We start from the raw sequence: 72,089 nt of genomic DNA, 5'->3' as shown, positions 1-72,089 counted from the left end.
AGTTTAGCTTCTTTTCAAAACACAGATAAACTGCATTTTGGAAGACATCTAATTTGAACTCAGAATTCGGAATGAGAAACATTTTGGCTGTATACCCATACTGTTTAGTTTGAAGGTAGTCTTTAAAAAAAATTAACAAGTTTTCTTTAGGACAATAAAAAGCCAGTTTAAAATTATCAGGAAATTTTGACAGTTTTAAGCATCATAACAAGACATGATATCACCTGGTAACGTGGCCTACTTCCCCCAGCTTCTCAGAACAGCAGTTAACTCTTTCTACTGACAGATTTTAAAACATTATTTCACACCTTCTGTGAGATTTTAATCAGAACTAAATTCTAATTTAGCAGGTATGTTTGGATATTGTTAATCATCTGGGCTTCTTCCAAATCAACGGTGGATTTTGTTTGTGTCTTCAGACAGATTTCATGAACACAGCAATAGCCCTGGAAGTTTTGTCAAGATAAAGACTTTGAGAACAACAGAACCCTGAACTGATTATGATCACTTGAATCTCCGATCTGTAAACACTGTTTAAAACCAGAAAGTGTAGCTATGACTGAGTGGTACGGTGGCTCAGTGACTAGCACTGCTGCTTCACAGTACGAGGGACCTGGCTTCTATTCCCACCTTGGGTTTCCTCCCACAATCCAAAGATATGCAGGCCAGGTGAATTGGCTGTACTAAATTGCTGATGGTGTTAGCTGCATTAGTCAGGGGGAAATGGGTTGGTGTTGGGTTGAAGGAGCTGTTTCCATACTGTAGGGAATCTAAGCTGTAAACTATGTCTGAAACTAAGATTGATACAAATAACTTTATCTAGTTTTAAGCACACGCAATGCTGAAATTTAATTAAAGTACAAGGGGACAAAGAAATTAAAATTTATAAATTTTCATTTAAAAGTAGAGCCAGTTGAAATGGCTTGAGCTGGTTTTGACTTGTATCAAAAAATAAGGGAAAGATTGTTTGGGAAGAAATTAATTGCTCATTAATGAACATGAACAACACTGATCAGGCCATACCAAAAGAAACTCTCAAGTCTATTGTTGCCATTCTTGATTGGAGGATAATTTCAACAGAAAGGAAAGTGGAGTATAATGTCGCAAGTTAATTTTGAGAAAAGTATTATGTATTTCTTGTAAGACAGGTCAAACAAGCAGAATTTGGTAATGCCTGAAACCACACAATAATATTTGTTTGTCTGTTCTAAAGATATTATGAAAACATGTATTATTTTTAAACTAAAAAGTAAAGTTTCTCCAGAGCTCCTGAGTGTTAGACTAAATTGTAATTAATGGGATAGTCCTATTTAGAATAAAAGAACAGTGACAGGGAAAAAGTGGCACAACATCAAATGGAAATCAGAATGACTTACCTTAGGCATTGTTAAATGGAATAAATCAAGTGAAAGGAAACTGTAGGTGAAATTAAATAATTAACATCTTTCTCTTGGAGATATATGCCTCTTTTCCTTTGAGCTTTCTTTTAACAGAATGAAATTAGATAATTTGGCCATCACCCAGAACATAGCAACCAGGCGGGGAGGATACACATGAACATCCACACCCACAGCCACCGCCCCTGTAAAATATTGGATAAAAGATCACCCAAAAGTCAAAAATGCGTGACATGATCCTGTGATACTGATGTATGTGTGTAGAAGTGACTGTTACATTTAAATTAACATGACAGAACAAATGGGGAAAAAGCATTGAAGAATGGGTCTCAGACATGTACAGTTATTATTGTGGATGAAATCAGAAGTGACATGATATCAGGATATAGTCCAACAGGTTTATTTGAAATCACAAGCTTTCGGAACACTGATGAAGGAACAACGCTCCGAAAGCTTGAGATTTTCAAATAAACCTGATGGACTATTACCTGGTGTCGTGTGAGACTTCTGAGTTTGTCCAGGTCCAGCAATGGCACCTCCATATCAGACCTATTATTGAGGCCTGGAAAATGGAAAAATAGTTTAAATATTAAGACATTGACATATAATCCATACAGAAACTGACTTTAAAACAATCAACAAGCAATTGGTGTGCTGGGTGGGTGGGAAGGTAAAACTTAAAGTAAAATGAATTTTGCATTAGAACAATTAGAGACTCAATACTTAAGAAAAGTTCCACAAGATAGGAACAGGTGAAAGGAAAGCCGGCGAATCTTTTAAGTTTGTGCATAAACTATTGCTGTAATTGAATGCACTCTAACCATCGAAGAACACGACTGGTATACATCATTCAGGTGCAACGGTTGAGGATGTTGACTTTATGTTTACGTTTATTTGCTACTCAAAGCTCATACTGACACTCTTATTGCTTATGGTGCAGTAAAGGATGTCAGGATGAGCAGCTAAGCAGCAGATGCTGATCAATGTGGGACACACGAAGTAATATGTTGTGGTACAACAACAGCAGCAAACGATACTTAACAAATCTCAGTACTTGAAATGCCAGCAGGGGTGTAGAGACATCTTGGGGTTGAGAAATTTAGTTTATCTAAAAAGTTGACAATACAGGGAGATTGCATTACAAAGGCAAAGGAATCTTCAGCTTTGAAGAGGGATAGATTATAAAACAAAGGAGACAATGTTGAAACTGCAGTATCATAGTTCTGTGCATCATATTAAAGGATGGATATCTACAATGCTGCTGAGGGTAAGGAAGTTCAAAGTATGTGTTTAGATTATGAAATCTATTCCCACAAACCAATCTTGAAGCAGTATACGCAAATGATTTTTAAAAGAGAATAATTAATAAATTTATTTGACAAAAGGAATATTAACGCTAAGTAAGTAGGAGAGTGACGATTGTCAAAGTGACTCATCTTGGTAAAATGTTGCAGATGGGATGTATGGTCTGATCCTGTACTGTGTCATTCTGTGACTCCTAGAATGGATTGAATGCAGGCAAACATTTTTTTATGGAATAAATATAGGAGAATTGAATACTTCATCACAAGGAGTTCCTGAGCCAAATAATAAAACAGAACTTAAAAAGGAGTTGAATAAGCATCTTAGAGATAGAATACAAGATGAAGAAAAAAGACGGCAACTAGGACTCAGGTAGACAGCTATTTTTCAAGATGTAACAGGCATAATGGGCTAAATGGCCTCTTTTTGTGTTGCCAGTTCCATGGATCTACACAATACATTCTTCTTTTTTATTGATTTGTTGAGGACTTCTACTTCTTGGACCAACTCAGTTACTTACCTGAGAGCAACTTCTAGTGTTGCAGAGACCATATCTTTAATTATAACATTAGCAGGCTGCCTGGAGATGCCCATTAGGTGTCTACTGTTTGCCAGTGTAGTTTAAATGAGGCATGATGCTCACCCGGTATTGATCTACCCCTATCTATTTGGAAGCATATTTAAAAGAAAATGGGTGGTAGCCAAAGATGTCACCTATGGGAGGATCGAGCAGGTTGTATAGTCCCTGTTCAAGGTGACTAACCACCCCCAATGTGCCTGTGAGCTCTGTCTCTCAGCTCTGCCTCAGTAGTATCGACACCTGCTGTTCTTTATTCAGGCATTCTAATAGTTTATCTCCAAGGTGACTATTAGAATTCAAAATGGTGAATGAGTTGTTTTGTTCACTTTCTCTCGGCTGGTGAGAAGCAGTAAATGTTAATCCAATGTGAATGGTTTCAGGAATGAGAAATTTCAGTGTGGAGGATAGATTGAAGAACGTTCTCCTTGGAGACAAGAAACCTGAGAAGAGTTTTGATGCAAGTTAGCAAAATCATGAGTGGGCTGGACAGAGTACATAGGAAGAAGCCGTTCCTACTCAGAAAAGGATAACAAACAAGAGGGCAGGGATTTAACGTAGTGTGCAGACAAAGCAAGTGTAATATGATAAAGAAAGCTTTTCACTCAGCGAATAATTAGGGTAGGAAGGACTCTCCTTCTCAATCTCTCCCCTTGCCTGACATGAGGTAACCCTCAGGTTAAACTGCCACCAATCACCTCTTTCTAATGAGAGAGTAGCCCTATAATCTGATAAAGACTATGGCAACTTTGTCTTACTTGTTAGGTTTTGGAATACACTGCCTGGAAATGTGGTGAGGGGCAGGTTCAATTGAGACATTCAATAAAGCATTGGATGGCTATTTGGATAGAAATGGTGTGTGCAGAGCCATGGGAAAAGGCAGGACTTTGGCACTAAGTAACTGAATCAACGCAGGGATGACAGACTGATTGGCCTCTTTCTGTGCTATAACGATTCTGTGATTCAGTTGAGATCAACTAATTCAGCATAGATCAGGATTTGAATGTACACAGGCAGCATGGCCACGTTCTACACTGTGTTAATTCAGTGATCTAAAGCTCGGTCTGCACAGCACCACACAGTAGGTATACCTATAACATAACATTTGATACTTACCTCACGTAAGATTTCCAATATATCTGGAATTCCATCAAGGCAAATGAAAAAGAGATAAATATATTTTGTTTTGAACAAGCATAAGCCAGTAGGAAGTATTAAACCATATTTCACACCTGACCTAAGTAAACCACTTTAGTGCTACAAGACAAAGGGGTTAGCAGGGGCAGTCTGACTTATTTAAATGAGATTGTTGTTTCCGTGAGAACACTGTTTATTTCTATGTGGATCTACAGTGTTCAGAATTGTGGTTTACAGCCTACACTAAAGAGCTTGACAGAGTTTTATTAAACAGTGATATTTTATTAAACAATAAGGGTTGAAGATCGAAAGAGTGGAGACAAGGACAAGACATAGATTAACCACGATCTGACTGAAAGGCAGAAAAGACAAAGGGGCTAATCAGCCTATTCCTTCTGAAAAATGCCACTCCTCCACTGTGGGGTAACCTAACAGTGCATCCCCGCAGTCGAGAATATTTTATAATTCATTATTAAAAACAAACAATCGTAGCAGCACATAAAAAGTACCCTACCTGTTTGACCTGAAGGGAAGTATAAAGTTGGGGGATGAAGATAAGTAGTTGCAGTGTACGTAATATACCTACACATTTATGGCTCTCAAAATACCTGTTATACCCTCTACCTGTCTTCACCTATCCCCACTTCACCACCCTGCCCACCTCCAACCCCTTTAGCTGCAGCTCCCCTTACACCCAACCCCAGACCTGAAGAAGGGTTACACCGAAACATTGACTTCTCCATCTCCTAATGCTGCCTGGCCTGCTGTGTTCTCTGTGATAAAGAACTTCACAAAATCACTACTCTCTGAGAGAAAAAATTCCTCCTCATCTCTGTCGTAACTGGGCAACTGTTGCTGTAAGATTATCCCTTCTGGTCATAGATTCTCCCAGCCTCCTACTTGTCTACCTTGGATTCCAGCACCTGCAGTTTTTTTGTCTCAAAATACCTGGTCAAGTTTCAGATCCACTTGCTTGAATAATGTCAAAAGGTGAACTCGGAGACATTATGAATTAGCACTACTGGATTGTTTCCCCTTATGGGAGAATCTATGACCAGAAGGGATAATCTTACAGCAACAGTTGCCCAGTTACGACAGAGATGAGGAGGAATTTTTTCTCTCAGAGAGTAGTGATTTTGTGAAGTTCTTTATCACAGAGGACCAAAAAGCAGGTCAGATTCTAGGGATCCTGCAGTGAGTAACTCAGCTTCTGACTCGCCAAAGCCTATCGTAGAAAGACAGAAAGTAAGAGCAGGATCAGGCCATTCGGTCCATCAATACTTCAAGCCTGCTCTGTATTCAATATGATCACTCAACTCAGTATCCTATTCCCACTTTCCCATATCCTTTGATCCCTTTGGACCTAACTATAATTATATTGTACTCGATGTAGATGTCCACCACCTACAAGGAACATGCCAGGACTGTGATGGACTACTCTCTATTTGCCTGATTGAGTGCAGCTCCAACAATATTCAAGAAACTTGACACCATCCAGGACACAGTAGCTTACTTAACTAACAACATGACCACAAAACAACTTATCCATTCCACTATTGATGCTCAGTAGCAGCAGTGTGTGCCTTCCCTGTGATGCAGGATTTCACCGAAGCTTGTTAGACATCTCCTCCCAAACCCATGAACACTGGGAAAAAAGGGCAGCAGATACATGGGAACACCACCCCCCACAAATCCCCCTCCCAGCTACTCACTATCCTAACTAGAAACTATAATCGCAGTTCCTTCATTGTTGCTGGGTCAAAATCCTAGAACTCTCTCCCTAACAGTGATGTTTACCCAAAACAAATGAACTGCAGCAGTTTAAGAAGGTGATTCATTACCACCTTCTCAAGGACAACTAGGGATGGGCAATAAATGCTAGAGCCCAGGCAGAAATGCCCACGCCCACTGAATGAATGAAAATAAATCACTATTGCTTCTTCACAGTTCATAATACTAGTAAGCTCTGTTTCATCTACAATTTGGAGATTGTGCCAACCTACCAAGTTATTAGTTTGCATTAGGAAGATGAATGGGCTCAGCAGCAATCTCAAGGGCAGACATTCTTCCAGATGGAGGCTGTGGTAGTGTCACTGAACTAGCAATTCAGATTTGCAATTGTAACTGGTGGAATTTAAATTCAATCAATAAATCTAGAATTGAAAGCTAACCTCAGTAGTTGTGACCGTGCAACACCAGCTGGTAGTACTATCTTTTAGAATTCATAACCTATCTGTCCACAGCAGAGTGGTTGACTCTTAAATAACCTTTGCAATGGCAGAGCAAGCCAGTCAGCAAGGGCAGCTAGGAAATGGGAATCAAATATTAGCTTAATTGGTATCACATCCACAAACCCCACACTGTCACCGAAGGCTGGAAACAAACCCGAGTACCTTGCCACATGTAGCAACAGAGCAGGTCACTGTCAAACGGAGTACCGTGGATTTGGAGTCACATGTAGGGCCAGAGCAGGTCAGTGGTAACCACAGTGCTGTGGGTCTGGAGTCACACATAAGGTCAAAGTATGTCAGTGTTAACTACAATGAAGTGGGTCTAGGATCATATGCAGGGTCAGAGCAGATCACTGTCAGGAAAAATGCTGCAGCTCTGGAGTCACATGTAGGGACGAAGTAAGTAAGCTCCAACCACAATGCTGTGGGTCAAGAGTCACATGTAGAGCCCGAGTAGGTTACCGTGAACCACAATGTTGTGGGTCAAGAGTCACATGTAGAGCCCGAGTAGGTTACCGTGAAGCACAATGTTGTGACTCTGGAATCCCACATTTATGTGTAAATATGAATCTCTAACCTCAACCTCCATCAGTAAACTCCTTTTGTCTCCATGCGGCCACTGTTCTTTTTATTCCATGAGCTTCATCTTTGCTGGGAAGGCTATTATGTGGCACATTTCCTAACTTGACTGAGTCTTTTAATGAGGTCCCAGGGGGTTGATGTGGTATTTAATAAATAAGGTCACCATAGTCCCAAAGGCTGGTCACTCATTAGACAGGTACAACTGGCGAGGGGAGAGGTTGAGGATGTGGGACCTTCATGGTAACCTCTGCCATTACGGGAATTGAATCCAGGCTGTTGACATCACTCTACATTGCAAACTTGCCATTCAGCTAACCGATATGGGCTTGCAAACTACATCTGACAAATATGATTTGCCATGCTGGCTTTCCTTAATTAATCCATGCTCCCATGTTATTTGCCAATAACTTATTTAAGGGAGGCACTGGCCGAGTGGTGTTATCACTAGACTATTAATCCAGAGACCCCAATAATGTCCTGGGGACATGAGTTCAAATACTGCCATGGCAGATGGTGAAGTCTGCACCTAATTAAAAAAGAAATCTGGTATTAAGAGTCTAACGATGACTATGAAACCACTGTTGATTGTCAGAAAACTCTATCTGGTTCATGAATATTCTTTAGGGACGGCAACTGCTATCCTTATCTGGTCTGGCCTATGTGTGACTCCAGACCAACAGCAATGTGATTGACTCTTAATCATGCTCCGGGCAATTAGGGATGGGTAATAAGTGCTGGCTTGGCCAGTGATGCCCTCATCCCATCAACAAATAAGAAAAGTCGGGGTTAAACTAATTAGCCAGAACTTGCCAAATTTATTGTCACATCCTTTTTGTACCACTGTTTTATCTGAGGAGAATTACATGAGAACATAAGAATAAGGAGCAGGTGTGGGAAATTCAGCCCCTCAGTTCTGCTCCGTCATTTGATACTATCATGGCTGACCTCATCTCAGTCTCAACTCCACTTCCCTGTCTGCTCTGCATAACCCTTCAACCCATTACCAATTTTAAAAATCTATCTATCTCCTTAAATATACACAATGTCCCAGCATCCACCATACTTTGGGGCAGTGAATTCCACAGACTCATGATCCTTCAAGTGAAGTAATTTCTCTTCATCGCTGTTTAAAATCTGCTACCCCTCATCTTAAAACTATGACTTTTCATTCTAGATTGGCCCACGTAACTAAACATCCTTTCTATATCTACTTTGTCAATCCTGTTTAGTATCTTACAGAGCTCGTATAGATATCCTTTCATTCTTCTAAGCTCCAGACAGTATCGGCCTAAACTGCTCAATCTCTCTTCATAAGACAAACCACCCCCCCTCATCAATCTAGTGAACCTCCCCTGAGCTGCCTTCAAAATAACTACATTCCTTCTCAAGTAAGGGGACCAAAGCTGTATACAATACTCCAAGTGGTCTCACTAATGCCTTGTTACATTTGCATCAACAAGTCTCCATTTCTTTAGCGATAACTCCCAAAATTCCATTTACCTTCCTTATTACCTACTATACCTGCTGCGAGTTTTCTGTGATTCATGAATGAGGACACACAGATCCCTCTGCACCAAAGAATAATGAAGTTTTTCTCCATTTATATAAAAAGATGCCTTTCTATTTTTCCAACCAAAATGGATAACCTCACGTGAATCCATGTTAAATCTCATCTCTCAAAATTTGGACCACTCACCTAATCTATCCAAATCCGTTTGTGAATTTCTTATTCCTTCATGCAACTTATTTTCCCACCTATTTTAGTATCATCTGCAAATCTGCCTAAAATACTTTGTATCCCCGCATCCAAGTCATTAATTTGGATTGTAACTAATTGGGCCTTAGCACCGAACCCTGTGGTACCCCACTAGTTATGCCTCGCCAATCAGAAAAAGACCTACTTACCTGAATTTTCTGTTGGTTAGCTATCCAAGCTAATAAATTCCCCATAACCCGATGTGACCTTACCTTGCATATTTGCCTCTCAGGCAACACCTTATCAGTTTATTTTCTGGAAGTCCAGATATACTATATCTACTTGATCGCCATTATCCATATTGCTTTTTCATTTTCAAAGAACTCTACTAAATTGGCCAAACATAATTTATACTTCATAAAACTATGCTGACTCTGATGGATTGTTTTTGATTATTTAAATGACTATTATTTCTTCCTTATTAATGGATTTGAACAACTGGAATATTGTGAACGGTGCCTCCATCATTTCCTCCCTTACTTACTTCAGTGTCTTCAGGTGCCCTCAGTTTAGTTCAGGTTGTTTATTAAATTTAAGTACAGGCAAACTTCATACCTCATCGTTATCAACTTTTACTCCACAGTATCTCAATCACCTCCTTCTCTTCTGTACCTTTAAGAGTATCTTCTTCCTAAAGAATTCAGGTACCAATTACCCATTTAGTACCTCAGCCACAAATGCCTTTATGTGTGGCTCACCTTTTTTTTTAAATGAGCTCACATCTTCTCTATTGCCCTCTAAATTCCTGGTGTTCATATTTGAATTCCCTTTATATTACTTGACAGTCTCTTCCCACACTCTCTCTTTGCCTCACTTATTTCCTTTTTCACTTGCCCTCTAAACTTTCTATGTTCAGCCTGAAAACCAGCATCTGCCATATACACCCTGCTTAAGCTTCACCTTACTCTCTAGCTTTCATCACCTGGGATTTCTAACTTGGCTTGTTCTCCTTGCCATCCCCCTTTTCCTCTCATGGAAACCAAATCCAAACAATCTCCTCCATAATATTATTGTCTCAGTTTATATGATACAAAAACAGAAGTAGGCCATTCAGTCCAGAGTCCACTCTACAATTTGACCAGATCATGGCTGATCTGATAATCTTCAGCTTCACATATCCCCACAACCCTTCAGATCAAACATCTGTCTGTCTCAGCCTTGAATATAACTTACTGACTTAACCTCCTCAGACCTCTGAGGTAAGGAAATGTGAATAACTGAACTCTTCCGCTGTGACTACTCATTGGTTTTGCACCTCTCTGTAATCTTCCTGCACATTTTCCTGACTATATCTTTCCCAATAATTAGTGACCTATAGCACACATCCTGTGATGTAGTGGTACCCTTTCAGTTTCATAACCCTTGACTTCCTGGCATCCTTTCCCACCAGCACCACAGTATTCTCCTTAATCAATACTGTCACACCCCTTCCCTTCTTTCCTGAAAATCATGTGTCCAGGACCAGCGTATGGTTCATTCCGCTCTTCTGGATGGTCAACCAGATCGAATGGTGATGTTAAAAGACCAGATGGTGCCATACTTGGACATTCAATGTCCCACACTCTCTAACTAGAAATATGCCATTGCCATGATAAAAAGAAATGCTTAATAGAATGCAACAACCCACATTCAGACAAGTAACAAGGTTTCAATCTGGGCAATTACTTCAAGACCATTGAGGCACCCAGCTTCTTTACAGTTGATGGTTCACTCTACCTGGTCCTGAGATAAACGGTTTAATGTATTGGGAATTTTGAAACATTAAAAAAAGTCAGAATTAGACTATTCAGTCTTTCAAGCCTGCTCTGCCATTCATGGCTGATCTTCCAACTCAATAGCCTGTCCCTGCTTCCCCTGTGTATCCTATGATCCCTTGAGCCCACAAATGCTATATCCAACTCCTTCTTGAAATCATACAATAGTTTGGGTTCACCTGCTTTCTGTGGTCATGAATTCCACAGGCTCAACACTCTCTGGATGAAAAGATTGCTCCTTACTTCAATTCTAAATGGTTTACCCCATATCCCTTCCAAAAATATACCATTTCATCAACTCTGCTTCTGCTTTCGAAAGGGTTCCCCAAAGTTCTTGTACTTGATGGGGTCTGAACTTTCTTAGCCCAATTAATTTTCTATTTTTCTCCTATGTGATGTTTTAAGACATTTTTTTGTGTATTTTTGCCATGTTAGAACACAAACCTGTCTTTTCTTCTTATAAGCACAGACAGACTGCAGCAGATTGCCTTTATTTCAGGTTTCCAGCATTTTCAACCTTTTATTTTTCATTTTTAGTCGTTGTATGATGGTATGACTGAATCAATTAGCAAATCACTAGTAGGTTGTTTTACTGATAGATTTGAGCTGAAAAGGTTAAACATAATGCAAATGCACATTATATACCATTTAGATCTGCTTAATGTACTATATATTGTATCAAACGCTAGCTTTCTTTTTGAAATGGACTATTTCTTTCTGAATAACTCAAAGCAACTAAAAGGTTTATGACATTACGGTAATGCCACTTAAGGCAACCAAACAAATAATTCATTGCGCATCCTCTTAACCCAATCTTGGTTTATTTCACATCTAACATACAGAAAAAAGACTTCAAAGGAGTCATAGAGTTAAGTATTAACGCAGTTTGAATGGGCTGAAGCTTCAAAGAATGAGAGGTGAACTTATTGGAATAAATCAGACCTTAAGGTGACTGGATAGAGTATATATTGGGAGGGTGTTTCCTTGATTGTGGAGGAGACCAAAATGAACGGATATCGTTTGAGAATAAGAGGTCTCCCTTTTAATTCGACGATGGCGAGATGAGTATCAGGAGGTTGATAGAACGTTGCACTGTCTTCCCCAGAAGGTACTAGGGGATGGGTCTTTACATTTGTTCAAGGTTGGGCTAGATAGATCTTTGATTCACAAGGGGTGTCAAGGGTTATGGGAGCAGGGGCAGGCAGACCGAAAAGTGGATATGAGACCACTACCACAGCTATCATCATGTTGCTGAATGTAAGGTGTGCTCAAAGGAGCTAATGGCCTGTCCCAGCTCTGAACTCCTGTGCCCTCATCACATCTTGTTCTCTGCCACCTTGAATTGTAGGATCACTGTAGCATGGAAGCAGGTCATTCAGCCCATCAAGTTCACACCAACCCTCCAAAGAGCATCTCACCATTACCCCCCCCACCAATCCTATCCCTGTAACCCTACATTTCCCATGGTTAATCCAACTGTGGGAAGAAACCCATGCATACACGGGGAGAATGTGAAAACTCCACACAGACAGTTGCTAAGGCTGGAATTGAACCCTGGTCCCTGGTGCTGTGAGGCAGCAGTGCTAACCACTGAGCCACTATCTCAATAGGTACAGGTCAGCCTGTTCGCCTCCTAATAATATGAAAAGGAAGTGCTTCATTCCAACAAGGATTCATAGACTAACAAGAAACACAGCACAGTCAGGATAGCCAGCAGAAAGATAAGGTTAAAATAGCTTTCAGGTGAATTTTACCCCTCTGTTGTTGAAGACACCCCAACCCCACACCCACAATTTGTTTCTTGCAAAAGTGCCAGTTGACTTAGCTGGTGCTGTTTAAGTATGGTAATTGCAGATGAGTGCACTGTGATTACTGTCCCTCCAGATTCCTGCCTTGGAGGCAAGATTCTCGCTGTAGACGGTTCAGAGGTCGCCTGTTTTGCAGCTAAATCATGCATGCCACAATATCCCCTGCGAATTCCGCAGTTGACAAACTGCCTGCAATGGTTAGTACAACGGACATTAAAACTCTGGTGCTTAAACCGATATTACATGAGTGATGGATTGCATTGTTCATGTGCAGATTATTACCAGTAAAGGACACTAGTGCCCGAGACAGTGGCTAAATATGGCCATAGACAGCTCCCCCACACACCCTCTCAATTGTCAGATCAGTGCGCTCGGGAGGTGATTAATTTTTTTACCATTTACCGAGCAATTTTTTTTTACACAAAATTAGGTTTTCATTCGAGGCCTGAAAAATGACTCGCGCTGATAAAAAAAAGTAACTAAAAGCACTAAGGCCTTTCACGGCGGCTGAGAAAAGACTTTTCTTATTGGATCTGATAAGCTTCACTGGGGGCTTGAGGCTCTTGTTACATCCTTTTGAAAGACTCGCACAATCTCTGTATTATGAATGTTTAACTAGTGCATTTGACTGCGGAAAAATGTATCCCCGTTACACCAATATTGCCACTCAAGTCAACATCACCTACAAATTGGCCGAACACTTCCTGACACGTTTTCAATATTATTACATTAGGACAAGTGGGTTTTGATTGATAACCTAATATTCAAGCCATGCAAATCATCAATCACAGTGAGTGTATTAATTATTCAATAAAGCAGCCTAATGCAAAAATCAATGTAGGGAGTGAAGAAAAGCAACTCAGTGCTCCCAGAAGGGCGCAACGGTAGATAATAGAAAAGAAATAAATTTTAAAAAAAATCTCTAAGTCTGTCTCCTAGAGTTCAATAAAAACATTTATTCACCTGTCAAAGTGCTCCATGGTTTCCTACCTTTGAAACATTGATAAAATCAGCTAAACAAGAGTTTTATACTTATTTCAAAAGAACATGAATGCTAATTGGAACCTGTGTGGAAATCGGAATATGAGGAGGCCTGAGGAATTGTTTATAAAAAACATTGCGAGCTGCAAGACAGATTCGAAAAAAAACACAAAAGAAATGGCAAGGTTCCCCGTTTTTGGAGAGGGCGGTGTCACTGAAAAGTGTGAGCTCTTTTCTCTCCTTGCTACGGTTCAGTTCTGGGAATACAACTACAAGCACCAAGCCTGTTTAGCCGTGGAGTACAGGGGTATTTTGTTTTGAGGTGGATTGTGGTGAATTTAGATAGAGAGAGACAAAGAACCATGCCTTGTGCACTCGATAGTTTGGCTACAAGTCAACATAGAACAGCTCCCGGTCTCCAACCTGTCACACGGGTTTAAGATTAAAACAGTAAAAAAAAGGCATACTTTGCAAATAAATAAATAAATAATAGCAATTACTGGACCTCTTGTACTCAAGGACATAAATTAAAGATGCAAAAAAAAAGGGAAATGACAATTACACAGCTTTTTTTCCAGTTGATGTGCTAGCAAGTGGGAATGGCCATTCATCATTCACAACTCCAAATTGGTTTCCTGTTCCTGCCTGCATATGTGGATTCTCAGAACAAACTGCCCTCGCTTAGTACAACTGTCACAGGCACAATAAATCACACGTGCATTTCAACTAGAAGAAATAAAAATTGAATTAAAGGCAGTGGATGCAGAATCGGGTGGCCATTAAACACTCTTAGTCTGAGGAACTGTCAAGGTGCTTTTTTTTTAATATGCGGTAGCTTGGTATATAATCAACGTTGGTACACCTGTGACCATATGAGGCAGTAGAGAAGTGATAGTTCAGGGTGTACAGGGGCTGAGAGTACACTTACTCACGAACATGCTGCTGTTTCAAGGATACAGAGGAAACAAACCAGACCTCTTACCCAGTTATCCTCTCAGTGTACACCTCAGATCTCAAGCCATGATCAAAATTAAGATTTCTTCAGGACCATGAGTTTTCTTTTAATTTTTATTTAAGAATAAGAAACTGTCAATTAATAAAAAGCCAATGCCTCTGTAAATGTCACATCAATCTTTTTTTGTAATTTGGAGTAGGAATAGGTCATTTGGCTCCTCAATGAGATTGCAGAGGGTTGACGTAGTCTATATAGACTTCCAAAGTACGTGTAATGAAAACAATTCACCACGCTGGCTTTCCTTAATTAGTCTCCTACTGTTTAATTGCCTTGTTGATCAAGAATCTATCTCTTCCTTTAAAAGGTTTACACGGACAGGAATGCTTAGGCAGCAATTGCATAGATCAATCTATGGCCAGATTGGGCTATTTCATTCAAGATTAGAATGGTGCTGGAAAAGCACAGCAGGTCAGGCAGCATTCGAGGAGCAGGAAAATCAACATTTCGGGCAAAAGCTCTTCATCAGGAAATGTACTCATTTGCCCAAAGTGTCGATTTTCCTGCTCCTCAGATGCTGCCTGACCTACTGTGCTTTTCCAGCATCACTCTAATCTTGACTCTAATCTCCAGCATCTGCTGTACCCACGTTCGCCTGGACTATTTCATCGCTAACTCTATGAAGAACCAAAGAAAATAAGAAGAGTAGGCCATTCAGCCCATCGAGCCTGTTTTTCTATTCAACTTGATGTAGCTGTTCCTCGAGGTGAAAGTGAGGACTGCAGATGCTGGAGATCAGAGTCGAGATTGTGGTGCTGGAAAAGCACAGCAGGTCAGGCAGCATCCGAGAAGCAGGAAAATCAATGTTTCGGGCAAAAGCCCTTCATCAGGAATGAGGCTGGGAGCCTTGGGGGGTTGGAGATATAAATGGGAGTGTGGCTGGGGGGAATGTAGCTGAGAGTACAATAGGGGGATGGAGGTAGAGGTAATGGTGATAGGTCAGAGAGAAGGGTGGAGCTGATAGATGGGAAGGAAGATGGACAGGCCATGAGGCCGGTGCTCAGTTGGAAGGTTGGGACTGGGATAAGGTGGAGGAGGCGAAATGAGGAAATTAGTGAAAGTAGCTGTTCCTCTATCTCAATGCCATAGTCCTGTTTCTCCCCATATTATTTTAGTGACTTTACAAACATAGAAAATAAGACCAAGAGAAGGCCTTTTGGCCCTTCGAGCTCACTCAGCCATTCAACTTGATTGCAGCTGTTTCTCTATCTCAACGCCATGCTCCTGTTCTCTACCCATATTGCTTTAGTATCTTTGGAAACATTGAAAATAGGAGCAAGTGTAAACAAAAATAAAAGATGTTGATAAAAAAGTAACGAAAAGCAAATGTTACTTCTAGTAAGAACTAGAAATAAAGAATTTTTAAAACTGAGGACTCATGGTTATATTACCTTTCACAACCTCAAGTGTCCCAAAGCACTTTCTCAGCAACTGAATACCTTTAACATACCGTCACTGTCCGCATGGAGGGAAGAGAGCAGCCAGTTTGCAAATGGCAAAGTGTCACAAATAACAAGGTGAGCATGACCATCTAATCTGTTTTCATGGTGTTGGTGAGGGTCAAATATTTTCAATAACTTAGAATTATTTCCCTGTTCTTTTCAGAAATACCACCATGGAATCTTTTAAATCCACCCTGCAGGATCAGACTTCATCAAAGAAATGCAACTCACTTGAGATTGGGAAAGGAGTATCGAGGAAAACAAGACTCCTGGGATTGACTGAGTCAACTGAATTCAGGCGAAGGGGTGGCAGGTTCCAAACAGAGATGAGAAGGAATCACTTTTCTCAAAGGGTCATGCATCTGTCCACTTCATTAGCCCAGGATGCAGTGGATGCCAGGACACAGAATACATCTAAGGAGGTCATCGACATATATTTAATTAGTAATGAGTTGAGAGATATGGCAGAGTGGGGGGAAGGTGTTTTGCAGGAAAGTCGAGTTAAAGCAGGGATGAGATCAGCTGTGATACAATAAATGGGGGAACAGGCTAAAATGGCTACTTTGCATATGCCTGATCCTAGTTCTTGTGTTTTTACATTCTAAATGAAGATGTTTACCTACAGCTATTGAGGTTATCCAGCATTTTCTGTTTTTATGACAATATACCTGACAATAGCAATGAAACATACCACAAGGAAGTTTTATTTTTATGCTATTTGTCATGACCTCAAGAAACAAAATATGTACTCAACGTAAGGACTTCTTAAAATAAGTTTCAGCTTTAATCATTAATTGTTTATTTTCCGAGTCACTCTGGAGATATTTCCAAACTTCCCATTGGAAAATCACAAACATAGGGAACAGGAGGTGTGTGTGCATAACCAGAATTTTGACACACATCCAGATGTGCCCTTTTGCACAATCTCGAATATTCATCACTGTCCCATTTGATTTTTCTACCTTCAACTGTCTCAGCCCTCAGGTGGACAATTCTTTCCTTGCAACTTCTTTCCTCTTCACTTCTTGGTCCTCTTTTAAGATGGTCCTTCAAAACAACCTCACCATGAAGCTTTTGACATTGACCTGTCTCAAAATCCTATAGCATGCAATAACCTATGCCATTGATATGTACATTAGTAGTGCTATGTGAATGCCAGTTGATGTTGTCTCATCATTCAACGTCATAACTACTTAGCACCCCTAACATGTTACTATGCTCAGAATAACAGTGGAATTTTATTTGAGCAGAACAGTTGAAACTGAATGAAGGATTCCCACTAATTTGAAAGCAATGATAACGGTTCTTTTCGCTCGATCAGTATGTTGGCATTTCCCACACCAGAGCCTCATTTGCATTGGTCAATTTTTTGCAATAGTTTTCTGAGGTCTGCTCCATTCATGACATAGATAGCATCTCTCAACTGTTGAATACAGATATACACTGGCAGCTCCCTGACTGAAGTCACAGAGGCTCACTAGTGCCTGACTGGAAGGAATTGGTACCATACATGCCATGTGAACTGTGAGGAAGAGTCTGGTCGACTTCAACAGGACAGAGATGTAGTGGTGGGAAGGGTTGATGTGACAGATGAAATATAATGCAGTAAGTGTGAATTGATATACTTTGGTGAGGAGAGATAATTCTAAAAGAGGGTGCAAAGGTAGATTTATATGTGCATTGATGAGGAGAAAGTGAGGTCTGCAGATGCTGGAGATCAGAGATGGAAATGTGTTGCTGGAAAAGCGCAGCAGGTCAGGCAGCATATAGGGAACAGGAGAATCGACGTTTCGGGCATGAGCCCTTCTTCAGGAATGAGGAAAGTTGGTCCAGCAGGCTAAGATAAAAGATAGGGAGGAGGGACTTGGGGGAGGGGCGTCGGAAATGTGATAGGTGGAAAGAGGTCAAGGTGAGGGTGATAGGTCAGACTGGGGTGGGGGCGGAGAGGTCGGGAAGAAGATTGCAGGTTAGGAAGGCGGTGCTGAATTTGATGGATTTGACTGAGACAGGCTGGGGGGAGGGGAAATGAGGAAACTGGTGAAATCCGAGTTCATCCCTTGTGGTTGGAGGGTTCCTAGCCGGAAGATGAGGCGTGCATTGATGAGGCAGGGCAAGCTGACAATAATAAACCAGATGGTGTGCTGGACTCCCATAACAGAAGCATCAAGCTAATAACAAGATTGTTATGTTGATTCATCATATCACACAGGTTCAAGCGTCAACTAGAATATTGTGTTTAAATCTGGGTGGCACACTTTTAATAAGTCACAAAGGCTTCGGGATGGGTGCAGTCAAGATTTCAGGGAATGATTCTAGGGTTCAGTCATGTAAATAGATTGATGGAGCTGGAGCAGTTCTCCTTTGAGAAGAAAATGTTGGAAAGAGATTTGATGAAAGAGTCCAAAACCATGAAGAACCAAAAGCATGTTCCAATTGGCAGAAGAGTCACAAACCAGACAAGACTGATTCAAGATAACTGGCATGAGAATCAGAGCAAGGTGAGGAAAATGTATTTAAAGCAGGGAATGGTTATTGCCTGGAATTCATTGCCCATGAATATGATGGAGGCTGATTCAATTGAGGCCTTCCTTCAAAAGGGAATTAGATAATTATTTAAATAAAAAAGCACGGAGGACAACAGAGAAGGCAGAGAAGTGGGTCAAAGTAAGTACCCTTGCAGAGAACTGGTACCTTCTGTGCTATAATTATTCTATAGTTACATTTTTGCATGATTCTAAGATTCTAGGAATTGAAGATCCTTGTGAACTAGGCCGCACAAGAAGTGAACTGTGGATTTGGACCTTTGCAAAAACTATTCATTCCCTCCTGAAGTACAGACTGTGCAGGTCACTGCCCAACAGCACCCTGAACCAGAGAATAAACTGGGATAAATTGCCAAGCAGGAGAGATCTGGGATTACAAAGGATATGCTCAAAACACTGGGTAGCACAGTGGCTCAGTGGTTAACACTGCTGCCTCACAGTACCAGGGACCCGGGTTCGATTACTGCCTCAGGGGACCGTCTGTGTGGAGTTTGTCCATTCTCCCTGTGTCTGTGTGTGTTTCCTCTGGGTGCTCTAGTTTCCTCCCACAATCCAAAGATGTGCAGGTCAGGTGAATTGGCCGCGCTAAATTACCTGTTGTGTTAGGTGCTTTAGTCAGGGGTAAATAAAGGGGCTGAGTGGGTTACTCTTTGGACGGTCTGTGTGGACTTGTTGGGCTAAAGGGCCTGTTTCCATGCTGTAGAGAATCTAATCTAAATTCCCAGATGGCTGGGTGTGGCTCCACAAAATACTTTAAACTTTACCTCTAGACTGAGAGCCATGAATTAGCCACACAATACCTCCTGGCAAGGCCAAGTGCACCTCTGCATTTCGGTCTAATAGCTGCAACATGAATAATGGTGAGAATCCATCGAACAGAACTGTCAGCGTTAGGAGTCTTAGTGGTGGGAATAGACTTGTAATCTTGAATCTAATGAAGGATGTGACACAAATCAGCACATAGTGTAACTCACTGACACTAATATTTCCAGGAATGTTTCTTCATTAACAATGATACACAGCCTCATAGTATATTTTGACAACAGGAGAGTTGTCACATAGTTGTACTGTTTTTGGCCTAGTAATCCAGAGGCCTAGTCTAATACACTTTTCATATCCCATCATGGTAGCTGGTGTATTTTAAATTCAATTGATAACTCTGGAATATAATGCTAGTCTCAGTGATGGTGACCATGAATTGTTGTTGTAAAAATGCATTTAGTTCACTAATGTCCATTAGTAAAGGAAATCTGGCATCCTTACCTGGTCTGGCCTTCACAGGACCCTCAGTAACGTGGTTAACTCTTAACTGTCATCTGAAATATAGCCTAGCAAACCAAGTGCAATTAGGAGTGGGTATTAATGCTGTGAAAGAATAAGAAGCTATAGCCAAACGTTGCAGCCAACTCAGACCTCTGAACAGTTTCCATATTGCTGGACTCCCAGGCATCCAGATGAGAGGGAAACTGAGCAATCCTCATTAGCTGACCGGCCGACGGGAGTATTCGCAGACATCATCAAGCTCTCCTTACTCTGATCTGAAATCAACACCTGCTTCAAGAAGACCACCATCATCCTGGTGCCAAAGGAAAATCTGTAGCATGTCTCAATGCATACCACCCAGCAGACTCTGACCTCTGTAATTATGAAGCACTTTGAGAGATAGGTCATGGCTCACATCAACTCCAGCCCACCAAGCTGCCTTGATCCTTTGCAATTCACTGACTAGCACAACAAAACCACAGCAGAAACATCTCGCTGGCTCTATACTCAAACTCTGGGACATCTGGATAACAAGGAAACCTATGTCAGGCTCCCAACTTATTGACTACAGTTCCACTTTCAACACCATAATTCCAAGCAAACTCACCTCAAAACACAGGTCTTGGCTCCCCACTTTATAACTGGATTCTCAACTTCCTGACCCATCGATCACAAATATCAAGAATAGGCAACAGCACCTCCTCCACCATAATTCTCAACACCGGTGCCAGGCAAGGGTGTGTACTCAGTCCCCAACTATACTCTTTATACATTCATGACTGTGTGGCCAAATTCCACCCCAATTCCACTCACACATTTGCTAACGACACCACCATTGTAGGTCGGATCTCAAACAATGACGAGACAGAACACAGGAAAGAGACCGAGTGCTTAGCGGCATGTTGCAAAGATAGCAATCTCTCCATCAATGTCAACAAAAATGAAGGAGCTGGGCATTGACTTTAGGAGCGGAGGAAGGGCATACCCCAGCTGCATCAATGGAGCTGAAGTGGAGATGGTCGAGAGCATCAAGTTTACAATCACCAACTGTCCTGATCCACCCACGCCAAGAAAGCACAACAACGTCTCTACTTTCTCAGAAGGCTAAGGAAATTCAGTATGTACACAAGGACTGTTACCAAGTTTTATAGATGTACCATAAAAGCATCCTATCTGGATGGAACACAGCATGGTAAGGCAAACTGCTCTTCCCAAGATCACATGAAACTACAGAGAGTCATGAACACAGTCCAGTCCATCGCGCAAACCAGCCTTCCATCCATTGACTTGATCTCTGCTTCCTGCTGCCTCAAGAAAGCAACCAACATAATCAAAGACCCCTCCCACCCCGGGTTATACTCTCTTCCACCCTCTTCCATTGGGTAGAAGATATAAAAGTGTACATATACATGCGAACAGATTCTTCCCTGCTGTTATTAGACTTCTGAATGGACCTCTCAGATTTTAAGTTTAATGTTAGATTAGATTACATACAGTGTGGAAACAGGCCCTTCAGCCCAACAAGTCCACACCGACCCTCCGAAGAGCAACCCACCCAGACCCATTCCCCTTCACCTAACACTACAAGCAATGTAGCATGACCAATTCACCTAACCTGCACATTTTTGGACTGTGGGAGGAAACCCACACAGACACGGGGAGAATGTGCAAACTCCACACAGACAGTTTCCTGAGGCAGGAATTGAACCCAGGTCTCTGGTACTGTGAGGCAGCAGTGCTAACCTCTGTGCCACTGTGCCATCCCTGCTTCTGAATGGTCCTCTCAGATTTTAAATTTAATGTTGATGTTGCTCTCTGCAACCATAACATCATATTCTTCACTCTGTTCTATTACCCTGACACACTTTATATGATATAATCTGCCTGTACTGCACGCAAAACAAAACTTTGCATTGTTCCTAGGTATATATGACAATAATAAGTCAAATCAAATCAAATTAAAGTGATTATTGTTCATTTGTTCTGTCAAGAAATAAAAGCAAAATAGAGAGACAGCACCAAAACTAAACAAAAAACGCTGGAGACACACAGCTGGACTGTGAGCATGAGAAAGCAGAAGCAACAGACAAAGCATTCCATTCTGATTAAAAATCTATGCCAAAAATGTTAACCTGTCATTGCTTTTTACAGTGTGTGAAAGACATTCTGTATAAGGCTTTAAGAATTCACTTTTATTTCAGTTTCTGAGGAAAGCAATGGCCTTAATTTTCTGATATAAGGAGCAGCAAATTTCTCAACTGATGTCATGTATCTGTCTCTGCACCGTGAGGCAGTACCAACATAAGCACATGAGCAGTACTTAGGGAGGACATTTAAATTTCCAAACATAGTGAAATCAGAGGGCCTGAAGCATGGAGACTTGGGCTGTTTGCCTTATACTCACACTGGCTTTTTCACAGATTTACATTTAACTTTCCCCAGCATGTGTAAAATTTGCTGAGCAGCTTAGCTTGATGTAAATCAGCCAGCAACCATAGCAACCGGCATCCCTTGTTTATTACCTCCCCCTCCTGACTTTTTTATTTCCTCATGGGACGTGAGTGTCTTTGGATGAGCCAGTATTTATTGCCCGTCCACAATTACCCTTGAGAAGGCGGTGGTGAGCTGCCTCCTTAAACCACTGCAGTCCATGTGCTGTGGGAGGGAATTCCAGCATTTCGAACGAGTGACAGTGAAGGAAGGGTGATCTATTTCCAATTCAAGATGGTGAGCGACTTAGAGGGGAACTTGCAGAGGGTGGTATTCCCATGTATCTGCTGCCCTTGACCTTCTAGATGGAAGTGGTCACAGATTTGGTGGGTCTAAGGATTCGTAGTGAACTTTTACACTGAATCTTGTTGAGTGTACATACTGCAGCTTCTGTACAGAAGATCTGAGCCATGCTGTTTCATAGCCCCTCATTCAAAGCTTGATGGTAATCAAAGTAAATGAAAAAAATATTCAGCAGGTTGGGTGGCATCTGTGGAGCAAGAAGAACTAGGTTAAAGCTTCAAGTCAATGAATGTTTGGCCTAGTGAAATATTGAAGCATTGAAAACAGGGGCATGAGTAGGTCATTCAGCCCTTTGAGTCTGTTCAGACATTATATACGATCATGTCTGATCATCCAACACACCATTATGGTCTTCCTTTCTTCCCCTTGTTCCCTTTTGCCCTCAGAATTATAAATTACTTATTCTTGAAAGCATTAACTTTGTTTTTGTCTCACTGTATGTGCCACTTGACCCATTTAGCATTTTTAATGTGTTTTTCTGTTTGCACTTTCAATTGCTCCACAATAATACTCAGAATAATTTTCTAGAAAGGGCTTATATTTACACAGTACTTTTCTCAACTTTTGAATATCCCAAAGGGCTTTGTAGCCAATGAATTACTTTCTTGAAGTGTAGTCACTGCAATAATGGAGGAGAAAATTGTTTGCAGTGCAAGCTGTTAGAATTGGCCAAGGTTTCTTCAACCCTCATTTGAAGATGCATTTCATGATAATTTGGGACACTGTGTGATATCGTGGAGGGCTATAAAAAGAAGATGGATTTTAAATATGTGGAAGTTAGCTGAATAGCATATGTCAAATTTGCTGTTTAACTAACCCCTAGACCCCTCTACTGCACAGAAAGGAACAGGAGCTCTTGGATTTACCAGATCTCAACAGGGAGATTTTGGCAGTCATCCAACTGTACAAAATAAAAAAGAAAGAGAAAATAATGTGCATTTCCTTAGGCTGAATGTCCCAAAGCATGTTACAGCTAATGAAGTACTTTTAAAATGTACTCACTGTTGAAATGCTGGAAACACAGCAGCCAATTTGCACAGATTCCACTGCAAATGTCCCTTTTGACACTGACCCTCGACGGTCTATTTGTTTGGCTGTCAGTGACAAGTCTATCCAGTTTACTTACTGTAAACACAAGAAAGTGAGGCTGTTGAGAAAATCAGTAGTCGCCAGTGCATTCTGTGAGCTTCCTTGTTTAAACTTGCTTACCACTTGCTTCATTTTTACCCCCTCATCTCTTTAAACTGCAAACTCATGCATGACCCTGTCCCTGGCTCTGCAGCAACTGATTGTCTGAGAAAGGTGACATGGATGAATGGTTTGACCTTTGCCCCTGAATCAGAAACCCTGGCAGTTCAGTGCAGTGTTCAGAGAGCATTGCACCATATTTGGGATAAGATATTAAATCAAGGCCATGCCTTCCCTTCTCAGGTCCCATGTTCCTGAAATCCAGCTGGGGGAAGATAGAACTGGAGCCAATCTTCACATAATTTTATCAACAGTTACTTACAGTACAAATATGTACCTCCTCACTCCACAGTTTCAGACAATGTTCGTACAGTTAAAGTAATGACTACTGTTTGCATAGAATTAAAGGCAATTCTCACTTAAAATAACAATTGAAGTTTGTATATTATAAAGCGAGAAACCCCACTTCTAGGATTCAACAATTTCTTCGGACATAATTTATTTTAGTAAAACAATTCAAAGATTGGGTACTGGAATCTACCCATTTAAAGTTCGAGATTTCCTTTCTCTCCTGCATTTGTTTCAAGCCAGCAAAGTCAATCTGTATTTTTTATTCCCTCAACCTCTCTTAGAGTGTACATTATCTATAATGCAATAGAATAATTGTTTACATAACATTCAACAGGTACTGTTGCTTCAATGTGCCCATTGTACAGAATCTTAATTAAAATGTTTGACAAATAGAATTGTGCATCTACAGCCACCACAAGAACCATTGTTTCAGCAGCCAAAGTATTTTAAAAAGGCTTCTATTTCTATAGTTTCATAAACTCAAGGACTATATTTCCAGTTCTGGAAAATTACGAAGTCAACATTACTGGTGTACCTATCAGGACGGTTAGCATTATATTCTTTGGGTCAGCTAAGGTTAGGAACTTAAGTATACATTTTACAAATGCAACTTCCTGAAGGTCTTATTATCCTTGAAACATTCTTGAATCTAAGGCCTTTCTCTCAATACTTAGCTCCAACACATCAACACTCTTCTGAGGAAGAGTCACTAGACCTGAAAGAAACATTGATTTCTCTCCACAAATGCTGCCAGACTTGCTTCACTTTTCCAGCAATTTCTGTTTTTATTTGTGATATCAAAAATAGAATCTGGTCTGGTCTAAATGTGCAACTCGTTCGACTGATCGATCGAGTTTTGCATTTGCTCTGTCCCTTCTTCATACGTATCAGCATTTCTCCATGATGTCCCAGTGTGATGAATTGGGATGAAAGTAATATTGAATTGTTCATTTAAAGTTATTCCAGACCTGAGGTCCTCAAAAACCCTACAAATGTAACATCTGATTTTAAATTCCAGTGTATCCTTGTTTATAATATATTCTTCAAATTCCATAGTGCCACTCCATAAGAAATCCTCTTGAAATCTTCTCTTCACAACACCATTAAAGCATTGCAAGATCTGGCTAGAGTTGAATACGAGCTATTTTAAGCAAAGTAGATCTCACTGTAAACCTGGAGGTGTCATTCAGCCCATAGTTGCATTTGTTTAATTTACAGAGTTTTGATGTTGATCTACTGCCTCTTTGCCTCTGAAAAGTGTTGCCCTGCAGAGAATCAGCTTTTGTGTCACTCAGACTGCTCTCCTATGGTTTTGTGGAGTGAAAAGGATTTTTAAGATTACTTTGTCAGCTGTGAGAGAATTCATTCTAACATCTTTATCACTCTGTCATTCTTCAAAAATCCTGGCAACAAGCCTAACTTGTAGCCTTTAAATCCAATGTGTTAGGAGTCTTGCAGTACAAACCCACTCTTGGGTGGAATCTCCCAGAAATGGGAGGGAACTTAATAGAGGATGGTGATGGATCACCTGCTCATTTCCACTCAACTGAATTTCTAGGCTTCAGATAAGGCTCTTAGAGGGTCAGCTGAAACCATTTAAAATATTGAAGAGCTTATTCCAAACTGGTTTGTAATTACCTTAAGATCTTAAGATGTACAATCAGAAGTATACCATTCAGCCCCTCGAGTCTGCTCCACCATTCAATGAGATCATGGAATCCCTATTGTGTGGAAACAGACCATTTAGCATATTGGGTCCACACCGATCCTTCAAAGAGCATCCCACCCAGACCTACACCCCGACCAAATCCCTGCAATTTGCATGGCTAATCCACCTAGCCTACACGTTCCTGGACACTATGCGCAATTTAGTGTGGTCAATCCACCTAACATGTACAGCTTTGGACTGTGAGAAGAAACCGGAGCACCTGGAGAGAAAACCTCCACAGAAACAGCCAAATATGCAAACTCACACAGACAATTGCCCGACGTTGGAATCAAACCCGAGTCCCTGGTGCTGTGAGGCAGCAGTGCTAACCTCTGTGGTCCCCCATAAATCCAGATTCAAAGCAAGTTCAAGGGATTGAATAGCCAAATTGATTGTATGAGCACAACCAGGAAAAACCCTGAGCAAGTAATACTTACCTTCCTGTCTCAGAATTACATAAGATTGTGGCTCATTTACTCAAAAGTTAAATGCATGAGGAAAAAGTCTTGTAAATCTCATGGTTTTACATTTGCAGTTGGTGAACTCACAGCTTCCACAATTTGAATGGCCTAGTTTTTCTTTATCTGTGAATAAGGATGACCTATTTTTGAGACAGGAAACTGTAAAATCTGTCTAAATCATTTGCAGGCCATTATAAAGTCATGAGAAATAGGGGCAGGAATTGGCCATTTGGCCCCTCTAGCTGGCTCCACCATTCAATAAGATCATGACTGATCCAGAATTCCTCATGTCCACTTTCATACGTTTTCCCAATAACCCTTATTCCCCGACTAATCACAAATCTTTCTATCTCAGCTTTAAATATACACAAGGACTCTGCCTCCACAGCTCTCTGTGGCATGGAGTTCCAAACACTCTCAATCCTCTGAGAGAAGAAATTATTCTTTATCCCGATTTGAAGTTGGTGCCCACTCTATTCTGAGACTACGCTCTCTGGTCCTAGACTCTCCCATAAGGAGAAACATCGTCTCAGCATTTACCCTGTCAAACCCCTTAAGAAACCTGTATGTTTCGATGGGAACAATTCTCATTCTTCCAAATTCCAATGAGTACAGATCTAATCATAAGACGGTCCCTCTACACCCAGAATCATCCCAGTGAACCTTCTCTCAACTGACTCCAATGAAATAACACCATTTGTTAAATAAAGGGACCAAAGCTGCTCTTGGAACTGTAGATGTGATCTCACCAGAACTTTGTAGTGTTGCAGCAAGATTTCCCTACTCTCATACTCCAGCACCTTTGAAGTAAGAGCCAACATTGCAATAGACAGTGCACATCTCTTCATGTTGCCATTTCAGAGATCGGTTTTGAGCCAGGGCCCTGGCCAAGCTAGTGGTGTTTACCAACAGGATTAAACATTTGGGGATATGGGTGAGATCATCAAGCCCACTCTGGCAACCTGAAATAACATTATGTGGGCAGCAGCCAATGAAATTGCTGTTGTCAGAATTGCCATCCAATTAAGATCCCTCAAGATCTGTCTGTCAATTAGGGAGCCACAGGTCATCAACCACAACAGTGCCATCTGGAGTGGTGGCCAATGCTGTAATTGTAGGTACAGGATAATGGCGTATTGATGGATGCACAGCATGATTACTGGGTAAGTGGGGAGCCAGAGCCAGTTAGAGAAGATACAGCAAAGGTGTGGGATGGGGAGAGCTACTGATGGCAAATGGCAGCAAACTCACTGGATGCAGTGAAAGCTACCAGGAAGCCCACCGTAAGCTCAAATGTGAATTAAATTGAATTTATTGTCATGTGTACCGAGGCACAGTGAAAAGCTTTGTCTTGCGAGCAATACAGGCAGATCACAGAGTTAAGTAGCATAGGTAAGTAAATAAAATGTGCCCAGAAAGGGGCACTAACCCCCAGTCATGGTGACCTCACCACGTGAAAAAGCATCCCACCTACTGGTAAAATGCCAACAGAGGGAAGAAAAGGTCTGTAATCAGCCTAAGACTCCAAGGCCACCTTTCTCACTGCTAGTAAAATGCCATAATGGTGTGAAGATATGAAATATGCCATCTGTTCCCCCCACTCCATTTCACCAGCTCTCCCACCCACAGCTGATAGGGCCTGGAAAATCGCACTCCCATGTCTTTGAAATGAGCGTCAGACCAGATCAAGTTGGCTGGTTTCCTTTGCTAAAGGATAGGAGTGAAACAGATGGATTTGTGTGACAATCTGCTCATTCTGCAGATACCTTTACTGATATTGGCTTTGTGTTTCTTCATTGAAGAATTTCACTTCCCCAGCGTCATTGTGGAATTTGAACACATGACACCTTCTGTTTGGTTCAAAACTGCTGGATTGTCCATCCATCAAAACATAGAAATTAGGAGCAGGAATGGACCATTCAGCCTTTCGAGTCTACTCCATTAGTGAAGTACCCCAGTGCCACCTTCATATGTTTGCTCAATATACCTCGATGCCTTTAATTTTTTTTATCCATCTCTTCCATTGACTCAACTTCCACAGCCTTCTGTGGTAAAGAATTCCACAGGCAGACCAGCCTCTGAGTGAAGAAATGTTTCCTTACCTCAGTCATAAATGATCTACTCTATATCCTGAGACTGTTCCAGACTCTCCAACTGGGAAACACCCTCCCTGCATCTCATCTGTCCAACTCAGTAAGAATTTTGTATGTTTCAGATAAATCCCCTCTCAGTGTTCTGAACTCTAATGAATATAGGCCCAGTCAAACCAAACCTTTACAGCAATCCCCAGTATCAACCCAGTGAATTTCAGATGCACTCCCTCTAATGCAAATACATCTTCTTGTGGATAGAGAGATTGAAACTGTGCAAAATACTCCAGGCACTGTCTCACTGAGATCTTGTTTAACTGCAGTAAGATAGTCCGACATCAGTTCACAAATCCAGGAACACTTTGCTCTCAACCCCTCTTGTGGCACATTTCCAAATATTTCACAACACCTTAGAGGGATGCGAAAAGAATACTTGGATGGATTCAACTAGCCTTCCTCTCTTCAGAGAATCTCAATACTCGACGTGATCCCTTCTCTCTCAAAACATCTCCAGTCTTGATACTTTGTTATATGTGCCTTACAGCCAGAGCGTTAAAAAGTCTCTGCCTCCCTTCCTCATTGGCTTCAGTCTTCTGGTATTATTTTAATCTGTCTGCCTAAGAGAATAAATTTGCTTGAATCAATTTTGAGAATTCCCATCAGAATTAGAAGATCTTCAATTAAATGTTTTCTTAAGTTTCCACTTTTCCCTCAAATTAAAAAAAGCAATCCTTTAACCTTTTCTCATAAATGTGATACACACAAAGCCCAGAACCATTCCTTTCTGTGCACTCTGGGGACAGTTATATGTTTCGTCTGATGAGGTGACCAGAACTGCACAAAAATGCTCCCGATCGAGTCAGATCGAATAGAATGGAACAATAGTGCTTTCTTTAAAAAAATGCTCTCTGTCCCACTATCTCATTAATTTTAATTTGCTTGAAGGAACAATTTGCAGCATTTGTCCTAATAATTGCCAATAATCTGAATGATGACAGATTAATATAATATTTTGATAATGGTTCCTAAGCAAAGGCAAAATTATAGGGATATCACTAAGCATTTTAAGAGTGTAGCATTTTTACAAACTGCTAGAGGTTTTTTCTTTCAAGTCAGCTGTTTACTGAAATTGATGGGCCACCAATTTTCAAGCTTCAATGTTATAGAACATGGAACAATATAGCACAGAACAGGCCCTTCGGCCCTCAATGTTGCGATGACCTGTGAACTCATCTAAGCTCACCCTCCCATACTATCCCATCATTATCCATGTGCTTATTCAAGGATTGTTTAAATCTCCCTAATGTGGCTGAGTTAACTACATTGGCAGGCAGGGTCTCAGTTTGTAGTTATGGCCCCTCACCAATCCTTCGAGAAAGACTTTCACTATCTACCCTATCTAATCCTCTGATCATCTTGTATATCTCTATCAAATCCACTCTTAGCCTTTATCTTTCCAATGAGAACAGACAGAAGTCTCCCTGCCTATCCTCATCAGAGCTTCCCTCCATACCAGGCAACATCCTGGTAAATCTCTTCTGTACCTTTTCCAAAGCTTCCACATCCTTCTTGTAATGGGGTGACCAGAACTGTACACAATATTTCAAGTGCGGCCGCACCAGCGTTTTGTATAGTTACAGCATGTCATTATGCTGAACTCAATTCCTCTACCAGTAAAACCTAACACACTGTATGCCTTCTTAACAGCACTATCAACCTGGGTGGCAACTTTCAGGGATCTATGTACATGGACTCCAAGATCCCTCTGCACATCCACACTATCAAGAATCTTTCCATTGACCCAGTACTCTGCCTTCCTGTTATTCTTCCCAAAGTGAATCACCTCACTTTTAGCTGCAGTGAACTCCATTTGCCACCTCTCGGCCCAATTCTGCAATTTATCCAAGTCCCCCTGCAACCTGTAACATTCTTCCACCCTGTTCACTACTCCACCGACTTTAGTGTCTTCTGCAAACTTACTAACCCATCCACCTATGCCTGTGTCTATGCAAGTTATCTACCCAACGTTAATTGATCGGGTAGGTAAGGGGAAGGTAGGGTTAAAATTATTACTTCGTTTAAATGCATTTTAAATTACTATCTGAGAAAGTACATCGGAAATGTACAGCATGACAGAGGGAAGACAAGAAAGTGTTTTCTTATCCTTTAAATGTGGGCATTGTTGGCTCGGCCAGCATTTATTGCCCATCCACAATTGACCTTCAGAAGGTGGTTGTGAGTTGGCTCCTTAATCACCATAACCCTTCAGTTGTCGAGGCGCCCATATGCCTTTAAGGATGGAATTACAGGATTTTGACCCTGTCGTAGTGAAAGAATGTCCATATATTTCCAAGTCAGGATGGTGAGCAGGTTGGAGGGGAACTTGCAGGTGGTGGTATTCCCATGTATCTGCTACCTCCCATCCTCCAAGGTGGAGAGGGCAGGGGTTTGGAAGATGCTGTCTAAAGAGACGAAATGAGTTGCTCCAGTGAATCTTACAGAGGGGATTTGTTATGTTTTTGTGTAAGTATGGTGGACTGTCATTGTAAGAGTCTGATCACCTGATACAGTGATGATGTCATTAATCATTGTGAGTGAAAACAGCTTAGTCTATCCTTGCTGCCTGTCGAGTAAATATCTCCTTAATAAAGCTCCTGCTTCTTGTAATGTAACTGTTTCCACGTTGATGGAGAAGGGATTGAAGGTTGAAGGTGGTGGATGCTGTGCCATTAAGTGGGGTCTTTTGTCCTGAATAGTGTCAAGTTCCTTGAGTGTTGTTAGAGATGCTCTCATCCAGGCAAGTTTTCCATCATGCTCCTGCCTTGCAATTGGTGGACAGTCTTGGTGAGACAGAATTCCCAGCCTCTGACCTGGAATGAATGGCACACAGAGAGTTGTTCTTTTGGAATGGTCTCTTTCTGGACTATAACATCCTGTGACTGTGTGAATTGACTAATTTTCACATTAAGATTATCACCCAGATTCCCACAAATCCAGCATCATAGTCATACTTAAGTCTAATACTAAATATTTTTTAAAGTCTGGCATCACCAGCCTCAACCTCAAGAAGACCATGCAGCCCTTGTGATCTAGAGAATCTTTTAACATTGACAAGTTGTCACAGGATATGAAGAAGAGTCATACTGGACTCAAAACAGTAACTCTGCTTCTATACCCACAGATGCTGCCAGACCTGCTGGGTTTCACTAGTATTCCCTCTGCTTTTCACAGGATCCAGATTGGCAATGGGGAGATTTCAGTTATAATGCCTCCAACAGATATTCATCAAGTGCTGCTTCACAATCCTTTCAAAACATGAATATGTGGATTAACTTGAAAACACTGCAGATATTAGAAAACTGCAATGAAAACAGAAAATGCTAGAAATGTGTCAGAAGTGACAGTTCAGCTGAATGAGCGACCAGAGGCCACTCTCACATAAGAACAGTAGCTTGAATTGAAGTTAACTGAGCCCTAGCTGCTGGCTTGACCTGGGTCAGCTCTGAGGTGAGAATGTGTTGCTGGAAAAGCGCAGCAGGTCAGGCAGCATCCAAGGAGCAGGGGAATCGACGTTTCGGACATGAGCCCTTCTTCAGGAATGAGGAAAGTGTAGGAATGAGGTAGCTCTGAGGGATAACAAAAGCGGTAAATCCTGATCTGGTGGAAGAGTAAGGAGGTAATCCCAAAGGTGTCCTTGGAGTGAGCTTTCAGTGGGAAGACACCAGTGCTGGATGAGCTGAGGAGCTAACACCAAAGTTTGGGAAGATAAGGAAAAGGGACAAAAATGAAGGATTTCAGCGAAAACTCCAGAGAGCAACCTTTGTGAAGTGTAACCCCAAAAGTGGGTGTGAAGAAGACCCCCAGACCTGGAAGAAGTGCATAACCTTCTAATCTCGGGTATTAGCTTTTACTTTGCTGACTGGTCTGGAAACGTCAAGTTAGTGGGTAGTGATAAATTGCACGCTTGCTGTTAACCTTTTTCTAACCAAATGGTGTGAATTGTGTAGGAGAAAGTGAGGACTGCAGTTGCTGGAGATCAGAGCTTAAAAATGTGATGCTGGAAAAGCGCAGCAGGTCTGGCAGCATCAAAGGAACAGGAGAATCGACATTTCGAGCATAAGCCCTTCTTCAGGTGTGAATTGTGTGTCTGCTTTAACTGAACAGTAAAGGTAGTGGTTAGTTAATAGAGACTTGACTCTTGTCCTCTTTGTGCCAAACCAATCACTGTTGTCAAGGGAGGCAACCAGGAACACACTGAACAGCATTGTGGGTGTCCCCTACACCACATGGACTGCAGCTGTTTAAGAAAGTGACTCACCACCACCTTTTCAAGGGCAATCAGGAACGGGCAATATATCCTTGTTTAGCCAGTGATGGCCACATCCCTGAAACATTTTTTTCTAATGGTAGAACTTTCACATGTAGACCAAACATCAAATGAAGAGAAGCTTGAAATCATAAGAACAAAGCTAACTCTTAAAAGGTGACAATAATATGTCAGCATTTCAGGCATTTGATCAGAGCTGTAAATCTGCAGAGATCTCTTGTAGAGGCAACGTGGGAGCATGAGGAACAGGGGTTGACCTAGACTCAGCTGGATGAAAGATGTCAGAGTGTGATTACAGATGAGCGACAGTGGGTGTGTGAGAAAGGGACAAGACTGACAATCCTCTCAAACCATGGTCGACCAGCAGGTATAGCTGTTAGCAACAAATACAAATCATTTAGGATTCATAAGAATCACTATTGAAAGTTGAGGTTTTCTTTGAAAACTAATCACTATTGAAACAGTGTAATATTGAGTGTTTTACACTATGGCAGAAGGTAAAGTAGTAGTCCCAATCTACGAATCATAGAATCCCTACAGTGTGGAAACAGGCCATTTGGCCTAACAAGTCCACACCGACCTTCTGAAGAGTAAACCATCCAGACCCAATCCCCTACATTTTACCCCTGATTCATGCCCTAACCTACACATCCCTGAACACTATGGTCAATTCACTAACCTGCACATCTTCGGACTGTGGGAGGAAACTGGAGCACCCAGAGGAAACCCACGCAGAGACGGAGAGAACGTGCAAGCTCTACACAGACAGTCGCCCAAGGCTGGAATCGAACCTGGATCCCTGGCACTATGATCCAATGTACTGCCCCCACCTCCACTGTGCACAGAATGCAGGAGAATTCATTGTTGCAGGTGGTTAATGTATGGGAACACACCCCTTGCAAGTTTCCCTCCAAGCTACACATGATTCTCACTTGGAAGTATATCATCATTCCTTCAGTGTCACTGATTCAAAGCCCTAGGATTCCCTTCCTACAGCATTGTGGGTCTGCCAACACGCAAAAGGTTCAAGACAGCATCTCACCACCTGCTTCTTTAGGGAAATTAGAAATGAGCAATTAATGCTGGCCCAGTTAGCAACTCCCACATACCATGAAAGATTTTTAAAAAGTAAACAAAACTAAGCTCAGAGTAGAATAGAGTAAAGTTTACTGTCACGTGTACTCAAGATACAAAAGAACAGGAGTACTGTGAAAATATACAAGGTTGCCAGCATAGGGCAACATCTTAGGTATAGAGCACCTAGTTACAAATCTTAGTCACAAGAAGTAGAGAAAAATAACAAAAAAGATGCACGACACTATGGACATGCATAGAAAAAGTTAGGAAAATAAGAAATAAAACAAAAATAATTGACACTACAACCTTTCTGTGAGGGTTTCCACATTGTCTTGGGTGTCGTGAACAATGGTTAAATCACCAACACCAAGCCTCCCTCATAAGAAGAGGAGCTTTGGTCAAGGTACAGAGAGGTCCTCTGTGCACCTATATCATCTCGTGCCTGTACCTTCAAAAGGAGATTAACTAAATTCAGGGCAGACGAACATGGTCCTGACTATTCTCAGGTTATGAGTAATATGTCAGTCAAAGACGCAAAGCAAGGAAATTGTGTCTGATAGCTGTCTCCATTCATCCTCAAAAGTTTTCTGACTTTACTCAGACCTCTATTTAAACATAAATTCATCCAAACAGCCTTAAAAGCTCTGTGTAAGAGTACTCAATGGGCTTAGTTTAATTTCATTCTGTAACACTGGAGTGTTGCCATCTAAACTCAAGATCACTATAAAAGTTTTCTAGAGGTGCCAGTAAACTTAGTGGGTTATGTGGATTTCCTTCAATTGCTTCAATTGAACTATTTGCAGTGGAGCTGAAAATGTGTTGCTGGAACAGCGCAGCAGGTCAGACAGCATCCAGGGAACAGGAGAATTGACGTTTCGGGCATAAGCCCTTCTTCAGGATTCCTGAAGAAGGGCTTATGCCCGAAATGTCGATTCTCCTGTTCCCTGGATGCTGCCTGACCTGCTGCTCTGTTCCAGCAACACATTTTCAGCTCTGATCTCCAGCATCTGCAGACCTCACTTTCTCTTATTTGCAGTGGAAACTTATTGGACTGAAAAAATGTAAATTTGATAACTGCTGAATTGTTCTTGGTTTGGATATCTCTAACCCAGCACCAACAACAACAGCCTTTTCACTAAGTTGTCCGCTTTTTTTGATGAGGAGAATGGTAAACATCATGAAGAAACACTGAGAGATGCTAGCTTGTTACAGCACCATGGGCACAGTAACACAAAGACTGCGCGATGCTCGCACATCCAGGTGCCCTTGCCTGACATTTCCCATTCTGACAGGAGATTGTTGCACTGCATGCCAGTTGTTTGCAAAGACACAAAGCTCTGAGTTGCCTACCAGGCTACTCTCTCATCAGAGAGAGAAATACAAAGACAGCTGGGGGGATTGTTTAACCTGAGGGTCACCATGCCTCAGGTGAGGAGAGCAGTTGAGAAGGTAGAGCTCTTCATGGTGACCTCAGATTGTGTGGGAATTAAACCCATGCAGTTGGTATCACACAGCATTGCAGGCCAGCCTTCCAGCCAACTAAGCTAACCAAGCCTCTTTTTTTTCAAGCTATCAATGGAAATTAAATCGACAAGACTCAACTTATGCTCCAAAGACTTGTTTAAACCAACATGTAATGTGTGTCACATCAGTCAGCTGACAATTCACTTCTGCATAAAGCAGGTTCTCTGATTCTGAACTGCAGCCCAGTTCAGTTCCTTGCCAATGATGAAGAAGATTTATCTATGACTGTTGATTATGACAGCCTTTAGACAAATGGCATTTGATCTATACTGAACTTCTTGCTCCACATAATCCTCTTCTCAACCTACTTTATCATAGTATGTTGTTATATTCATTCACGGCTGTAGCCGTTGCTGGTTGGGCCAACATTTATTTCCCATTTGTCCAGAGATCAGTTAAGAGTTTACCAAATCACTGTACATCTGGATTGATGGATCACATGTCACACAGCCCTGGGCCGGGTAAGGACAACAGATTTCCTTTCATCAATGACATTAGTGAACCAAATGGAGTTTTCTCGACAATCAACTGTATTTACTGGTTGCCATAACGCTAGCTTTTTTATTCAATATTTTTGTATTGAATTCAAATTTCACCATCTGCTATAGTTGGATTTGAACCCACATCTCCTTATTACTAGCTCATTAGAACTTACTGCTTCCTAGATTCTCACATTGTTATGCTTCACATACCTAGCTTCCTTTTAAATACATCTATACCATTTTCCTTAATCACCCAGTGTAATAACAAAGTCTACATTCTCAATTCCCTGAATGAAAAGGTTTCCCATGAGTCCTTCTTAGATTTGTTTTCCTACTCTTCATGGAAACACCTTGCCAACATCAACCTTACCAAATCCCTTCAGAATTTGAAAGATTTATTTCAGGTCTTGCCTTTCCAAAGAAAGGAACTCCTAATAATGTTCCCATCAAAGCCACTTACTATCCTACATATATTGGATATACATCACTGTTCCTTCTGTGAATTTATGTAAAACTCTGTTATCTCACTTTTTAGATTGGAATCAATCTAAACCTCAGGTCATAGACAGAGAACACAGGGGGCTAATACCTTCAACATATTGTCTAGCTATCACATTGTTAACAGCTAACTCGAGAATGCAACTTTAAAAAAAGGGTTTTGTGATTTACACATGAAAGAAGTGAAACTATCACTGTATTCTAACAGATGAAAGGTTTAACAGACAATCAATTCTTCAATGTATAATTTCAGTTACATCACACTGCAAATTTTTGCTATAAATTCTGTGTTACGATCGAGCCCTCCACAATCACCTGATGAAGGAGCGTCGCTCCGAAAGCTAGTGTGCTTCCAATTAAACCTGTTGGACTATAACCCGGTGTTGTGTGATTTTTATTTTTTCCAATGTCTTGATAACTTTGATTCATCTGCTTTCCTGTCCAATGTATGTACGGTTAGCAAGAAAAGGTGACACCTTTTAAAGAATGGTAGTATAACTCCCAGTACATGAAACCATTAACAAGGCACACATGATTGCAGCATCCAATGAGCAATGTGAACAACAAAAAGATTTCACCCTCTTAATGTTCAACATCACCATACATGTAAATCCTTGATACCTAGAGAGCTGTCATGATTCATTCATTTTAAGACAATCAGGAATTCCAGCATTGCTCACTGCCCCAGGGCAAGGACCAATTTACTGCTTAGGAACAAAGGCTACATTTTAAAACAATAGTTGAGAACCCTACTGATAAAGGTCAAAGCCTACCAACTGACAAGATATAATACGTCTCATTCAGGCACAGAATATTTTAGAGAATACAAGTGACATTCTAAAGGGTTTATTCAGATATTTTGGCCAATAGTGGATCAATCAAATACAACCTAATCAAGATCATTGTGGCCTATTGAATGCTCCACTGTCTGACTATCACAGAGGTATTTAATTCCATAGGTTCACAGGCAAGGTGATGCACATCACAGCCTAATCTGGAGCAAAAGTCTGTTGCACTTGAGCAAACATGGGTTAATCAATGGCAGGAAACAGGTATTTACCAAAAGGTGAATAATGTATTAAAACTTGTTGAAATATTGGCGAGCTCTTCCAGGACTTTCTTTCCTTTACTGCCAAAATTCCTCTTCCACTGTATTTAAGTTTCTGCCAACAGGAATTCCATTGGGTGATGCAAATCATTGTGAATGCTGTCAAAGGAACTCACCTTGTCGTATTTTCTGCATCCTTCTCCATGGGACTATAAAATATAGGAGTAATTGTAGACTGTTCAGCCCATCACATCTGCCCCATCATTCAATAAGATCATAGTTGATCTGATCATTCTCAACTTCACATTCCTCCTTTTTGCCAATAACCCTTGATTCCCTTCCTGATTAAAAATCTGTCTACTTCAGTCTTGTAGATTCATTGTCACATGTATAAAAAAGTGAAAAGTATCTTTGCATGTCATATGCAAAGTGTCCCCACGCTCCAGCGCCATCTTGAAATTTTAATTATAAAGCAAGATTTTACTGCAATACAGTTCACCTTTCTCTCTACTACTTGTTCCTCCTCTGCTGCTTCTCCAGTCATTGCTTGACATTGGCCAGAGTCCCTGAAAAGGACTCCTGAAGTCTCATAATCACAACTGCAGTGTCCGATCTGGAGCCATGGGCTTGGGGCTCTGTATCTCCTGTTCCCCAAACGACACTCCTCCTCTACACTTTGCTGCTGCTCATCAGTTGTCAAGGTCCTCCGCCGTCCCTTCCACTGACACTTCAACTCCTACAGGCGATCAGGCCTAGCCACAGACCTGGGCCCTCAGCTCAGTCTGCAAGTCCCAGCCAGCTGAGTCAGCCTGGGACCTGCTCCCCATGGTGGAGCCCTGTCTGGCTCATCCTGGGTGTGCTGTTGCTGCTGCCAGAGGCCTCCTGCCACTCTCCAGGCTTTAAAGAAAAAAGAAAAAGAGCAAAAGCAAAAAAAGAGAAAAGAACAGAAAATAAGTAAAGCACATGGGAGCAGGTTAACCCCCATATCAGCCCTGTTACTCATTTGCTATCAGAGTGGCTTAGTCACTCAACCTCTACAGTCCTCTAAGATAGGTTATTTTGCTTTAAAAAAACAAGTCGAAAGGTTTTGTGTCTTAATACATGTAGCATTTATAATAAGGTAGATGAGGTAGCAGTGCATAGTGGCATAAATAGTTATGATATAGTTGTGATTACAAACGCAGCACTGCAAGGTTACCAAAGGTGGGCACTGAACATCCAGGGGTGCTTATTAATTTGAAAGGACAAGCAAACAGATAGGAGAGGTAGGGGTGGCATTATTAGTGAGGAAGGATATTGGCTTAGAAAATCATGAAGTGAAATCTGATGGGTGGAGATAAACACCAAGGGGCGGAAGATGTTGTTGGGTGTTATCTAAAGACCCTCAAACAGTACTGGACATATAAGGAAAGCTATTAAACAAGAATTCAGAGATGCATGCATTAAGGGTACATCTGTAATCATGGGTGACTCTAATTTACACATATATTGGATAAACCAAACTAGCAATGGCATGATGGGGGAGGACTTCCCACTGTATTATCTACTAACTCAGTTTGTGAAAATATAGTAGATCCATCTTATCCTTTGAACTGGTTGATCATTTCTTCTTGATGTCATTCACCAAGTTTTGCATGTCCCACCAGTTTCCCCTACTCCATCCATTCTCCCCAACCAGTCACTTCACTCTAGTTAAAGGAAAACTGTGAGAATCAATGAGTGATATTTAGCAGATGACTGTGGATTGAGATAGCTTACATAAAATAAAACAGATCGGAAGAAAGAAAACCCCTGATATTTTACCAAGGATAACACATTGAGATTTGAAATTATTTATTCCTTTCATCCCGTCATGTACATTCAAGAAATACAAACTCCCTTTTGCTAACTATTTATGACCATTGATTGTCAAAATCATTTAAAAAACCTTTAGTTTTGTACAGTTAGTAAGGACCCATTGTGAGCACATTCTACAAACCATTCTGAAAATGTATTATTTCTTTTGCAAGATATTGTAACACTACATTTTTAGATCAATGGAATTCTTAATTTTCACAGGGATCTTATATAATTCCGTTTTAAATTTTATTGATTTGTAAGGAAAAGTGAATTCAATTGGCAAGCATACCTTACAATGGAATTAAAGTGCACCTTGGCAATTAATATCAGTATTAAGCAGGCAATGGCTTAATGAAGACCTTGGAATATGCTTGAATTTAAACTAATTCCAACTATACATGCACAGCTCTAATTTTAATATGTATTTTTTTATTGGCATTCATTCAGCCTCGCACTGTGTCTTATAATTTAAGACAGAAATCTTTGACAGCTCCCCTTGACTTGGGCATTAAATTGTTGCCCCAAGGAATTCTTATCCTTGCCAGTCCTTACTCAAGCACTGTCATCACTCTCTCACATTAGCTATCATTCTTGACATGATTGAATCAAAATTAATCATCACATGCAAACATAAATTCTTCGACAGCGAAGAAGGATAATGAGTTGTAACAAAAAATGTCCAAATGTCATAAAAATGGTGTTTCACCAATGCACCTCCTCACATAATTCTGATTGCAATGATGAGGGGCAGAAGACATTTATTAAACAACGTAATAGGCAGGGCTGTGCACTAAAGTCACCCTGAATTCGAATCAGCCTAATTCAAATCTTTTTGGATTACAGTGTGCCTACTGGTCAGGTTCTCAGAAAATAAAGGAAAATAAAAAGAAAGACTTATTTTTCATGACCACCAATCACCTCTAGGTGCTCTACAGCCAATGAGATATTTTGGAAAGGGTCTAGTCACTGTTGTAATGTCAGAGCACAAAACTAGATGAGTAAGTGTTGTGGGAAGCTCACAAAACAACTTGGTCTGCAAATAAAGTTGCAAATCAAAGCAATAATTAATCCACTTTGGCAGAGAGAGAGTAGTAGTCATCAAGAGAAGGTTATGGAACAGTTGCCAACAATTTTGCCCAAATGTCAATATCAACCACTCTCTAGTTGGGTTAAGTGCAAAGTCAGGCTTTCAGTATTCAACCTGAGTTTCCACCTCAGAACAGCAGCCCTCTACTGTTCCAAAGTGGTATTTCCGCTACGAACATCAAGCACTCGTGTGACTTTACTGTATCATACTTATGGACAATTCTGTGTTTTTTACCCCAATTAAATTAGGGGCTTTTTGCCACTTCTTGCAATAGAATTTTTTAGCTTTCTCCCTTACCACCTTTAAGGCACTATTCAAACCCATCTTCTCGCAAAATTTTGGTCGTATGTAATCACATTTAGTGTACCACTTAGTTGGCTTCAATCCAACACAACTATCTTTCTTCAAAACACAAGTTACAGAGTTGCACAAATCAGTGTGACACTCAACTTGTGAATGATATTGTTTTGTATCACGGAATCCAATTCCAATTTACCCTGAATGTAAATAATGCAATTATGAGGATAGTCAAAGCGGGTTCAGGCATCTCCTTGCAGATGTACTGCTACATCAGCTTTAAAGTTACGAGTACATTCAAAACAGTCTGGGTAAATGTTTGTCATGTCATGGATAAGTTTGATGTGGCGATCTTGAATCTTTGGTGTTGGAATTGATTTGTTGGTTAGTTTGTGGATCATGATAATATGTAGATCTTTGCGTATTGGGAGGCTATTGTTCGAGTTCCTAACGTTTTGAGTGTCAATTCTGATGGGCCATATTGACAAAGAAGAACGATGACAACATTCAAGGATGTCAGACCCATTGCAAGCAGTTAGCTTATGAGGACAACACCATATTGTACCAGTTTTCTAACAAATCTCACCTAAGATACATAAAGGATAATGTTTGTATTTTCATCGGTATCAATTTTGGCATTTAATACATGTCATCCATTCTTTCAGTGTATGTCACTTGGATGGATGTAAAGGCTTCAGTTTTTCTGATGCCATCCATATGGTGTGTCAAATTGACCACATGTGCTGTCTAACCGGGGTCTGAAAGTTACCCCTTGGAGTTCACTGACATGCCTGGAAGGGAATTTAGAATCTTCTGACTTTGTCCTTTCTTTACATGCTACTGTGGAGAATTTTGTTCCATTTTGGGTCTCTCTGAGCCCTTGTATTTCCTGTCTTCTTAGAACATAGCTTGTACATGTCACAAAATGCTGGACAATGTTTTAAAGGATAAGGCAATCCACATCATGTGCAAGATTTGGACATTTTATTGTTCTTGGTGATCATTGCGGAGTGTCCTGCTACAGTTGCTTATACCTTATGTCCTTCTTCCAGCAATGCATCAGTGGAATCATCTTCAGGTGTAAGGGGAAGTGCCTTTTGGAAAGAGTTGATAGATATAAAGGCAATGACCAGTTTGTTAAGAAACATAGAAAATGCTGAAGAAACTCAACAGATCAGGCAGCCTCTGTGAAGAGAGAAACAGTTAGTGTTTTAAGTTGAGTATAAGCCTTCAAGGGTCACTGGATTCAAAACATGAACTCTGTTTCTCTCTCCATAGGTGCTGCCTGACCTGCTGATTTTTTTCTAACATTTTCTGTGTTTGTTTCAGATTTTCAGTATCCACAGTCTGTTGCTTTTATTTGACCAGCTTTGTAAGCCTTGTAGCTAAATTAGTTTCTGTTAAATCACATTCCAGGCTTTTGCATCAACATCTGCCTATAAATTAGTCAATATTTTCACCTAGGCAGAAGTGAAGACTGCAGATGCTGGAAATCAGAGTCTAGATTAGGGTGGTGCTGGAAAAGCACAACAAGTCAGGCAGCATCCGAAGAACAGGAAAATCAACGTCTCAGGCAAAAGCCCTTCACCAGGACTGAAGGCAGGGACCCTCCAGAGTGGAGAGATAAATGGGAGTGGATGGGGGTGGGGAGAAGGTAGCAAGGAGTAAAATAGATGGATGGGGGTGGGGATGAAGGTGATAGGTCAGAGAGGAGGGTGGAGCGGATAGGTGGGAAGGAAGATTGGCAGGTAGGACAGGTCATGAGGATGGTGCTGAGCTGGAAGGTTGGAACTGGGGTAAGGTGGGGGGAGGGGAAATGAGGAAACTGCCTGTTGGCAGTATATCATGAACTCAAACCTACGTATCCTGATGTTGATTCTGGCCTTAGGTAGATTTTCTGGGACTTGGAATATCTTGTCTGGATCTTTGCGATCAAAATGCTTTACAATTTAACTCTAATCAAATCTTAAAACCCCAAAGTGATAAGAAGTTTGGCAGCCTAAATGCTTTGTCCATAATCTGTTGATCTATATATTCATCGCTTGAATCATTGAATTCTGACAGAATACTAAAGGAGCACTAGTCCACGTAGAATTGTTTGTCTTCTATTGTGACTGCAACTTCAGATCTGAACTGAGACATATGATTGAGTGATAGGTGACTGTCAGGAAATCTACGTTTAACCTTCAGTACCAACTTGCTGTGTCACCAACTCCTTGCATCAACTCACTGCCACCATATTCTAGAATCTACTTTCTGTTACCATAGTGTGTTTGTGCTTCTCCACATTTTAGCCTACGTGGCATTTATCACACTGATAGCTCCAAGTTTATTAACAACAAACTAAATACACTAATATTAAGTCTGAGATATATTCCACATACAATCTGGATTATGTGCTTATTTAGATTGCTACAATACCACTGTCATACTTCACTGACTGACTGGCTGCATTTCATTGCTGACAGACTAACTGATTACTGACTGCAGAGAGTAAGATAGAGGCCTCTGTCTGGCCTTCTTAAAAGTGTAGTGCCTTTCTGAGATCTGTGCAATAATACAAGGTGCATGCATTATTTGTGTCTTGTAAATCCAAAGAGACTGCAGGTTATGAATGAAATGGGATGTGAAAAAGAGGAGTAGGCATAGCCATAGCTTCACCTTCAATCTGTTCAGCCCTATCTGAACTGGTCTCAGCAACAGCCACTCCAATGATGCTGAGCACTGCTGTTTCTGTGGAGATGGTGGAATGTAGCCTTACTGCTCCACGACTGGTTAGGTATTGCTGGCTCTATTCATGCAGCATTTTTTATGCAGGAATGAGGAACATATATCAGCAAGTGCGGTGATATTAGTGACAAGATTATCTTGGGTGAAGAGCTGCCAGCAAGTGCAAACTGTGAGACGTGGGTCCCTAGTTTGTGGCATTGTTGAACGTGTGAGATTGAGATGGAGCTATGAATATTGGGTGTGAGTCCTGGTTAATAAAGATTTCGGACAAGTCAATAATGGGGCTGCTGTGCATTGAGCAATGTCTGATGCTACTTATGGCTGTTGATGGGATTTGAAGAGGCAGTCACTGACCCTGATGATTTATGTCAAGCCATTGAATTTTTCCAATAAGATGCTCAGGGATTAACTTCATGGATAACCGCTCCCAGTTGTTTCACAAAGCTTGTTCACAGGCTCCCCATGACCCTCTGTGATAGAGAACATCTCACCTCCTCTGCATCTTCTGCACCAAACGCTTCCAGTGCCACACTTTCTCATGTTGAGCCACTTTTGTGTCATTGTCAGGTCAAACTCAGTTGAAAAAGGACTTCCAGCCTCTCCTCCAGACAAAATGCATCTTCCCTTTAAGAAGAGGCATTAGCATTACAGTCTTGTTTTAACTGACACCTGCCTCTTACAATTTTATATCTCTCTGCTCAGGCCTACTCAGACATCCCTCCTCATGTTTCCTGCTGCTGCACAGATCTCTGCCGCAGTGGCTTCTAGAACCAGAAGGTCAATGTTTTTGCGTTCTGGTCAGCATACACAAAACCTTCCAGCAGCTGTGCAGTCAGACAACTTGTTCGTCAATAACAGAATCAGCACTCACTGCATGCTGCAATCACATTAATTAGCAGACAGTATTATCCACTTCTGTAGAAGTCATTAAGATAATCGCTGGGATCTGTCAAAAGAGTAACTTAACTTCAGCACTTGAGCCTTGAGCAACATGTGACATGACATGGAAACTATTGACTGGCACAAAACCAACTGTTTAGATTGGCAGATGATGAACCCTTCAGCAATGCCCTTGGCCAGGTTATGTTGGCTGCACAGGGTGTTTATTTTGATTTGCTTACAAACATAAATGTGAGGATGCCTTCATAAGCATAATTTCATTTTGTAGGGAATCAAGGCAGTCTATTGAGTAAAGCCATGGTGCTGTGTGAAAACCCTCTTCATTCGAGTTATTTTTAAATTTATTTTTGGAATAAGCGCCTTCTCGTATGAGGAAAGGTTAATCAGGTGATTGATTAGAATTTAAAAGAATGAGAGGTGACCTTATTGATATCTGAAGAGGCTCAATAGAGTTGAGTAGATTACCTACAGTGTGGAAACAGGCCATTTGGTCCGACAAGTCCATACCGACCCTCCAAAGAGTAGCCTAGCCAGACCCATTGCCCTCTGACTAATGCACCTAACACTATGGGCAATTTAGCCTGGCCAGTTCACCTGACCCACACATTGTTGGACTGTGAGAAATTGAGAAAACCCATGCAGACATAGGGAGAACATGCAAACTCCACACAGACAGTTGCCAAAGGCTGGAATCAAACCCAGGTCCCTGGTGCTGTGAAGCAGCAGTGCTAACCACTGAGCCACCATGCCACATCCATGGAGTCTGGGAGAATTGTTGGCTCCTGTGAGAGAGATAAGAACAAGGGGACACAGTATAAGAATAAGATGAAGATCAGACTCAAAACATTAACTCTGTTTCTTTCTCCACAGATCTGCTGAGTGTCACCAGCACTTCCTATTTTTCCTTCAGATTTCCAGCATCTGCAGTGTTTTGCTTATCTTTATGAATAAGAGGTCTCCCTTGTAAGAACTGAGATCAAGAGAATGGTAGGAGGAGGCTGTCCAAGTATCCCCATTCTCAGACAGACAAAATGTAAGGCTGAAGCATTCACAGCAATCTTCAGCCAGATGTGCCAGTGGATGATACATCTCGGTCTCCTTCAGTGGTCCCCAGCATCATAGATACCAGTCCTCAGCCGATTCAATTCACTCCATGTGTTATCAAGAAATAGTTGGAGACTCTGGATGCTGCAAAGGCTATGGGCCCTGACATTGGATTACTCCAGAACTTGCCGGTCCCCTCGCCAAGTCATTCCAGTACAGTTACAACACTGGCATCTACCCAACAATGTAAAAAATTGCCCATGTATGTCCAAGCTGACCAATTACTGCACCATCAGTCTACCCTTGATCATCAGTAAAGTGATGGAAATGTCATCAACAGTGCTATCAAGCAGCACCTGCTCAGCAATAACCTGCTCAGTGATGCCCAGTTTGGGTTTGCCAGGGCCACTCAGCTCCTGACCTCACTACAGCCTTGGTTCAAACATGCTAAATTGCAGAGGTGCAGTAAGAATGACAGCCCTTCACATCAAGGCCACATTCGACCGAGTGTAGCATCAAGGAGCCTTAGCAAACCTGGAGTCAATGGGAACCCGGAGCAAATTTCTCTGGTTGGAATCATACCTGACACATAGGAAAATGTTTGTGTTTGTTGGAGGTCAGTCATCTCAGCACTGGAGTTTCTCAGGGTAGTGCCTAGGCCCAACCATCTTTAGCTGCTTCATCAATGACCTTCCCACTATCATCAGGTCAGAAGTAGGGATGTTCCCTGATGTTTGCACAATGTTCAGCACCATTCACAACTCCTCAGATACTGAAGCAGTCCATGTTCAAATGCAGCAATATCTTGGGCTGATAAGTGGCAAGTGTCCGACAATGGACAGACAATGAACATAAGTGACAATCTAACTGCTGTCCCTTGACATTCAATGGAATTACCATCACTGAATCTCCCACTGTCAATATCATGGAGGTTATCATTGATGAGAAACTCAACTGGACTTGCCACATAAACACAATGGCTACAAGAGCAGGTCAGAGGCTAGGAATACTGCAGCAAGTGACTCACCTCCTGACTCTCCAAAGCCTGACTACAAAGCTCAAGTCAGGAGTGTGATGGAATACTCCCACTTGTCTGGATGAATACAATTCAAACAATACTCAAGAAGCTTGACGTTTTCCGGGACAAAGCAGTCCACTTGATTGGCACCACATCTATAAGCATCCACTCCTTCCACCACCAATGCAGCTATGTGTACTATCTACAAGATGCACTGCAGAAATTCAGACACCTTCCAAACTCAGAACCACTTCCATTTGCAAGTTCCCCTCCAAGCCACTTACCATCTCAACTTGCAAATATTTCAGTGTTCCTTCACTGTTGCTAAATCAAAATCCTGCAACTTCCTCCCAAAGATCATTGTGGGTCAACCTACAGCACATGGACTGTAGTGATTCATGAAGGCAGCTTACAACCACCTTCTCAAGGATAACTAGTGATACGGGATGTGCCTTTAAGAAGGATGTACCTTTACATCTGTCATGTTTCTTTTGAAAGCAAGTTTTATAAACTTGGAGCAGAGTTGTCTGTCATGAGCCCAGCAATATAGCTAACTTGGGGTTTTTCAAAAGCAGACAAAAGAAGTATGGCGGGTGGAATCAAGTCCCCATAGAACCAAGATTTTAGTTTAAATTTCAGTAGCTATTGGAAGCTGCTATACATCTCTCCTTGCTACAACAAAATGCTTGAGTTCTCTCTCTCTCTCTCAGGCTTTTTCCTGATGTTCTTTCTTCTTGGACTGGAGAATTACATGTGAGACTATCTATTTTACTGAATTTGCCTTTACCAAGGGTGTGTTTTTGGGACAATATATTTTAAGATATTAGGAGAAAAGTATAGAGGAGACGTCAGAGGTAGGTTCTTTACGCAGAGAGTTGTGAATGCATAGAATGCATTGCCAGCTGTGGTGGTGGAAGCAGAGTCGTTAGGGACATTTAAGTGACTGCTGGACATGCACATGGATAGCAGTGAGTTGAGGGGTGCCTAGGTTAAGTTATTATATTTTACATTAGGATTAAACCTCAGCACAACATTGTGGGCCAAAGGGCCTGTTCTGTGCTGTACTTTTCTATGTTCTATGTTCTAATATGATCTTCGAACAGCTAACTATTGGAAGTTAACATATATGTTGTCTTGTAATATTTCATAGTATTTCAATTAAGGTCTTTCTAAAAATTTCTTATTTTGTCCTTACTTTAACTCCAGTGTAATAATAATGTATGTTTTCCTTCAAAACCTGGTAAATAAACTTATGACCAATTAAATAGGTCAATGCAACGCCTCACACTTGCCTTTAAAAAGAAGATAAAGTTATGGTCTAGGCTATCTTGTTAATATATTTTCAGGGGGTTTGCTCTATCCATAACACTAGGGACATGTAATAATGCTGGCCAGCAAGCAATGCCCATAGCCAACAAGTGAATAAAAAAATGTTTCTCTCAGAGGTCTTTCAGACTTGGATTCTCTTCCACTTGAAAGCAATGGGTGCCATGGTGGCTCAGTGGTTAGCACTGCTGCCTCACAGCACCAGGAACTCAGGTTTGATTCCAGCCTCGGGCGATTGTCTGTGTAGAGTTTGTACGTTCTCCCCATGTCTGCATGGGTTTCCTCCCACTGTCCAAAGATATGCAGGCCAGATGAATCGGCCATGCTAAATTGCCCATTGTGTTAGGTGCATTAGTCAGAGAGAAATGGGTCTGGGTGGGTTACTCTTCGGAGGGTCAGTATGGAATTGTTGGGCCAAATGGCCTATTTCCACATGTAGGGAATCTAATTAATGGTGGCTGGTCATTGAATTTAGTCAAACATACATTTTGAGCCAACAAGGGAGTCAATAATCATTAACAACCCCTTTGTCATTTGCAGTGGTTTCTCTGTCTCTGTGAAAAGTATGCAAAAACATTCTCACCCACCCTTCAGTCCTGAAGAAGAGTCATGCTGGATTTAAAACATTAGCTCTCTTTCTGTCTGCACAGATCCTGCTAGATCTGTTGAGTTTGACCAGCACTCTCTGTGTTTGTTTCAGATTACCAGCATCTGCAGTATTTCACTTTTATGAAGGCTGCCAAGGGTTATGGAGATCAAACTGGAAAGTCTGACCACAATCTGATCAGCCGTGTAGAATTGTGGAGCCATCTCAAAGAGCAGAATGGCCTACTCCTGCTCCTCTGTCCCATGTTCCTTGGTTTGAGCGATGCAGGCACTGACAATGTTAAAAATCACACAACTTCATGTTATTGTGTGATTTTTAACTTTGTACATCCCAGTCCAGCATCTCCAAATCAAGGCACTGACAACGATAAGTTAAATATTACACAGAAAAATGGATTGAGATTGCCCACGAGGTTTAGATTCCCTCAAACTCAAGTCATTTCAGACATTCCAGCCTTCAATGAAGTAGAATTTATTTCCTTCAGCCCAAAATAGATTGACCTAGAAAGTAGAGAAATAATAAAAATAGAGCTGTAGAATACATTGTTCTTCAAATCTTCCCATTAAACTCAGAAGCTGAGCCCTGTGAGTAGCAATTTCTGCAATTTTGTTTTGCAAAAAAAGGAAAAGATTCAGTTCAGTAAAACAAGTCTGAACAAAAGAAAGATACACATTAGGAAACACACAGGAGGAGAGACAAAATGCTAGCTATCCATGTAGTGAAATTATATCTCACACATTGTCTTGTCATACCTCTAATAAAAAGTCCTTGTACAACAAAAAAATTTGTGACAGCAACTCTCATTGTTAACCTCAGGGGGCCACAACAGGTAAAGAATATTCAAGAATAAATTGAGGAAACAAAACCCAGTAGAAACAGGATTTTATTTTCCCAAGGCCCCAATAAGCTAATTGAAGTGTGCATTTTATTAACTCTTGAGCAGCTGCCAATTCATAAATTATTAAAATTCCATTGTAACATTTCCGAAATCTCTTTCATTGCAAGAGGCCTTCCTTTTAAATGTGGCAAGTTAGAAATTGTTGCAAACAGATGTGTCTTGTATAGAATATTCGAACAACACTATTCTTGTGTCGACCAGTTACTGTTGAATCAAAGTACAAAGCTTTAAAACAGTCTGCATTTGGGCAATACATCGCCATTCACTCTGATTAATGAAATGAAATAAAAATGACAGACTGGAGGTAATATGGATGAAAGCAAATTACTAGAGTATTGTCAAGAAGGATTTACTCTGCATCTACCATGATACAGTATTAGCACTCTCACCTCATATTCAGAAGGCTATACTTGAGATATGAGTATCACTAGAGAAGCTAGTATTTAATAACAAATCTCTAAATGGCCTGCTGAGGTTCGGAACAAGCTTCCTTCTTGATCTGGTGTAGTCCATTTGCTGTACATACACACACAGTGCTTTCAAACTTTTGATGGAATGACAAGGAAGGAATAATGATATAGTTCCAAGTCAGGGTGGTGTATAACATTGAGAAGAATTATTATTTCTACATATCTGTTGTCCTTGTCCTTTCAGCCAATAGACAACGTGTGTTTAGAAGATGCTATTGAAGGAGCCATGGTGAGTTACTGCAGCAACTTGTGTGTATAGTACACATTCCTCATGCAACAATAACAAAGTGAATGTAGAATGTTGAAGATGTGTTGCCAATTAAATGAAGCAAAACCAGAAATGGAGTTTTAGCCATTGTCATACAGCACAGGAACAGACCCTTTGGTCAACTAGCCCACGCCGACGATGTTCCCAAACTAAATTAGACCCACCTGCCTGCAATTGCCCCATATCCCTACAACCCTTCTTATTCATGAACGTCTCCAAATGCCTTTTAAACACTGTAACTGTACCTGCATCCATCTCTTTCTCTGGCTGTATATTCCACACACGAATCACTCGCTGTGTAAAAAAGTTGCCCCTCATATCATTTTGAAATCTTCCACCTCTCACCTTAAAAGTATGCCCCCTAGTTTTGAACTTCCCCACACTAGGGAAAAAAACCATTCTCATTCACCTTCTCTCTGTCCCTCATGATTTTGTAAACCTCCATAGTGTCACCCCTTAACCTCCGAGGCTCCAGTGAAAAAAGTCCTTTTCAATCTATTTTTAAAACTCAAACTTTCCATTCCCAGCAACATCCTGGTAAATCTTTGCTGAACCTTCCTTCCTATAACACGGCAACTAGAACTGCACACAGTACTCTAGAAGAGGCCTCACCAACATCCTGTATAAGCTCAACATAATGTCCCAACTCCTATATACAAAGATCTGAGCAATGAGGCACGCATGCTAAATACCTTCTTAACCACCCAGTCTGCCTGTGACACAAATTTCAAGGAATTATGTATCTGATCCCTGCTTCTCTCTGTTCTACAACACTAACCAGGTCCCTACCATTAATTGTATAAGTCCTAGCCTTCTTTGTACGACCAAAATGCAATACCTCACATACCTCCAAATTAAACTTCATCTGCCACTCCTCAATCCATTGACCTAATTGATCAAGATCTCTTTGTAATCTTAGATAACCTTCTTCATTGTGCAATTTGCCACCAATTTTGATGTTATCTGCTATCTTACTAAACATGCCTCCTATATCCTCATTCAAAATCATTTATATAAATGACACACAAAAGTTGACCCCAAACCCATCCCTGTGGAACACCCTTGGTCATGGGCCTCCAGTCCAAAAAACAACCCTCCATCACCATCCTCTGTCTCCAACCATAAAGCCAATTTTGTATCCAGTCAGCAAGCTCACCCTGTATCCCATGTGATCTAACTTTACTACTTAGTCTACCATGCAGAACCATGTCAAAGGCTTTTCTAAAGTCCAAGTCCTACCATTCTGCCCTCGTCAATCATTTTGGTTACCTCATTAAAAAGCTCAATCAAGTTTGTGAGATATGATTATCCTCGAACAAAACCATGCTGACTATCCCTAATCATGCCTTACCTCTCCAAATCCTATCTTTCAGAATCACTTCCAACAACTTACCTACCACTGGTGTCAGACTCATGTTCACAGGTCTATTGTTCCCAAGATTCTCTCTACAGCAATTCTTAAACATTGGCACAACATTAGCCACCCTCCAGTTCTCCAGTATTTCACCCATGTTTATTGATGATACAAATGTTTCAGCTAGGGGCCTCATAACTTCCTCCCTAACCTCCCACAATGTCATGGGATAGACTTGATCAGATCCTGGAGATATATCTACCTTTATGTTTTCTAGACCACCAGCATTTCCTCTTCTGTCATGTGAACTGTTTTTAAAACATCAAAGTTTAGTTCCCTGAGTTCTCTTGCCTCCATTTCTTTCTCAACAGTAAAAGCTGATGTGAATTTTAACTTAATATCTCTACCACCTTCTTCCATTCAACACAAAGACAACCTCATTGATCTTTAAGGGGTCTAACTCGCTCTCTAGTTGCTCTTTTGCTGTTAATATATATTTGTAGAATGCTTTTGGATTATCTTTAACCGCTTCTGCCAAAGCTCTCTCATATCCTCTCTTTGCCTTCCTGATTTCCTTCTTAAGAATATCCCTACACTCTTTATACTCTTCAAGAGATTCAGTTGATCCCAGTTGTATATACCTAACATGTGATTTATTTTTATTCTTGACGAGAACTTCAGTATCCTTATTCAGCCATTGTTCCCTAATATTTCCAGCCTTGCCTTTCACTTTAATAGGAACATAATGCTTCTACACTCTCGTTATCACACTTTTGAAGGCCTCCCACTTGTCGGTCATCTCTATACCTGTGAACAGTCTACACCTGAAGAAGGGCTCATGCCCGAAACGTCGATTCTCCTGTTCCTTGGATGCTGCCTGACCTGCTGCGCTTTTCCAGCAACACATTTTCAGCTCTGATCTCCAGCATCTGCAGCCCTCACTTTCTCTCAACAGTCTACACCAATCAACTTCTGAAAGTTCTTGCTTCACACCCTTAAAGAATTAAGAACTTTTATGGAAGACTTATCCTTTTCCATAACTATTATTAATTGCTGGAGAAACTCAGCAGGTCTGGCTGCATCTATGGAGAGAAAACAGAGTTAAGTGTTGGATCCAGTGACCTTTCTTCAGGGCTTCTTAAATGAGCTGTTTTGTTGTTGGTGGTGACATGCTTCTTGAGTGTTGTTGTTTTCCAAACAAGTGGAGGGTTTTCAATCACAGGCCTAAATTATGTCTTATAGATGCTACAAAGGTTTGTGGAGTTAGGAAGTGAGTTATCCATCACAGAATTTCAAGCTTCTGACCTGTTCTTGGAGCTACAGTATTTATATTACTTTATTTTTTACAGTCTGGTCAATAGTAACTCCCAGACTGTTAATGTTGGAAGGTTCAGTGATGGGAATACCATTGAATGTGTAGGGAAATGATTATGTTCTCTGTTGTTGGCAATGGTCCTTGCTTGTCAATTATGTGGCAGCATGTACTTTACTATTTTACTGGGGAAGGCCAGATGGTGTCCTGGTTTTTCTGCACAAAAGCACAGACTGCTTCAATGAGTCACAAAATCACTGTATAATCATCAGGAAATGACCCCAGTCATGATTTTATGTTAAAGCAGCTGACAATGATTGAACTTGGGACCTGAGCTGAGTTGACTTCAGACTTAATGGGTTCTAGAAGCACAATTGTAGTATCCCTATCTCTGATCCAAGAAGCTTCAAATCCTATGTGCCCCAAGAGTGCACAATAACATCTCTGTTCACCTTGAATAGAAAATGTCGCCAATACTGCATAGTTTACGGGAGCAGTGTTGGATTTACTCTGCTCTTCTCTTGTGGATAGGTAAAACATGAGCAACTTTCCACATTGTTGGACAAATTCCAGTGTTGTATCTGTAAAGGAGCAATTTGGTTAAAAAAGTGCAGCTAGTTCTGAAATACTGTCTGGATGTTGTCCATAACCTTTGCTGTGCCCAGCCATTTCTTGATATCCCATGGAATGAATTGAATTGGCTAAAGTTTGGCATCGATACTGGTCAGGATTTTTAAAAAGTTGGATCATCCACGTGACACTTCTGGCTAAAGGTCAATGCAAATGCTTCAGCCTCATTTGCATTGATGTGTCAACCTCTGCCATCATTTTAGGGATGTTCTGAAGCCTCCTCCAAAATTGTTTCAAATGTCACCACCATTCCTGACTGAATGTGACAGGATTGCAGAGCTTGGATCTGCTCCATTCGTTATGAGCTCTCTTTGTTCTGACTATCCCATGGTCCTTCTGTAGCATAAATGTCATCCTGTCTTGTAGCTTCATCATGTTTAGATATGCCTGGTCTGCTCTTGACATTGTATCCTGCATTCTTCATTGAGCCAAGGTTGATCCCTTCGGTTTAATGGAGATAGTCGAGTGAGGGCTATGCTGGGCCATGAGGTTGCTGGTCATAATATCCAGCAGTTCATTTTCCACCTTTTCTGCCACCTCCAGCCCAATGACACTATCAAACACAGCTTCCCTTCCCTCTACTTTTAGTACTCTGATGGGGCAAATACGCTGCTCAACTCAATCACCCCCAAAACCTTGCTCATCCCCATAGTATCCTTCCATGCAAATGTAGGAGATGTAACACTTGCCCTTTTACATCCTCTTCCCTCAGAGTGCAAAGCTCCAGATGCTCCTTCAAGGTGAAACAGCAATTGCACATTCTTCTTTCCATTGAATATACTGCATCCACTGCTCACAATAGGGTCACCTCGACACTGGGGTTGGTTGCTGTGGGGAGGAGCTAAACACAGATTGGATCTAGAAGCAAGACCCCAAGCTTTCACTGGCAAGACACTTTCATTCTCCACCTTGCTGTGAGGTATCCTCCTCATATTTCAAATGCATGTAAATACGGTCTGGTTCAAGTAAGATATGTCTTTGGTTTGCTTGGATAGAGTCAAACTCCAATGTTTGCTTGGTTCTTTGATACAGGGAATCCAGAATTAGGGGGCATATGTTTTAAGGTGAGAGCAAAAAGATTTAAAAGGAACCTAAGGGGTAACTTTTTCACACAAAGGTTGGAACGTGTATGGAATGAGCTGCCAGAGGAAATGTTAGAGGCTGGTACAATTACAACATTTAAAAGGCATCTGGATGGGCACATGAATAGGAAGCGTTTAGAAGGATACAGGCCAAGTGCAGGCAAATGGGACTAGATTAATTTAGAATACCTGGTCAGCATGGATGAGTTGGACCAAAGGGTCTGTTTCTGTGCCATACATCTCAATTACTCTATGATTCTATACACCACTATACAGAACTGAACTGTGTTTGTGACTATGTAATTTATGAATAAGGTATATTTTGAAAATTTTTAAAAATCTTTAGCCTGTTATAATGATCCAATGCTCACCATAAGCTTAAACACAGCATCTCTTCATCTTTCAATTCAACATTTTACCAACTTTTGAGTCCAATATTGAGTTCAATACTATCAGACTGTAACATGTGTTTGTTTCCTATTCTTTGCATGTTTCGACTTCTCTTACATTTTTGATCGTAGCACAACTTTTGTTTCTTTATTTCTACCCTTGACTCATCTCCATTCCCTTTAATGTTCTGTCACAAATGAGTTGCGAGTTTTATAATGAATCTCTCTCCATATTCTCACCAATGGACAACTAATTCGATATTTTCCCCTTTTTAAACATTAATGGCATCGATTTCCATTTTATCAATTTGTGGGCTCTGACTTTGTAATGACTGTAATAACACTGTTGTGAACTTACAGCAGAAGTAGGATTTATTGCACACTCTTCAACATGGGGTGAAGACAGGGTACGTCACAACATAGACCTGCCTGTAAGCCCTCAAGGAGAGATAAGAATCAAATAGGAAAAGAGATTATTCGATTAGTAACACCTTAAACATAGAACAGCTGAGGCATACCAGTTTATCAATGTCTTTGCTTTTAAGATGACGTCCAGAAGTCTAAAACTGGAGTTAGCAGCCTGGAATTCCTTTGAGGCCACAGTTGATTGGTTATCCAACAGTTCAGGAGTTTGTCGTCAGTTTCTCCTCTTTAAAATTCCTATGAAAGTCTTCTGGGAATATTCCTGAAATGCAATTTTGGTTTTACTGTTTCAGTGAAAGAAGATGAATTACATTCAAGGAGCACGAATACTGATTTTTAGCTGTTTTCTATAAACCAAACACTTTTATTCCATTGACCAGTGTTAGAGGTGTTTATATCATTGGCAAATGCTTTCTGAAGCAGCGTTTACCTATAACTGGCTGCAAATTTAAATTTGTAAAGTTAAAAGCAGTTCAACACTTTGGGAGTCATGTGATCAAACCTCTTTGTGGTGGCTGGAGGAACCATCGCCATCAAGGCAGAAGTTCACCTTGGAGATAATCAACTATCTATGGCCCATCTCAGGGGTTAAGTGGAAAGCCATTAAATTATCTTCTTACAATATAGGGCTAACTTAAAATGTCTGTTGTGTAGAAGTTTCTCTTGGAGGGCATTTGTCTTTGTTGCTGTTTATAACACAAAAATTAGCATTCAGATCTCATCAGGATGTACATGAGGTGTTGGTTGATTGACTTTCACTTCTGAAGTTGAAACTTTATTGCTGGAACAGCACAGCAGGTCAGGCAGCATCCAGGGAACAGGAGATTCGACGTTTCGGGCACAGGCCCTTCCTTTCCCTGGATGCTGCCTGACCTGCTGTGCTGTTCCAGCAATAAAGTTTCAACTTTGATCTCCAGCATCTGCAGACCTCACTTTCTCCTCCTTTCACTTCTGAAGGAATTTCAGGAAGTTTACTGCTAAATCCAGTCATAAGATTAAGAGGGGGTGGTTGTTTTGTTGGGTTGTTTAATGTTTTTAAAGCAGTCACTAAATATTTATAGGTATGTATTGAAGCTAGTTTTTAATCCACTCGTGATACCTGGAAAATGAACTCTTCTTTCCTTCAATCTCTTTTGTCTTTCACCCCTTCATAGACCATCCTTTGTCCAAGTCCCACCTGATCCTTGCTGAAAACTGTAGCATTTCTAACCTAGACCACTTCTTATGAAAGCTTATCAATTTGGAATATTAAATCTGTTTTTCTTTGCGTGGTTTCCTGAACATTTCCAAGACTTCCTGTTTTCATTTTGCTTTCCTTGCTATCGTTGTATCATCAGCATACTTCATCTCAAAACAGTCTGGTCCTTCACCTACAGCATTAATTAAAACCACACAGTTAAGGTTGGGACGTCGATACCTGTGACACTCCACTTGTTATAATTTGCCAACCTGAAAATGAACCAGGTATTCTAACTCTCTTTTAGCTGTTAGTCATCCTCCATTTAAGCTAACATATCATCCCAGCATCATAAGCTCTTATTGTTAGTAGTAATCGTTCACATAGCAGCTTATTGAATTCCTCTTAAGAATCTAGATGTACCACTACATCTATCTCTACTCCACTGTATCCTGAACAAACTCTAATAATGTTATCCAACAAGTTTTACCTGAGTCACAAGCCACATTGACTCTGCCTGTTCATATTGTGTTTTCCTAAACACCCTGTTACTAACTCCTTAATAATGGTTTCTAATATTTCTCAATGACCTGGCCTATACATTGCTGCTTTTTGTTTGCCTCCTTTTTGGATTCAAGATGTTACATATCTAGTTTATTTTTAAATCCACAGGATTTCTAAAATTAAGGGAACTTTAAAAGATTGCAATCAAGGTATTCATCATGGCTGCAGCCATTTCTTTCAGGACCCTCAGATGCAAGTCATCATGTCAGTCTTTAATCCCATTAGTTTTCTCAGTAGTCTTTGTTCTCAAGTTTTGAGAAGATTTGTATCTCAGGTTGAGGTTCTGGTTGTAGGTTTGCTTGCTGAGCTGGAAGGTTTGTTTTCAGATGTTTTGTCACCATACTAGGTAACATCTTCAGTGAGCCTCCGAAGAGAGGCTGAACAGCCTGTTTTCCCTGGAGCGTCAGAGGCTGAGGGGTGACAAAATTATGAGGGGTATGGATAGGGTAAATAGACAAAGTCTTTTCACTGGGGTTGAGGAGTCCAGAACTAGAGGGCATAAGTTTAGGATGAGAGGGGAAAGATATAAAAGAGACCGACAGGGCAACTTTTTCACGCAGAGTGTGGTACATGTATGGAATGAGCTGCCAGAGGAAGTGATGGAGACTGGTACAACTGCAACATTTGAGAGGCATTTGGATGGGTATATGAATAGGAAGAGTTTGGAGGGATATGGGCCGGGTGCTGGCAAGTGGGATAGATTAGGTTGGGATATCTGGTCGGCATGGACGGGTTGGACCGAAGAGTATGTTTCCATGCTGTACATTTCTATGACCCTATGACTGTAGTGGTGTAGCCCGCTTTCTATTTATATATTTGAGTTTTCTTGGGTTGGTGATGTCATTCCCTGTGGTGACATCATTTCCTATGGTGATGTCATTTCCAGTTCTTTTTCACAGGGAGTGGTAAATGGGATCCAAGTCAATGTGGTTGTTGAAAGTCAAACACATAAACAGAAAGTGGGCTACACCACCAGTGTTTCATTCGGAGGTTCAATGATGATGTTACCTAATATGGTGACAAAATGTCTAAAAACGAACCTTCCAGCTCAACGAACAAACCTACAACCTGAATGTTTTGTTCTGTTTTTGTGCTTTCACTTTTTCTCCCTTTTCCCTCTTGATTTTCTACTATTTTTCAGATGTGTTCTCGTGTCTTCCGCCATGAATGGAGCAAGATACTTGTTCAAGGAATGAAGTTTGGATCAGGGATGCAAAATTTTAGCTCCCAACATTTAATTGGTGAAAGTTATATAATATGGAATATTAGCTAAGCATTCTGACAATATCGCAATAGCACAGGAGCTGAGGGAAGTGCAAATGAGATGGGGCTGAGTGACTTCAGTGTATATGTTAAAACTAACACTGTATCTTTAAGTGATGTTACCAAAGGGCCACACGCAAGTGAGAAATAGGAAACGGCTAAGGACAAACATGATAATGGAGCAGAAGGAGAAGCTATTTCAAATGATGTGGTAAATGGAATGGAAGTATGCAAGACAAGGGGATCAAGTGTTTTGTGCTTTACGAAGAAGCATGGTGATAGCAGATATAAAAGAAAGCAGAAAAACATCTGAAGAGAGAGAGCTTTTAAAATGTCAGCTAACTATGGCGTCAGGGAAATTTGCTGGGCGATCACTTTGGTGATCAATAGTGACAATATGACGAAGAAGGGAACTGGATGAGGGAGTCATGAAAAGCCCAAGAAAATGTAAAGGAGAACCAAGGGAAAGATGCAAGTTCAGGGCCAGGATAGTGGAGAGCATTAAAAGAAATTTGGCCAGGTTGACTCAGGGAAAGAGGCAGCTGATCAGACTGTCTCAATCTTAGTAGCAGAGAAATCCATGAGCTCTTTGAATTTGATGTTGAATGATGTTCCTGGAGGGAACTGGGGGAATGCATTTAAGAAGACAGTTTGCAGTAGAGAAATGAATTTGCCTTTGCATTGCAGCATGATCCTGGAAGAATGCGTAATTTTAGTAGACGAAAGCAGGACCCAGTGATGTTTTAGGTGATCCAGTCAGATTCCACAGTGAATGGTTAAACCAGTTGTCCACAATATCTTTTCAACAGCCTTAAGAATGTAAGAGCATGAGAAATAGGAGCAGGAGTAGGCCATCTGGCCATTGGAGCCTGGTCCACCATTCAATGAGATCATGGCTGATCTTTTCATGGACTCAGCTCCATTTACCCACCCGCTCACCATAACCCTTAATTCCTTTACTGTTCAGATCTATCTTTGCCTTAAAAACACTCAATGAGGCAGCCTCAACTGCTTTACTGGGCTGCGAATTCCACAAATTCACAACCCTTTGAGTAAAGAAGTTTCTCCTGAAATCAGTCCTAAATCTGCTCCCCCTTATTTTGAGACTATGCCCCCTAGGTCTAGTTTCATCCATCAGTGGAAACAACCTTGCTGCTTCTATGTTATGTATTCCCTTCATAATTTTGTATGTTTTTATAAAGGTGAGTCACCTGAGAGACACTAGTGGATTTATTGGGTATTAGGACATCAAAGATGGAGGTGAGGGTACAGTTGAGTAAGTCAGCAGCGATATTGTGGTGAAAAGAGGCCCAAAGCTAGATATTTGAGGATTTTGAAAGGGCATGTTGCAAATGAATTGGGTGATAGATTTTTTTTTGAGAGATGGATATTGAAGGAAATAATAGTTGGAAAAGTATAAACATTTCATTCTGGTTATGTTTCAGTTACATCCAAATTTTGTAAGGAAATATTTTATTCTGCTTCTGACATTTTGAGGATCTATTGTGCACCCAAATTTATTTTTAAAAAGGAGTATTGGGAATAGATTATTTGCTGAAGAAAAAGTTACAATATGGAATTTTCTTCCACAATCCACTGTGGAAGCAGATATCAGAAATCCTGTTTAAAAGAATTGTTACTTGAAGTATAGAGTATTAAAGTGGGATGTGCCATGTACTGAAGAGTGGGGTCAAAGGAGTTGTTATTCATGAAGAAACATATAGGCACAGTCTGATGAAATATCACCTCTTTCCATCTGTAAGATTCCCTGTATCCATAATTTTCACATAGCATTAGACAATTAGAAGATTATTTGAAAAGGAAGAAGATGACTTAGTTGGGATCAATTGGAAGTACTTCTCCTCAGGGTCAGGAGACTGGAGTTCAAACCTCATGCCCAAACTTCAGAAGCTGATTTCTGCTAAACTCCAGGGCAAAATGAAAGGAGGGTTCCATCATCAGCAAAGTGCTCCTCAAGATGAGGCACAGAACCGTAGTCTTGTCTGGTCATTTAGATGAAGAATTGCAGTGGGAAGGGATCGAGCAGATAGCAATGATAACCAGGCCAAAAGGATTGTTGCCTCACCTTAATGTGTGCACAATTAGCAACAAATGGGATACATAAGATTTCAACAAGCAATATCAAAGACCTGATGTGGAGTATAGTTATCCCCGAAAGTACTTCACCATTTGTTTCTACAATATTTGATGCTCCATTCCATCAAGTTAATGTCATGTAGGGGTCTATTGGGGTTGAAGTGTGTCAAACATGCAATGATGATGCCAATGACGTTTATTTTATAGCCCAAAGTGTGGAGTAGAGAAAAATATGATAAAAGAGTTGCCTTAGGCAGTAGGTTACGCAGAAACTAATTGCTTAAGGTTCCACGCAATGGCTTCCTAATTTTTAACCTGCCATGTCCCCAGATATCGTCCGAGTTGAAAGGAAAACCAAGAAACCGAGTGACTCTTTTTCCTTCTGTTTGATATCCACGAGATGGTCACAAAAAATACTTTGCCTGTTCAAAATTATTCATTCTGCAAATTATAAATATAACAGAAACAAGAGGAATTCTCATTAGATCTGCCAAAAGATCAACCCTTCAATTATTGAATACTGCGAAAAGATTGCCAGGTGTTTTTGCTGATCATTTCTGAAACCGCAGCTTAAATAGTCACAATAAAATGCATTCACAAAGGGCTTTTAATGTAGAAAAGTGCCTCAAGAACACTATCGAACATAGTTTTGAAGAAGAACACAATCAAAGGAGCAGGAATAGACCACATGGCCTGTCGATATTGACTGTGGGCGACCACTGCCCTTCTCTACCAACTCCCTACATCCCTTGATTCCTTGAGAAGCAAAAGGTACTCAATCTTGGCACATCCACAACACAGAGAAAGAAACCCTACCATTTACAAACTTCTAAGGAAAATAATTTCTCCACCTTTCAATCTTAAACGACCACCCTCTTACGTTGTGACTGTGTCCTCATCTTTTCAATTCCCAGAACAACTTTGGTGTCTACTCAAATCTTGCATGTTTCACTCAGATCAACTCTCATGCTTCTAAACAGCAGAGAATATTCATCCAATTTACTCAGTATTTTCATAGGGCCATCTTCTCATTTCAGGGACCTATCTAATGAACCTTTGCAATCATGTCTCCAATTAAATACATCTTTTCTTAAATGTGGAGAACCTGCACATTGTATTCCAAATGTAGTCTCACCAAAGCTTATAGAATTGTGGGAAGACCTCTTTATTACTGCACTCCAATCCCCCTGTAATAAATCATAGAATCCCTACAGTGTGGAAACAGGCCATTCGGCCCAACAAGTTCACACCAACCCTCCGAACAGTGTCCCACTCAGACCCATTCTCCTACCCTATTACTTTACATTTCCCCTGACTAATGCACTTAACCTACACATCCCTGAGCACTATGGGCAAATTAGCAAGGCCAATTCACCTAAACTGCACATCTTTGGACTATGGGAGGAAACCGGGACACCTGGAGGAAGTCCACGCAGACACATGGGGAGAATGTGCAAACTCCACACAGACAGCTGCCCGAGGCTGGAATTAAACCCAGGTCCCTGGCGCTGTGAAGCAGCAGTGCTAACCACTGAGCCGCCTTACTGCCCTATATAGGCCAACATTCTATTTGCCCTCCTAATTGCTTGCTGATCTGCACATCATTCCTTATACAAACACAATTAAGTCTCCTTCAGCTTCAAAGTTTATAAATTACACACTTTTAAAACAGACATTCTGCTTTACAAGCAAAGTTAGTAACTTCATACATCCCCACATTTTATGCCATCTGCCATCGTGTTACCTGTCTCAGCCTCATTGCAGTCTCTGTGTCCTGTGTTCAGAGGTCTGTCTGGGAGATATTCTGATTGGCGACCAAATGCTTTGTCAAAGAGATGCGTTTTACTCAGAATCTTAATGAGGATAGAGTATTGGGGAGGTTTAAGGAACTTAACAAAGTTGCCCCTCATGTCCTTTTCAATTCTTTCTTGTCTCATCTTAAAAATATGCCCCCTAGTTTTGAACTCCCCTCCATAGGGAAAAGAACCTTGTCATGCACTTTATCTATGCTCCTCATGATTTTATATGCATCAATAAGGAGCATCTCCTACGCTCCAGAGAAAAAAGTCCCAGTGTTTCTTGAAACCCTCCATTCTAGCAACATCCTGATAAATCTTTTCTGCAATTTCCAACTGAATAATATCCTTCCTATAGAAAGGCAACCAGAACTGCACTCAATACTTCAGAAGAGGCTCCTGTGCAATCGCAACATGATGTCCCAACTCCTATATTCAAAGGCCTGAGCTATGAAGGTATGTATGCTAAATGCCTTCTTAACCACCCTCTCTACTTGCAATGCAAATTTCAAAGGATTATGTACTTAAATCTCTGTTCTACAATGCTACCCAAGGCCATACCATTAATTGTATAAGTTCTGTCCTTGTTTGTATTATCAAGATGCAATACCTCACATTTCTCTAAATTAAACTCCATCTGCCACTCCTCAGCCCATTGACACAATTAATCAAGACCAATCCATGCAAATCTTCATTAAGTCCCAGAAATTAGTTATTGAGTTGTGTGGGCACAGTCATTGGAAAAGAGTATTCTTGATATTTTAGTAGGTGCCTTAGGTGTTTGGAGTAGTATATTAGCAAGGTAGAGAATTGGCTAACTAATAGAAGACAGAAAGTTAGGGTAAAAGGGGCATTTTCAAGACGGCAACTTGTAGCTAGTGGAGTGCCACGGGAATCAGTGCTGGGACCACAGTTACTTGCAATACATTTAATGATTTGGATGACAGAAGTGAATGTACCATTGCAAAGTTTCATGACAGCACTAAAATAGGCGACTCGGCAAGTGGGGGTGACCTTAAAGAGGTTTACAAAATTATGAGGGGCATGGATAGGGTAAAGAGGCAAAGTCTTTTCCCTGGGGTCGGCGAGTCCAGAACTAGAGGGCATAGGTTTAGGGTGAGAGGGGAAAGTTATAAAAGAGACCTAAGGGGCAAATGTTTCATACAGAGGGCGGTACATGTATGGAATGAGCTGCCAGAGGAAGTGGTGGGGGCTGGTACAATTGCAACATTTAAGAGGCATTTGGAAGGGTATGTGAATAGGAAGGGTTTGGAGGGATATGGGCCGGGTGCTGGCAGGTGTGACTAAATTGGGTTGGGATATCTGGTCGGCATGGACAGGTTGGACCGAAGGGTCTGTTTCCATGCTGTACACCTCTATGACTCTATGGTCAGGATGACACAAAAAATCTACAGACGGATATAGTCTTGATAGGTGTGTGGACAAAATCTTAGAAGGTGGAATATAAAGAGGAAAAGTGTGAGGTTATCCACTTGAGAAGGAAGAATAGAAGAGCTAGCCATTATTTAAATTGGAAAAAACTGCAGAACGCTGTAACACAGATGGATTTAGGGGCCCTCATGCACAAATCACAATAATTTATGTTGGTTTTATATCAAAAGGAATGGAGTATAAAAATAGCAAGGTCTTGCAAAATCGATATAAAGCAACCAGAAGCAGCTACACTAGGAAGAGATTTGGTCCTTTTGTCTGCGGGGCATTGGAGACAGTCAAGAAAAGGTTCGCCAGGTTGATCTCACATAGAGGGAGGAGGGATTTCAAAGGTTCAGCTCGTGGGAGTTTGCAAGAATAAAAGGTGACCTTATTGAATCACACAGGCTTGTTCACAAAAGGTTGCAAGGTCAGGCCACTTAATTTAGCTTTGATGGTGAGGAAACTTCTAGAATAATTATTCAGGATATGACTAGTAGTCACATGGAAAAAGATGGGTTGATTAGGAAGAGAGCATAGATTTCTCAAGGTGAAATTGTGTTTAGCTAACTGGCTAGAGTTTGTTGAAGAGGTAACAGAAAGACTCAATTAGGGTAACACTGTTAATGTTGTACACATGGATTTCCGGAAGATGTTTAATACAGTGCCACAAAACAGACTTGAAAGAAAAGTTACAGGCTATGGTATAAAACGTGGATAGAAAAATGGCTGAGTGATAGGAAGGTCTAGTTGAGTTCCCAGTGGGGGTCAGTATTGGGAGCTTTGCTTTTCCTGACATATATTCACGATCTAGATCTTGGTGAGCTGGGGGTAATTTAAGTTTGCAACTGGCACTAAACTTGGAAGAATTGAAAACTGTGAGCACATCAGAATGTAACTGCAAAAGGGACATTGACAAGTTGACGGAGTGGGTGGATAGGTGGCAGATGAGGTTCAGTGCAGAGAAGGTGATGCAATTTCATTGGACGAATGCTAAACGAGAAAATAATAAAGGGGGTTATTTTTCTAAAGTGAGGGTAGAACAGAGGAAGCTAGGTGCATATGTCATTGATCATTGAAAGCGGCTGGAAAAGTAGAGAGAGCAGTAAGTAAAGCATACAGTGTTCTCTACTTTATTAATAGAGACAGAGTACAAGAACAAAGAGGTGATGTTGAAATATACAAGACACGTGTTCGACTTCAGCTGGAATATTATGTTCAGCTGAGGACACAATTTTACAGGAAAGATGTGAATGCATTGGATAGGATACAGAAACAACTTACAAGAATGGTTCCAGGAATAAGAAACTTCAATTATTGGACAGATTGAAGAAGTTGGAACTGACCCACAGCCAGTGGTAATGGTATGGAATGCACCACCTGGAAATATGGTCGAGGCAGGTTCAATTGAAATATTCAAGAGGATATTAGATGATCATTTGGATAGAAATGATTCGCAGGGATATGGGGAAAAGGGAGGAGAATGGCACTGGATAATAGAGCTAGTACAGACACCATTGGTTGACTGGCCTCCTTCATGGTATATCAATTTTGTGATTCTGTGATAGAAGGTTCTTAAGGGCCTTGATAGGTTTCCCTTTGTGGGAGAATCTAGGACAAGGGCATATTCTCAGACTGAGGGGTCACCCATTTAAGGCAGAGTTATGAAGATGATTTTTCCTTCAGACAGCAATTAATCTGTGGAATTCTTTACTGCAAAGGACTATCAAGGCTGAGTCATTAAGTACATACAAGTATATATTTCTTTTCTGAGGATTGCTCCTGACTCAAAATCGATCCAAGAAAATTGGCCATTCTCTTTTTAAAGACTTATTTTTGTTTGTTGTGGCCTTGGCAAGGGCTAATCATGAATGTTTTTCATAACACATAATAGGACAAAAGGAGCTGCATACTAACGGTGACTCAAGCTCCCAATTTGAACCTACGTTGTGTGGTCAGTGTTTGTAAAGTCTGGGGGCTTGGAATCTCATCCCCTGCTTCAGCTATTTTAACTCTAGGCCTTCATTCTGGCCTGGAATGATTTGCAGTAAATCACAACTCAAAGGCCATCACTAGTACTAAAACACTTGCAAAAAAACCCCACTTTACCCAGTGAGGAGAGGTGAAACTATGGAAGTCACTATCACAGGGATTAATGGAGGGGAAAATAGATGTGTTTAAGAAGAGGTAAGATAAATACCTGCAGGAGAAAAAATTAGAGGGTAATGTTGATACACTGAGATGAAGTAAAATGGGATGACATTCAGGTAGAGCATGGGCAAGTTGAGCAGAATGGCCTCATTCTGTATTGTATTCGCTGGGTCCACTGTTGTTTGTCATTTATATCAATGATTTGGGTGAGAATGTAGGGGGTATGGTTCACACATTTGCAGATGACACCAAAATTGGTGGTTTAGTTGACAGTGAAGAAGCTAATCTAAGATTACAAAGAGACCTTGATCAATTCGGCCAATGGGCTGAGAAGTGGCAGATGAAGTTTAATTTGGATAAATGCAAGGTATTGTATTTTGGTAAAACAAACAAGGCCAGGACTTACACAGTTAATGGTGAAGCCCTGGGTAGTGTTGTTGAACAGAAAGACCTGGGGGTTCAGGTACATAGTTCTTTGAAAGTTGCATCACAAGTTGACAAGGTGGTTCCAAATGCATTTAGCATGCTTGACTTCATTGCTCAGATCATTGAGTATAAAAGTTGGGATGTCATGTTGCAGTTGTACAGAATGTTGATGAGGCCACTTTTGGCACACTGCTTACAATTCTGGTCATGCTTCTATTGGAAGGATATCATTACATTGGAAATTGCAGAAAAGATTTACCAGGATGTTACTGGAGGGCTTGAGTTATAAGGAGAGGCTGGATAGGCTGGGACTTTTAACACGGGAGCGTAGGAGGTTGAGAGATGATCGTTATAGAGGTTTATATAATTAAAAGGGGTATAAATAAGATGAATAGCAAAGATCTTTCCATAGCATAGGGGGAGTTCAAAGCTAGGTACTATACTTTTAAGGTGAGTGGAAGAAGATCTAAAAGGCACCTGAGAGGCAACTTTTTCACACAGAGGGTGGTTCACATGTGGAATGAGCTGCCATAGGAAGTGGGAGATGCTGGTATAGTCACAGCATTTAAAAGAAATTTGGATAAGTACATGAATAGGAAAGGTTTAGAGGGAAATGGACCAGATTAAGGAGAACAGTACTGCTATAGTTTGAGAAACTTGGTCAGCATGGACAAATTGGACTAGAGGATCTGTTTCCATGCTATATGACTCTTTATGCTTTGTAATTCTATGTAAACTTATTTTGTTAGTTTTGGACAATGTTTACATGAGAAAAGGGCAGTAGACAATAGCCTTAAATCAGAGACACCATGTCAATTGATCGAATTCATAATTAGCATAAATTGGGAGTAAATGTAGACAATATAGTAAGTTTAAACAATACAGAAACAGCTAGGCAATGCTTGCAAGTAGAACAAATAGAGTTGAATTGGTACGTGCAAGTCTTCCATGTGGAATAAAAATTGGGTGTCATGCTTACTTAATAAATGGTGTTGAACTAGCTGCAAGGTATCTAGAAATGGCAGTAGACTCAAATATTACCATTGTCTATCTGTACAGAGCAGTAGTTAATAGTCAAAGCAAAGTTAAAATGTAGTGAATGATTAACAGAGTTCAAACCTGAGGCCAAGGTGCTGAAGATCTATAATAATTCCAGTCAGCTCAGACCTCAAATATTGTATTCACCTCCTATTACCAAGACAAAAAGGAAATATTCAAGTACAAGGAGTCCCAATTTATGAATGTCCGACTTATGAACACTCGTATTTGTGAATGTGATGCAATACAGGAGTATATTTTGAAGATCCAACATATGAACATTTCCTGTACTTACGACTAGCTATTTTACCACCTGCATCATGTTCCGATCTCATACAAATTGACTCGTGAACTAACTCAAGAATGGAACACGCTTGCAACCTGGAGACTACCTGTTCTGGGATTAATGTGGCTCATCATTATTGTGGGACGAGTGAGCTATTGGGAAAAAGCATTCAGAGTTCTTTGGATGGAGAACAACTTAGTTAACACTGAAGCCTCTAAACTGCCTGCTGTATATTTAACAGTATTCCCAGATCCATTTCCAGTGATTCCTTTAATTTATGCTGTACTTAGCCAATTGCCACCATGAAAACTCTGTGAGTGTCACATCTAAGCAGGCACCTCACTCATGACAATGAGAGTCCTATAAGTATGGTGGACTTCCCACCAAGAGATGAACCTCCCATCCCTTTCCCATGGGAGTATCTGCTGCCTACGCAGAGCCCCACTGACCAGTAATAATGGAGAGACTTCAATTATATTCCCTCTAATTTAATTTTCTGATGTGTGGACCTCCAAGGTCCATGAACAACAGTAATCTCTAGAACCAGAAGTCAATGCTGGAAAGGGTATAGGCACACCAATCAGCATGCATGAACCTTCAATGTGACTGTGTGACTTCTTACAGGGAATATTGGGGAATAGTTAAAATATTTAATCAATTTACATCTCACTTCCAACTTATTCATGCTCAAAGAACAGGGAGGCAGAGAGATAAATATGGCCCTCCATTACATTTGGATAGCATTCAGTCAGGGCCCCACCATTCACACCTCCTCTACACACATTTTCTTGTTCTTTTCTTGAACTAATACCACTCCCTTTAAATTTGTAATATGAATCCAGTTGTCATTAAATCTCATCTATTCTGCATTTTACCACAGACTTTTCTTTACTTCTTCTTCCCATCCACTTTCATCCCATTTACCTTTTTCACTTCTTTAAACTCTACATTCCTAGCTCTGATGAAAGGAAGCAGACCTTTAAGATCAGCCTGGATGTTCACTGAGTCAGGAAGGCTTGGGAGCATTTTAGAACTTCCTAACCCCATTGCTCTAGGTACCAATTTTCACAGGGGCTTTTGGAATGCATGGGCTGGTTCAGGTCATGTGCCCACACTTGGGTCTCCCAACCTATCCATTGCAGAAAAATGAATGGTCTACCCCACCACAATTTTTGTGGAATCAGGCTATGTTTTTAAAGGGTCATAGTTAATGGCATGTCAAAGGTGTTGTGAATCACAGTCTGAATAGTGTAACCTTTGGAAAGGTAATTTCAAAAGTTCCTCTTCATGTCCTCCATGCCAAACTATCTCCTTCTTCCCATCACACATTTCTCTTCATTCGTTTAGAAGCAATGAGTCCTATAGTGAAAGTTGAATATGTGAAAAGAAAAAAAAATTAATGATGTCTTCCATTGATCAGTTTCCACAACGTTAAATAAAAAATCTTTCTTACTTCAGGTCAATAGAAGTGTTAAGCACCCTTTAAGGTTTCAATATTCAAACTCCAGAACAACTGAAACCATTTATCCCAATATAAGTACACATTGTGGAATTGGTAACAGAGTCAAAAGAGGCTCAGGTGTTTCAAGAGACAAATGGATGTCTGAACATTTGCCTCCGGAAATACTTCAGCCCCTGCTTTTGAACAGACAGATACCGCCCTTGGCAGCCCCTGTGGATGCCTCCAGATTCTTTCCAGAGTTAATTGCCTCAGTTGCTTCTGCCACCTGCCCCCCTACTAGCATTGAAGATTCCATACTTGTGGGCACTTTCTCCCAAGGTGGGAAATTTCCCAGTATCCAGATTGCGGATGAATATCTAAGCCATTAACTCTGTTTCCCTCCCTACAATCACTACCAGACCTTCTGAGTACTTCCAGCAATTTCTATTTAAACCTAACTGTTCCTCATGTAATTTGGCATAAAGTTTAGTTTGAGACTTGGATCTATGCAGTGCCCTGGGGCATTTTCTAACATTAAGTTCACTACATAATTGCAAGTTCGTGCTGTTGTTGTAATGTGCCCACATCTCGCTATTCTCTCCTGCTTAAGCATTTTTTCATTACGAACTGCACAAAGACAGACGACAGTTTCTGATATTAAGTTACCAGCTTTTCAGTTACCTATTTCTCAACAACATCAGCAGCTGAACTCACAAATGTTTCATCGTTGAATCAATGGCTTGTTGACTACTTAAGTATTATTGCAGGTGCAACATAATTGGTGGCTTTCTTCCCACACATGTGATCACCCCATTTGACAATTGATCATAGTGCCTATTTAGCCAGTTGGCTATAAATAACCACAGAGAGAATGATTAGCTCTTAAAGGACTGTGAACCTGCAAATCAGATCAAAACACACACATCCAATATAAAAAATATGCTATAACCTGTTCATTAAATAGAAGTAGGAAAGTATGATCCAAAATCTTATGCTTTATTCTAAGTAAATTATATATTTATGACTACAAGAGCATAAACTGAAGGCCTTCTAACCTTCACCAAATCCTAATTATTTAGCGCAGACCAACCATCTTTAATAGATGTCACTATTCCTGAGTGAAAGGTTTCTTACAGTTGTGTATTCATCAGTATCTACAATTCTCTACGATTGCCCAATTGATTAGTTTTTTTAAAAAAACATTAGGGTTAATAGAAATTTGTTGCGAATTGACAGTTACACAAAGGAGGTTAGCTGCCATATTAAGAATCACTTCAGAATTATGCACAACACAGAATTAAAAGGCCAATATTCCTATTACCTGATGTATTGCATTATGGCACACGGCTGTATTGTAGTGTTGGCAGAGCCCCGAGTCTGAGGATATAAGCACCTTGTTTGGATAATCTTCGATGATTTGGGCTCCATCAGTTTGTATTAGCATGGAGACTTTACCAGAAGCATAAATTCTGATGTACTATATATATAAAAAAAATTGCAGTCTGTTGTCCTTCAACATTTTTCTTTTGCCCATATCACCGCAGTCATGAACAAATATGATTTCTGATTAAACATCACTCTGTTTGCAGGTTCTGTGGTCTCTTCTCATCTTGTTACACACTTTTCAGGCTTTGTGGTTAAATTATGTATTAAGGTCAATGTCAAAACATGGAAGATGTGTAATCTACAGGGAGCTCCCTTTTATTCGTTAATACAGTGAAGTCTGAGCGCAACTGTCAGCGAACTGAGGATGTGCTCAGCATGCGGGCCTTGCTGCACAGCAGCGCCATACAAAGTCTATCTCCTTGTTCTCCCAGGGTAGACCCTTGATAGATTTTCCCAGATAGCCCAGCTCACTTAAAAGTTCCGCCGTCTTTGCAGCAATCTGAAAGCTGTCAAACGTACATATATAGTTATGTCATAAATCACAGCTAAAATGCTTACACTGGAGACATCAAACTGTCTTACAGATTTTTGTTGTATTTTGGGATTTTTCTAAAGTAAAATGTTTCTCAAAAACGGAAGCCAAAAGGCACACATTCGCTTTGCAAAAGGTATAAATATTTTAATTTGTGATGGTCCTTCTTGGGATATATTCAACAGGAATTTATATATATATATCTGCTGTCTTTTTTTTCTGCCATGCAAAGTATAAATCATTCTTTTTCAGCCTTTCTATCTTGTCATTCAGGCATCCTCGTCATCATTAATTTTGCTAAACTTTTGTATTTTCCAAAAAACAATTTCACTGCCCAGATTTCTTTCCATGCAACAATAGTAATATGCATTTTCTTTTTAAATCCCCATTTATAGATTAGTGAAGATGACATCTGACTACGATGCCCTAATTACAGACATGACTCTGACCTCTGCTTTGCTGCCCTTATCAAAAACGTTACAGTACAGCTGATTCAACATGAACTGCACACCAGGCAAAACCCAATCCTAATGAATAATAATGAGTAATAATTACAGGAACCGAGGGCACAGAGACCCTGGTGGAGGAAAATATGCTAATACAGCTTTTTTAAAAAAAACCTTACAGAGTTTTCAGCTGCAGCTACAAATCCGAATGGAGGCGGGAAGAAATTACACAAAAACACATAAGGTTGACCAAAGGCATTACAGTGTCCCTCAAAAAAAAGGCGAGTCACTAATTGAGTAATTATTTCAAATTCTCCCAGAATCAACACCTTCCTAATAAATGTGAGTCAGTACCAGTAGTCTCATTCAGGGAGTCGAGCAAGTAAGGTTCATAATAATGCCTTGGAATCATGCCAACTGCACAGCAAGCAGATTCCTGCTGTCACATTTGCTACACAGACTTGCAAATATTTCTTTCAGAAGTGACATGTTGTGGCCCTGTTAGGTGTACATGTGTTTTTATTATTGCATTTTACAGGATCAGACACAAAGGTTTGTGAAAATGTTCAAGCATCCTCAATAGTTTGCCAGCATGCTTTTAGCACTGATCAAAATTCTTGTTTCTTAACTGCTACAAGCCACTGCTTTTTCACATTTACAACCTTGAGTCAATCTCAGGGCTGCGGTTGGAATATGTTTGCCCCTCTCCTCTTCCCTTGAATGATGGTTAATGCTTTTTTTCCCATTAAATACATTCACATGCTCACAAGGGCAGTTCCACAAACACCTTGTTTGCACACATAACGACATTGATCCCGAATTCCAAGTCTATCAGCTCAGGAGCAAAGGTTAGAGGCCTGAGGCTATGTAAGTACAAAAAAGAAAAATGCTTTTCCAAGAACTTAGCTTATTTTATGATAGTGCAACAACCTTCATAATGCAAAGAATTTTGACTCAGCTCTAGAAAATAACTCTGCAACAGCTGTGGGCCGATTCATTTTTGCATTTTTATGTTGTTTGTACCTTGTGTGGAAACACAGTGCTATCAT

General features: G+C 40.7%; 1 long non-coding RNA gene across 2 annotated transcripts; it reads right to left on the bottom strand.

The window, feature by feature from the left end:
• Positions 1–37,719: 37,719 nt before the first annotated feature.
• Positions 37,720–69,392, bottom strand: LOC122551171. 2 transcript variants are annotated; one of them, XR_006312041.1, is made up of 5 exons: positions 69,358–69,392; positions 68,491–68,594; positions 67,031–67,099; positions 55,102–55,268; positions 37,720–38,229 (listed from the first exon to the last, which is right to left on the bottom strand). It is a non-coding gene; the product is annotated as an uncharacterized LOC122551171 (long non-coding RNA). The 2 variants fall into 2 exon arrangements; XR_006312042.1 differs by lacking the exon at positions 37,720–38,229 and adding an exon at positions 43,783–43,909.
• Between the last annotated feature and the right edge of the window lie 2,697 nt (positions 69,393–72,089).

This window comes from Chiloscyllium plagiosum, chromosome 6, assembly GCF_004010195.1.
Source record: "Chiloscyllium plagiosum isolate BGI_BamShark_2017 chromosome 6, ASM401019v2, whole genome shotgun sequence".
In the NCBI taxonomy this organism is placed as follows: Eukaryota; Metazoa; Chordata; class Chondrichthyes; order Orectolobiformes; family Hemiscylliidae; genus Chiloscyllium; species Chiloscyllium plagiosum.
Note: the sequence above shows the minus strand (reverse complement) of the source record. Positions and strands in the feature narration are given on the sequence as shown.